The sequence below is a fragment of the Coenobita brevimanus genome, chromosome 24 (assembly GCF_032717465.1).
Source record: "Coenobita brevimanus isolate Jiangsu-jjx chromosome 24, ASM3271746v2, whole genome shotgun sequence".
Lineage (NCBI taxonomy): Eukaryota > Metazoa > Arthropoda > Malacostraca > Decapoda > Coenobitidae > Coenobita > Coenobita brevimanus.
In genome coordinates this window covers 19,193,261-19,265,349 of record NC_136977.1, presented here as the reverse complement: position 1 = coordinate 19,265,349, position 72,089 = coordinate 19,193,261, and the positions used below count along the sequence as shown (strand labels likewise).

At 42.5% G+C, this 72,089-nt stretch overlaps 1 protein-coding gene across 1 annotated transcript; it reads left to right on the top strand.

Moving 5' to 3' along the window:
- Positions 1-31,631: 31,631 nt before the first annotated feature.
- LOC145393436 (uncharacterized) lies at positions 31,632-36,442 on the top strand. Its single transcript, XM_080267533.1, has 4 exons — positions 31,632-31,708; positions 31,868-32,630; positions 33,075-33,155; positions 35,565-36,442. The coding sequence occupies exons 2-4, from the start codon at positions 31,943-31,945 to the stop codon at positions 36,440-36,442; spliced, it is 1,647 nt and encodes a 548-aa protein (XP_080123659.1). The 5' UTR covers positions 31,632-31,708; positions 31,868-31,942.
- Positions 36,443-72,089: the final 35,647 nt, after the last annotated feature.

The window sequence follows — 72,089 nt, the reverse complement described above, 5'->3', positions numbered from 1 at the left end:
CAGGTACTATTTTCCACATATACACACACAATTCCCAAGCATAAGTAAGCGCGCAAACACACTCTCCTCATAAACATGTTCACACAAACATTATCCTTCCTATACAACGCCGGCCGCCACTCCCATTCCGCAAACATTTCTCATTCTGAATGTCTTTACTTATGCACCCTAACACATGCCGAGCACAGTGTAAACACGATGCCTCGCACTGAATTAACCGATACTTCATAATTCTTATATCAGCCCATCCATACCAAGTCATTCGCCACCGCACTGGCTCTACAGGAAGACCACGCCCTTCTTCCTTTCCCCCTTCGCTTCCCTACTCTCATCCACTACTGCAGTAAAGAGCCACACGCACCTCTCCCCCAACCCTCCTCTCTCTGTCTCTTCACTTCCCCTTCAGTGTCATGACTACTATAGCAGCAATTTCCCCTCCTTTCGTCCCTCTCCCTTCTTTCCCTTTTTACCCTCACGTCAAATGCCGCATCGTCATTTTCCCATCACAGCCATCACATGATTTCCTTCCCATTGTTCTCTCGCTTCCTCTCTTTGCTTTCTCCTCTCCACTCTTGATCTTTTACATTTCAAACCTTCGTCGTCGTTAGTCTTTATACATGCCGTCTGGTACAGGTTAATGCCTAGACATCTCTTCCTTAGCCGCCTGCCGTCCTTCTTATATTTATTTTACCTCTGTTTCCGTTTTCACTATTCATTCAGCTGATGTCTGGTAGTTTCTTGGTACCTACTTCGCATTTTCATAATCGTCTTTTTATAGATATTAATGATGATAATTTTGTTCATTTACTTTTTCTGTAAACAACACCCTCCTCAACTTTTTTTTTTTTTTTTTTTTTTTGGGGGGGGGTTACTATACCGGTAGTCTTTTTACGACGAGTTTCCGGTTTGTATTCTCCGCGCTCTTCCATCTTCTCTCTCATGACTAACCCTACTCTGCTTCCAATACTCCCATCATCACCCTCATTTGCCTTTACTCTGGGTAAATATTATTAGTTTACTATCGTTTTTCCGAGTTATTTTCCTCTCGTTCTTCCACCTTCTCCCACACGACCATCCTTACTCTGCTTTCCAATACTCCCATCATCACTCATTCCTCAGCCCTGCCGCTCCCCTCACCCCACCGTGGTTGGTTCCCTCTCTGTCCTCCCTGACTGGCCTGCCTCTCTCCCCCTGTCCCTGGTCGCCCTACACGGTCCCCCGCAGCATTTCCCCAATCTCCCAGCATTACTATTGCAGTGCCCGATGCAGTGTTGGCCTTTCGGCTTACCCAGGAACGTACTCCGCTTCACACAACTTTATGGGAGACTCAAATGTTATACGGAATTTTCGATTTTGCCGCAAAGGTTAGGCGGGTAACGAGGTAGGAGAAAATGGGAAGCGAACGTCATCTTTTCATTGCTGCCCTTTTAAAAGTTGGCTCCCCGGAGTCCAAGTGACGGACACACGCGCTCCAAGATGGACGGCGCCGCTGGGGAGAGATTATTATTTTGGTGCCATCTTGGGCGCTGTCCGGGAGGCAGGCAGGGCGAGCGAGGCGAGCAGAATAATAGTGGGGCAAGAAAGAACGGCAAGAAAGACGATATCACGTCAGGGAAGGCTGGTGGGAAGGATATAAGTATAATCTGTTTGAGGTTACTTAACGGAACTGGCCCACTCCCACAACTTGAATATTAAGACGTGATTACATGAAATTCGATATTATGAGGCACGAATGAATTTCCTTGGATATTTGTCAAACTGACCCTCCACTCTGAATACAGTAGACCATGAACTGTGCCAAAAAAAAAAAAAAAAAAAAGCCATCTCAGCGCAAACACGCTACAGGAGTCCGAAGGGGACGCCGTGCGGACGGTAGGAGAGATCGATTAACTATTAAACCGCCTTATGAAGCTGGAAAAGGTGACGATTATAATCCGTCAACACCATCAGTGTAATCGTAGAGCAGTTTACTTATAATTTAATGCCTGTCTTTAAACAGATTCATTTCACAATTCGCATGTAGGTAAAAATATCACGCGCTCAATCTTTTCAGAGTGATTTCATCCGACAATTGCATAGGAAAGTTTCACCCATTTTTATGAACGTATCCTTCGATCAAATTGAATTATCTATCTTCCATAAGTCTCAGAGAAAGGAAAACGAGCTGCCTGGAAAATTCATGTTGTTTTCTTACGGAGGTTTCGTAAACTTGGAAATACGTTTAGTACATATGCATTATACAAGTGACTAAAAAAAGCTGAACCTGAGAAGACAACTGCAGCGGTATCTACATAATAGGAGAGCTACATTTGTCCACAGACAGCAGTCAGGAGAGTATAAATGCTGGGACATGTATGATGGCGGTGAGGGGTTGCCACGGTAGATAATGGAAGTTAGTGAAAGGCTGTGAGGGTAGCTAGATGGTGTTGGTAGATGGAGGATGCTGGTAGACAGAGGATGTTGGTGAGAGGTTGAGAGGGCAGACAGAGGGTACCAGTGATAAGCTCTGTTGGTAAATAAAGGGCGTCTTGAGTAAAGTGTGCTGGTAGACAGAGTGTGATGGTATATAGATGATGTTAGTTGCGGATGCTGGTAAGAGGTTGTAATGGTAGATAGAGGGTGTTGATAAACAGAGGGTGTTGGTAGAAAGGTATTGGTTGCGGGTGTTGGTGATAGGATGTGCTGATAGACAGGTGTTGGTTGCGAGTGTTGATGATAGGTAGTACTGGTAGAGAGAGACGGAGAGTGTTGGTTGCGGGTGTAGCAGTAGTGTACACATTCAATATTCAGCCATGATTTGCCCTTTCCCAGCCAGGCGAACCTGCACAGTGCACGCCACACAGATTGGTCCTCCCTCGTTAGTCTTTCATGCGTTGCCCACAAAACTGTTTGGCGGTCTCCGTCTCCAGAATTACAAGATATTTTGTCGTTTATTTTTTTTCTTTTACTTTACTTTTTCCCACGGTGATTCCAGACAAATCTTTGCCTTCATTATTATGGAACATATCTCTGAGGACCGTACACTGGGTGGCAAAGGATGCTTCGAGACGCATCCTTCACAGCGATTTATTTTATATAATACACCTAAGCATTCCCCTGTATGCTGTTCATATCGTTTTAATATCGATATTGGTTCCATCAATAACATACAAGATACTGAGGCGCAATGTGCAGAATATATCGTTAAGGAAGAAGTGTTACGATAAGCTACTTGGACTACCGCAGTACAGTAAATGATGGTTGGTCAGGGATGAACTGTTATGGCGGCTTCGTAAAATACAAAGAAACAACGATTATCTCAAGAATATCAGTCATTAAGTTATAAGTGAATAGAAATGACCAGAATTATAAAAAAAAAGAAAAATAGCAGGCAGGATAAACCAAAAATAAACAAATAAATACATGAGTGACCCAGGGACTTGAAGAATAATGACAAACTCACTTCACCCTTCGAATCCGGTGATGTTTATTTTCTTTTAGTATATTCATGTCATACCCACACTACTCAGCTCGCAAATGATCCCTCGTAGTGAATGAAGTCTATATGTAACCCCCCAATTCGTAAAAGTCTCCCCAAAGCCAAATCAAAACGTTTAGAAAGGAAATATAAGAAACGCCATTATACTGGAGAGGCTAATGACTAACGGACGAGTGAATGGGATGAAGTTCTGCAGAGAGGATGAACACCTTAGTGGGTAGGTCAGAACTAAACACATCGTTAGGAGGCAGTTAATTGTGTGTGTGTGTGTGTGTGTGTGTGTGTGTGTGTGTGTGTGAGAGAGAGAGAGAGACGGAAGCGAAGAGAAAAACAGTGACCAATAAAGCAGACATTGGGAGGCCCATGAAAAGCGGGAACTTTGACCATTGGACTGCTCCTGAGGGCCTACGCTGGCGGCTGGGTGGTGAAGCAACTAGATGAATAACTCTGAGCGGTGGGTGGGAAAAAGAACTAGACATGAATGGTGGGATGAAGTGCTAGATGAATAACTCTGAGTGGTGGAGAAAGAGAACTAGATGACTAATGTGAAGGGTGGGAAGAAGAGCAAATGAACAACTCCGAGGGGTGGATAAAAAAGTTGATAAACAACCCTCAGTGGTAAATTTAAAATAATAGCACACGATGACCAACTGGATGATTCACAAGCAAGGGAATACAAGGGCAATGACTAACACGAAAAGTATCTAGAAGAGTAATATTGCGAGGGGTTAAAATAAACGAGTATGGGCAGGATGAACATTTGGATGACTCGATAGCAAGAAATCAAGTGAAGGATAAATAACAGACTAACCAATAGGGACAAACATACAGACTACTGCTCTGGTCAGGAAGAGTTATTCCGGCTTGTGAAGTACTGAGAATCTCAGATGAATGGAAATATGGATTTATGTACAGGATGATTGCTTGGATGACTCAGGAAGAAGACAACAACTGGACAATAAACATCTGACTGACGGGTAAGGACGAACATACAGCTTTGGAGGGAAGGCCCCGAAAGCGCACAGTGTTCCTTCAATATCAGTGACGCCGTTTTATTCTATTCTTACTGCCTCTGGACGATTTTATGATTATTACTATGGACCTAGCATAGATGAGAGATTAACAAGAAATGCTCTAACCACTTCACTATAACACGGTTCTCCCTAACTGATTAAAACCATCTAGTGCTAGCTAGAACAAAATAAAGAAGGAGGCATTGCTCTGTAGGAGTTTAAATATGAGTGACAAATAACCGGCTATTAATCTGACTGCGGAACACACTCGGGAAACGAACACAGTGAAAATAACGACTGAACTGAGGTTTGAAGGAAAGAGTGTGAAGGAAAAAAATAAGAAAATTTCAGAAAACGAAGCTCTCTCGGAGAACACGAAATCTAAGAAAGGGCCTAGTGACATGGATGGGAGCCAAATTACAAGTGCATAAAAATAGGGAGTAGGGAGCATTACAGAATACCTTCCAGCAGTGAAGCATGTGAAATAGTCTTAATCATCATAACAAAAAGGGAAAACTCGTCAGAACTATAATAAAGTTGGATAATAGGGAGAGAGGGCGATAAAAACCGAGATACGCGGAGATGAGATGGTGAGGGGGAGGGGTGACGAGAGGAATGAAAGCGAGAAAATGGAACGCAATAGACGAGGAAATGAGAGCGAAAAGGAGGAATTAAAGAAAGAAGAGTGTGAGATAATCGAAGCTGAAAGAGCAGGTCCGAGACGGGATGGGAGGATGACCGAGTTAAGTATTGGACTGAAGGGAGAATGGAAGTGAGAACACAAACTTGAAAAGCCAGAAAGATAAAATAAGAATGGGAGACTGTGATGTGTAACGACGAGAGAGAGAGAGAGAGAGAGAGAGAGAGAGAGACCCAGCTAGCGTAAAGAAGTCGGTGGTGAAAGAGACAGAGCAGGGAAGGTGGATCGAGGTAGCGTAGGGAGAGAGGTTACTGGCGAGAGCAAGAGAGAGACAGAGAGGAGGGAGGGCGGGCCTAGGGAGAGAGAGAAAGAGAGAAGAGAGAGGGAGGGAGGGGAGGAAGGGGCAACTTTTAGCGACGCAGGACCATCCCAAGTCGACATTAGGGGAGATATGAATGACGAAACTTTACCTATTGGACAGCACTTGTGGGAGAAGGGGGGAAGGAGAGAGGGGGCATCGTTTCCGCAAGGCCGCTAACACTAGTAGGTAGTGTGTGTGTGTGGATGTGTGTGTGTGTGTGTGTGTGTGTGTGTGTGTGTGAGAGAGAGAGAGAGAGAGAGAGAGAGAGAGAGAGAGAGAGAGAGAGAATGTTGGACACATTACAAGACATGAGTATTGGTAACCCAGAGTGGGAGAAAATCACACGTAAAATACAGTCTGGTAATGGAAAGGCGTGTGAGCGACTCCCGTGAAAGTGTCGCCAATCACACACATCACTTACCTGTTCACTTCACACTGACAGGAATTCGAAGTCTCACGTATGTGTTTTGAAAAAAAAAAAAAATCCTTAATCTTTGTAAATATGATTATTGTTATTACGTTCAAGATTAAAAGACAACGGGAGCCAACTGACCTGACCGACATAAACGCCATAAAGAAAACGTATTAAGGGGCGACACGCAATGTCGTCATGACTGAGAGACAAAAACTTGATGTATATATTAAGACAAGTAAGACCAAAATATGATGTCCAGTACCTTCATATATCAATCTGCCTATTAGTACTATATTGTTTATTCAATTATCTATTCATTTACTTATTTATTTATTTAAAATATAATGTGTACTGTATACTCTCGATAGCCAACGATATTCACACTCGATCTCTAGTGACATTTGTAATTAAGCCGCTACTAAGTTCTCTAATTTTCTATGCACGTGCACTCAAGCTTTACATTCAAGTGAGGTACCGACCAAATGTCATTCCAAATAGAGAATGAAGATCAATACACCAATCAGGTCATGTTAGAGCACCTCATTATTGGTTCCACTCGACCAGCAGCGCACGTCACCAAAAGAATCGACAGACTTCCGTTTTCAGCGGAGGAAAGCAGAGTTAATTAGAGTACCTGACCATCAAGGAAAGATTTGGAAGAAGTAATCTGAATGTATAGGGCTAAGGATAATAAGTAGGAATTAACTGGTGGTGCTGACGACAGGCCTTCATCGATTATGGATGAATCTAGTAAGATGGGAGGAAGACGCCCGCACGTAGGGGAGGTGGGGAGGGGGGTATGGGGAGAGGGAGCTAGGGGAGGTGTGAGCGGGAATGTTGATGATGGTAAGGGGAAGGGGTAGGGTCACCACTAGCATCAGGATCTTCATAGTGCACGAATAACAATGGTAAGGGGAAGGGATACAAGTACACCACTAGCTTCAAGACCATCACTAATAATGATGGTAAGGGGATGGGACAGAGTTCACTAGCATCAAGTAAAAGTCTATAACATGGATAGCTTAACTCTTTCGCTGCGGTTGGTGCACTTGTGTGGTGTCTTTAGAAGATTTTGTTAAGCTGAAGGTAGTCACAGCAGTCAAAGGCAACAATAATTATCACGAATAACCCATTTCTCCTGTCACTACAAATGGGAATTTCAGTTAAGTTTACACCAGAGGATTTGTTCAGTCAAGAATAAGACAAGCAGTCCTTGGGTTTAGGATGTTAAATTAAAGTCGTTATTCAAATATTTCATTATACCGTAAGTGTTGTTTTGTCGTTTTGTTTTATGTGCGAGGTTTACTCTGGGAAGAAAAAAAAAAAAAACTTTGGTACCATACTTACAAAAATTATTGAGTTTTAGTTGTGAATAATACAGCTTGTTTATGCTTCTGTATTCACTCACACAACTGCCATACTCTTGACAACCAAATTTAACAGCAAAAAAATACGAAAAACAAAACTATTTCTAATACAGTAAACAGCTGTGGTCACTCGTTTACCCTCAAAATTATTTAAATTTTCTGATAAGTACGGACCCAGAGTTTCTTAAAAGACGAGTATATGAGAACACGTCAGCAGTAGTACAGAACAAGACAAGAAGCCAAGAAGCGACAAAGAGAACTAGGGTGAGAGGGATCAGTGAGGGCTTAAGAAAACGGGGAGGAGGTCGCCTAAGGAAGGCACGAAGAGGGTCAGTACCAGAGAAAGGAGAATCAAATAAAGGTGGACCAATATTAGCTTACCATAACACTCAAGCTCCTATGACTCATTCTCGGCTAAATAAAATCGTCTGGCGGTAGCTGGATTAAAATTACCGGGACTGTCCGGAGCAAGAGATGACTAATGATAGCAGTATTGATCCTCAATCGAACAAAATCGTGTAGCGTTACCTGAAATAGAAAACTAGAGTCGTCCCGATCACTGGGGAATTGTGACGCTATCAAAACCCAGGCTCCTACGACTCATTGAACAGGATAAAAATCATTTGGCGTTACCTAGAATATAATAACTACAGTTGTTCCGACAACGTAAGTGTTAACTACATGTAGACCATAATAAAAAGAAAACAGAAAATACAGTATCCAAGACGGGAGAGACATGTAAAAAAAAAAAAAAAAAAAAAAGTACCACGTCTAACGAGTGGAATGGGAGGTGAGGGTGCGGCAGGGAGAGGGGAGAAAGGCAGGATAGGGAGATGGAAGAGGAGGGTGCCGTCTTGCCATCCACCATTGATTTTTTCCAATAATGACTTTGTGGAGGAACTTGCTGAGGCCCAGGGTAATGATCTGACCTAACGCTCTCCCTCTCACACCCAGAAAGTAGAGTAGGCTGAGGATCAACGCCTATCAACTACACGAGGATAATTAAGACAGATATTCTATAATTTGGAGTTTCAATAAAGAAGGGTCATTAGAGTAGACAGTCCAATACTTATAAGTCTCAATATTCCCCTAGAATAGGACCCACAACTGTCAGTGTTATATCTAAGTCCTCAAATGTACTTCAGGGTGAACAGGGATAAAGGAAAAACAAGCTTTATTCAAGAGTCTGACCAGGTCATGAATAGAACATGGTTTCTTCCCTTTGCGAGGTGGCTGTGCTAACCCCTGGCCCACCGGCACCCCAGCCAACACTGAGGCGTCGCACTAATGAACACCATTTTTCTTGGCATCAGAGGCCGTATTCATAAAGGACCTTAGCTGATTCCTACCATACACAAGCTTCCGTAACAGATGATTGCTCTTAGGAATGTTTCTGTTTTACTTTCAGATTCATATTTACTGAAGTTTCGTTGTGAACTGCTCGGTAGCTGTAAGATTAAGATAAAAGGATAAGTAATTCAAACACAGCTTAAAATTCAAATTCACTGTAATATCAAGAAAGTTACGAATACGGCCCAGCTTTACCCAACTGAACCACTCATGAGAGCAGGGGGTATATTCACAAACGATCTTAGCCTCTTCTCACGATAAACAAGCCTCTAGAGTAGAGAAATATTGTCAATATTCACTTTCCTTTGTCGTATTATTCATACTATTCATTCTAGTTTGGTCTTGAATTACTTGGTACCTTAGCAGTATGAATTAAGATAAAGGTATAACGAAACTCAAATTACACTCAAGCAAGATTATAAATACGGCCTTAGGCTCCTAGTTGCATTTATGATCGTGTAACATGTATGTAGGCAAATATTTTACTAATATACAAGTAAGTAGCGTACAAGCCATGCAGGAATATATAAAGTGCACTAAAACGATAGGACCATGGCACAATATGGTCTAACACGACAGCCAAGTGTTCGTGTCGCATTTCATATACAACAGTTTACCGTCTGCCATTTTTCTTTTTAGATGTTAATGATTCAACCAGGCAAATTCACTTCACAAACTTTTATGTAATCTGTCTGGCATGGGTAAATACGAGTAACCTCATATGAGTGAAAATGGAATCATTCACAATAGTTACTGTATTCTCAGAAAAAATAGCAGTGTTACACATGCTGAAAAGATAAATGTATGATTTTGAGAACAGTCTTGGACTGAAGGCTGGTAACACCATAAAGACACTTAACTGTTACTGTACTTGCTTTGTGTGTGTGTGTGTGTGTGTGTGTGTGTGTGTGTGTGTGTGTGTGTGTGTGTGTGTGTGTGTGTGTGTGTGTGTGTGTGTGTGTGTGTGTGTGTGTGTGTGTGTGTCTTTAAGTGAATGTGCAGTCTCCTCACATTCCCCTCCACTGCTGCTGCTCCCCTCCCCTGTGAGAGCTGCACGCACCCCCTGCACCTAATTAGCAGGAGGAGTTAACTAAATTGGGTTTAATTTCTTCATCCTACTTGTGGCCCCTTCTAAGCCATAGTAAACGTAGGTAAACAGCGCACTGCATCATCTTTACGACGCATTAATGGAATGAAATGCCACGAAACATTACGACTCGACTTAAGTGCTGCAGACAAGGAAATTAAAGTCACCAGTTGAATCTTTTACGTTTTTGCCTTTTTACTTTTCCCGTGACTATGAGGAGGGGAGAGTATTGCGCTAACAAATATGCAAGGATATTCAGAGCACAATGGAATGGTTAAGCTTCTATCTTAGCACAAGTAAAATCATTGCTTCAAAGTGCTATTATAGTCATTATTCTTGTTCACTTTAACTTAGCGGAGATTTTCATCGTTAAAGCTTAATTCCCACAGCAAAGTGGCAGCGTTAGAAATTATTACGACTCCAAATTCTCCCTCTAACACTTTTTCCTGTTTAGCACCGTCTTCTAGAGTTAATTACTTGTTAAAGGTTAGCCTCCAAGGACAGATGGTTGTTTTAAGCCACTAAAGCGGACAGAGTATAATCACACAGTGAGAGGAGTGAGGACGGGGATGGAAGTAAGACAAAAGAAAGTGAAGTGATACAGAGTAGGAATAAGAAAATACAGACTGAAGTTCACGAATGAGAAGAGGAAAAAGACCGAAGTTACCTAGAAACTAGAAAACAAGGATAGAAGGAATGTTTTTAACAGGGTTGAGTGTGAGTTAGTGAATGGAGGGAAATGAGTGAAAATGTTGAGAGACAAGGGAATGAGGCGGGGAAGACTGATTATAAGTACAGTAATTCAAGTGGCATGACCGTACCTGAGGACTATGTGTTAGAGATGTTGCACTGCGCCTCCCTCACATCACATAACCCCCTGGCTGAAGGCAATGGCCCACAGATTGCCGTGGTGTGTCGCATTTTGTTTTATTCAGTCTGATACAGTATTTTCTATTCTTATCACCTCCAGACGGTTTTATAAACCTTAAGAGTAAACTGTTGAATCCGGAAGTGTTACATATGGCTCTGTAAAAGATAATTAAATTCTCTGGTGGTAGAGAAAAATACAATGAAAATGACGTACTCGGGCTGAATGAACTGAGTGTGAGTTAGTGAAGTGGGACGACCACACCTGAGCCCTTTTGTGTGTGTGTGTTTGTGTGTGTGATGCAATGCGTCCCCGTGACATCACATGACCCCCCCTGCTGAAGGCAATAACGGCAAGATTGTCGTGTGTGACGGGGATGGGAGGCAGTCAGGGGTTGAGGGGTGGGGGAGGGGGCTTTCGGGGAGAAGGGGGACACATGACAACAGTATCAGGCATTGACACCTTGTATACCATCATGCTCCTTTTTTTTTACCCTCTCACGGTCCCCACTTCTCTTGCATTTTATTCCCTCTGACGCACGACGATTTTCCAGCTACTTGAGTCACAGAAGCCTCACTGTTACCACTATCACCATTAACCCTCTCATACTCGGCACAACTCTGGCACTGTGTTTCCCAGCTAACGCCAGACGATGGTATTCAGCCGAGAGTACGTATGAGAGCCAGAATGTCAACCTCCTGAACCCCACTCGATGACTTTTTTTCTTTTTTTTTCAACTATTTTGTTCAGTTTAGGAAACACTTCACGTAGTGATGGGGGAGAGGAAAGTTGTATTTAACCTTTTTTTTTTTTTAAGTGTCTCCAAAACAAAATAACATCGTTTGATGGTAAAAGAACAACATACGTACTCGTAGCGAAAAGTGTGCACAAAATTAAAGAGGAGCGTAACTGTCCTACCTAACTTATTAGTCATTATGAGGCTGCATTTGTATATTAATGTTATTATGTAGAACCATTAAAACATGCATACTGAGACTTAACTCACTCATGATCGGGATAACTCTGGTATTATACTTCAGCTAACACTAAACGATTACATTATGCTGAGAGTGAGTCACAGCAGAAGACTTATGTTACATCTCAGCAGACAAGGGTAGGTGCACCTGTACTGCGGCCCCCTCATTAACGGCAGCCACACCCAGGCGTAATGCTTTAATGGAGTTAGAAGGTACTGGGGAGCAAGACCATGGATCACCTGTAAGTAATTAAACGAGAATTCATTTCTGAGTGCAGTTAATGCTCATAACAGTAACATTACGCAACAATTACGAGAATATAATCCATCGAGTTTGATAATTAAGCGAACGAATGCATTAAGACGTTGTTCTAATTACAAGTACCGTACAATATGATCATGGACTTTAAAGTAAGCTAGTATATATATACTGTGTATGCATGTGACCAATTAAAATTAATTCGCCTTTAAAACTCCCAGGTAATCAAACAATTAGGAATATATTGTAGCGGTTCAACAATGGTCTGAATAAATGAATATGCAGGGAGGGGACGACCTTGGTGACACTAAGGGTTAGGTAATTACACGTCAGCTGGTGAGGACGGCGGCTGCGGTGACTGTCAGGTGCGGCTGTCGTGGTAGGGCCGCACCCGTCACCGCACCCTCCCCCTCTACCACACCACACTACACCACTCTACACCATATGCATACTATACACACTATACCACATGCATCCCGCTCTACTATACATTACACCACACCACACCACATGCATCCCGCTCTACTACACACCACGCTACACCACACCACACCACATGCATCCCACTTTACTACAAACCACATCACATGCATCTCACTCTACTACATATCACACCACACAACATCACACCACATCACACCTCACCATACCACATGCATCCCACACTACTAAACACCACACCACACCACATCCATCCCACTCTACTTCACATCACACCACATGCATCCCACTCTGCTACACACCACACCACATGCATCCCACTCTGCTACACACCACACCACATGCATCCCACTATGCTACACACCACACCACATGCATCCCACTCTGCTACACACCACACCACATGCATCCCACTATGCTACACACCACACCACATGCATCCCACTCTGCTACACACCACATGCGTCCCACTCTGCTACACACCACACCACATGCATCCCAGTCTACTACACACCACACCACACCACAGGCACCTCACTCTGCTACACACCACACCACACCACAGGCACCTCACTCTGCTACACACCACACCACATGCATCCCACTATGCTACACACCACACCACATGTATCCCACTCTGCTACACACCACATGCGTCCCACTCTACTATACACCACACCACACCACATGCACCTCACTCTGCTACACACCACACCACATGCACCTCACTCTGCTACACACCACACCACATGCACCTCACTCTGCTACACACCACACCACACCACACCACATGCATCCCACTTTACTACAAACCACACCACATGCATCTCACTCTACTACACATCACACCACACCACATCACACCACATCACACCACATCACACCTCACCATACCACATGCATCCCACACTACTACACACCACACCACTTCACATGCATCCCACTCTGCTACACACTACACCACACCATGCCACATGCATCCCACTCTACTGCACACCACATCACATGCATCCCACCCTGCTACACACCACAACACATGCATCCCACCCTGCTACACACCACAACACATGCATCCCACCCTGCTACACACCACAACACATGCATCCCACCCTGCTACACACCACACCACACCACACCACATGCATCCCACCCTGCTACACACCACACCACACCACACCACATGCATCCCACTCTGCTACACACCACATGACACCACATGCATCCCACTCTGCTACACACCACATGACACCACATGCATCCCACCCTGCTACACACCACACCACACCACACCACATGCATCCCACCCTGCTACACACCACATGACACCACATGCATCCCACTCTGCTACACACCACACCACACCACACCACATGCATCCCACTCTGCTACACGCCACACCACACCACACCACGCCACACCACACACATCCCACTCTACTACACACCACACCACACCACACCACATGCATCCCACCCTGCTACACACCACACCACACCACACCACATGCATCCCACTCTGCTACACACCACATGACACCACATGCATCCCACTCTGCTACACACCACATGACACCACATGCATCCCACCCTGCTACACACCACACCACACCACACCACATGCATCCCACCCTGCTACACACCACATGACACCACATGCATCCCACTCTGCTACACACCACACCACACCACACCACATGCATCCCACTCTGCTACACGCCACACCACACCACACCACGCCACACCACACACATCCCACTCTACTACACACCACACCACACCACGTGCTTCCTACTCTACTACACCACACAACATGCACCTCACTCTGCTACACACCACACCACACCACATTCATCCTACTCTACTTCACCACATCACATGCACCTCACTCTGCCACACACCTCACCACATGCATCTCATTCATTACAGTTGTCTCGCACCTACAGCTGTGTCGCCCCTCAATGCCCATACCAACCTGAAGCCTTATCAACACTCGGGTACTTATTACTCACTCTTAGATGAAGTGAAATCGTTGTGTCTAACATAGAAGAATCTTTAAGAGTTTTCCTGATCATGAAGGTTAATGACGACAGTATTAACACTCTCAGGCTTTTTTACCGCACTCTCAACTGCATCAAATCGTCAGCGTTTGATGGAATTAAATACTAGAGTTGTTCCGACCATGACAGGGTTAAATCATCGTCATCATCATCATCATCATCATCACAGTCATTATCATTATCATCATCATCATCATCATCATCAAGGAGATCCACATTCGTATCAAACGTAAATAAATCTGCATATCTTACATCACCATTATCACCATCAACATAACCACATTTCCCAAAGTCAAATGGGAGGGAGGGGGATGCGTCTTCAATCACCGTTTTATCCCGCCCTCCGACTCCCCAGGGCGCCTTACCACACCCTGCTGCAGCCTGCACTCATAACTGATTCATGTACCACAACAGCCTACACTCAGAATTCGGTGTAATGTACTGTACGTGCTACACATGCAGCTGTAGTGGAAGCATTCTCCTACACTGACACTCATTTCGCTACTCAATCAGTCACTATACCATACCTTAAAACTGATGCCATTATACCACATCCCCATACCCGTCCACATTAAACAAGCTAACATACTATACCGTCATCATACCACATCCTGTCATGCCATCACTACTGTATTCCACAATCTACCTCATGCACTATACCACACCCTACCACAATGGCATTATGCCACATTGTTACACTATCCCTAAGGACAGGACCACATCCTACCAAAGTCACTATATCCTACCATACCACACTGTACCACTCAGCCAGTCACCATACTAAACCCTACCACTCACTATACCACACTCTACAACACTGTCGTTGTGCCACACCCTACCACACTATCATTTTACCACACTGCCACGGTCACTATATCACACACTACCACTCACTATACTACACCCTTCCACACTGTCATTATACCACACCCTGCCACTATCACTACGCCACACCCTACCACACTGTCACTACACTAGACCCTGCCACACTGTCACTACACCACACCCAACCACAATGTCACTACACCACACTCTGCCAAACTGTTACTGCACCACACCCTGCCACCCTGTCACTGCACCACACTCTGCCACCCTGACATTGCACCACACCATGCCACCCTGTCATTGCTCCACACCCTGCCACACTGTCATTGCACCACACCCTGCCATCCTGTCATTGTACCACACCCTGCCAAACTGTCACTGCACCACACCCTGCCAAACTATCACTGCACAACACCCTGTCACTGCACCACACCTTGCCCACCCTGCCATTGCACCACACCCTGCCATCCTGTCATTGCACCACACCCTGCCACACCGTCACTGCACCACACCATGCCACACTGTCATTGCACCACACCCTGTCACTGCACAACACCCTGACACCGTGTAACTGCACCACACCCTGCCACCCTGTCACTGCACCACACCCTGCCACCCTGTCATTGCACCACACCCTGCTACCCTGTCATTGCACCACACCCTGCCACTCTGTCATTGTACCACACCCTACCACCCTGTCATTGTACCACACCCTACCACCCTGTCACTGCACCATACCCTGCCACCCTGTTATTGTACCACACCCTCCCACCCCGTCACTGCACCACACCCTGCCACCCTGTCATTGCACCACACCCTGCCACCCTGTCATTGCACCACACCCTGCCACCCTGTCATTGCACCACACCCTGCCACCCTGTCATTGCACCACACCCTGCCACCCTGTCATTCCACCACACCCTGCCACCCTGCCATTGCACCATACCCTGCCAGCCTGTCATTGCACCACACCTTGCCACCCTGTCATTGCACCACACCCTGCCACCCTGTCATTGCACCACACCCTGCCACACTGTCATTGCACCACACCCTGCCACCCTGTCATTGCACCACACCTTGCCACACTGTCATTGCACCACACCCTGCCACCCTGTCATTGCACCACACCCTGCCACCCTGTCATTGCACCACACCCTGCCACCCTGTCATTGCACCTCACCCTGCCACCCTGTCATTGCACTACATCCTGCCACACTGTCACTGCACCACGCTCTGCCATGCTGTCACTACACCATACTCGGCTATACTGTCACCTACCACACTGTCACAACACCACACCCTGCCACACTGTAACTATACCATTATCATTACACCACATCCTGTCACAGTCACTATAGTCACTATACCACACCCTCCCAGTCACAATACCACACTAGCACGATGCCACACCCTACCAGTCACTCTACCACACCCTGCCATTCACTATACCACATCCTGTCACACTCACTATACCACATCCCACCAGTCACTACCATAACTTGTCACTCACTATACCCCACTCTACCACGGTCACCATACCACACCCTACCATAGTTTTTATTCCATACCTTGACACACCCACTATACCACACCTTACCATAGTCATTATTCCACATCTTGACACACCCACTATACCATACCCTGTCATACTCATTATACCACATTCACTGTACCACACCCTGTCAAACCCACATTACCACACCCTGTCACACCCACATTACCACACCCTGTCACACCCACATTACCACACCCTGTCACACCCACATTACCACACCCTGTCACACCCACATACCACACCCTGTCACACCCACATTACAACACCCTGTCACACCCACATTACCACACCCTGTCACACTCACTATACCACACCCTACCAAACCATACCCTTTTCAACGATAGTAAGGCACACTATACTACACTAGGCCTACACCTTATGAATCAATTGATCAAAACCTACACTAGTCACTCTAACACACTACTACAGCCATACACTGCATCACACCCCACTACACCCACTCACTATCCCACTCCACCCATGCACTATACCATTACACCCATTCACTAAACCCGCCACTCCACCACACTCCACAACACCAACTTGCTATAACACTACAGCTTCTCACTGCACCATTCTCCCACTACACCCATCCAGCTGCCACACCTTCCTGCGTCTCATTAATTCACACCGTACCTACAAAATACATATATCATACCTTAAGCTTCACCCAGCCATAATGCCAAACCAACATTCACAAAGAGCTTTACTAAACCCATGTTTACAACACCTGTCCAACAAAAAAGTGTACTGTTACACTGTCTTTAGTATAACTGGTATATTTACTACCAATACTAATCAAAAGTTATGCTTTTCTGACACCAAAGAGAAACTCAGCTGTTTCACTAACACAGAGTCATCACTCGCTCTCAACAACCCTGCAACTAGAACTTTCTCAATTATAACGTACCGTATGAAACTGACACATATCCAAGATGGCCTATATTGTTCTCGTATATCCACCCTACAACTGAGGGAGGTGGTGGCTGAATCGGTAGAGAGGCGACCTGCAGCCCTAATGGACCCGGGTTCGAATCCCGGCTGGGGCAGAGAACAGTTTAAGGATTTGAATTTCATAATATGCAGACTTTCCTCATCTACCAGAAGACCCGTTGTCATTTACTCTAGTAAAAGTACCCCCGCTAATACCAGTACACCAGTCCTGTATGAGACAGCGCTAGCATATATTCAATATGTACGGTAGGTGTTAGAGCCGAAGTGATGACAAATGGAGGTGTAGGAGGACTATTGCGTCGTTGCATAAGACCAATGCCCCCTAGGAATAGGCCTTCAAACCTTTGCCTAGAGTCAAACACATTAAAAAAAAATAAAAAAAGAAAGTGGTTTGAAGAGTGATCTGCGTCTGCTGGGACAAAAATATTAACCCAGACTGGAGAATGGAACAGTTTGAATAGTTATTCGACCTTCGTTAAAACGGAATCTACTGATCATTCGTGCTACCCACAGTCATGTTCGTGAAAACACAACTCCTGAATGAGGCAGTCTTGACATTTATTCAATAAGGACGGGGAGTATTAAAACCGCAGGTGAAATGTAGGTGTGTGGGACGTAAGAGGCCTGGTGCTCCTTAGGGAACGGACTACCAAGCCTGTGACTGGAATAGGCCACACTGAAAAACAGGAAGGCTCACCCAGAGAGTGCAGCACCCGTGACCTAGCGTTGGTTTACGGGCAGAATGACTGACTTTGCCCTATAACTTTAACCACCGAACAATTGTGCTCAAAGTGGAATAACGTCATCCTTACCTGACGCTCATCCCTTCTGTCAAGTTCTGTCCGGATTGGATCAAACTTCCTTAAGCTGGCCTTTCCCTGTGAGCTAGACCTTTGATCTATTGTTCTCAAAAGTGAATTTCTATCCTGGCTTGACCTTCAACCCCTCCACCAAATTCTGCCCAGATCGAATCAATACTATGCACCTTATGAGGTCGAACACTTGCCCTTGCCATATGACCCTGACTTTCAACAGATGGTTCTCAAAGTGGAATCAATTCATCCTTGCCATATTCTCAAAACTTCCACCAAATGTGGCTTGAACTGGACCGAAACAAAGTTGACCTTGTCATGTAAACTTGACCTTTGACTTCTTCCTTTCAAAAACAATGGGTAATCCCCTGGGACGACCCTTAACCCATCCACTATAAAAGTCTGCTTCAAATCGGATCAAAACTGCTTGAGTTATTTTGCTCACACACACACACAGACACACACACACACACACACACACACACACACACACACACACACACACACTGAACAAAGCAATGTCCTACTCTGGCTTCAGGAGTGCGGGTGTAACAATGAAATCTGTAAAGGTGCTAACCTCAATCTCACCAAGCTAACAAGAGCACCAGCAGCACATTACTAGGTGCCCTCAGCAGCGTCGAGCGCGGCGGGGCAGGAGGCGGTCTCAGTGGTATAAATTATATCTGGTTCATGAGTGGGAGTGCGGCCTGGTCACGTTCCGCACGCGGTCACTTGCGCACTGCGTTTTTTCCGCCATAATTAGTGGGGTTATTATGGCGCACAACCGACTTACTGCTACATGTCACACCTGCCACGCGACAAAATGCAGTCGTATTAATTTATAAGAATACCTGCTAACCACAGCACTCTAAATAGCTGATGGTGTTTATGTTACTGAGACAAGGCAGAGCAGTGGACGCACCCAGGCAATGTTTCATCTGATAAGGCCACCAACTGGTTTGTAACAGAAGACTGCGTGCAAGATAGTTCAGATTATGCCATTCCGTCCACACTACATTTAGAACAAGGCTCCGTGTTGTTAGTCTGGTACAAAAGGCTTGGTGTTTTCCCTGGGAGTACTGCGGCATCTAAGTAACATAGCTTATAGAGGATTACCCTCGACACTCTTTTAATCAACATGACCGGCCTATGCACACACACACACACACACACACACACACACACACACACACACACACACACACAATATATATATATAATGAAATAAAAAATCCCCTACATAATTTTCATGTAAATATAAAGCGCACTGAATCTCAAAATGTACACACACAGGTGAATACCGTACAATTTTGTTCCATGAGAGAACATATTTACAGCAACAAAAAAGATCATAAAAATGAACAGAGGTTTGAAACTCCACATCTCTCTTTCTCCCACCAACCTTGCCAACCAACCACCCATATAAAAGATGTACGGACCAAAAGCCGTCCGGAGAATTATTCATTCTGGTTCTCCCTCGTCACTGTCGACTAAGACGGACAAATAATCCATTATTGATCGCGTCGTGATTGAGATTGTCATGGGTAATTGCGCCGGCCAGGATGGTGGTCATGCAACAGACTCCCGGGGCCTCCAGGCTTCGTCTTGAGACTGTAGCGTGCCGGCCACAGCCACGTCCGCTCACACGCCCCCGCACACACACACACACACACACACACACACACACACACACACAATACATATGGTATATTACATGCATACGTACGTACATATATACTCGCATACCGGTATATAAAAAAACACGCAAACATATATACACACAAATATACAAACTACACATATACATACATACATTCATACAGATTTACATAAACAAGTAACACACACACACACACACACACACACACACACACACACACACACACACACACACACACACACACACACGCAAGATGAAATGATAATTTTAAGACAGGTTTATCTCTCACCTAAAGAATTATCAGCATCATTTTCAGATCCCAAATAAACGCACACACATTTTGTCTCGATGAAGATCTTTAACTTAATGACCACACTAAATGTTGCTGTTGTGGCCCAGACTCATCTAGACGTGAATCCAATGGACTACTGACTGAAACTGCCCTTTTCCTGCAGTCCATCATTTCTCTTCTGGGGGACAGAGAGGGAGGTGAGGGACGTTTATATAATTGAGAGGAAGCCTTGACTAGTTACATCGGCGCCATGGCAAGAAGGGGTCCCTCTCCAGCACCAGTACATTAAACAAACCCTACACACAACATACTATCCTTTAATATATAGTCTTAAGGTGGTATAGATCCTTCTCGTTCAAAAAATTATGTCTGTCTTAAATCTGCCCGCGTTATCCATTTTTTAATAGCTAGTAAAAAAAAACACGTATGAACACAATATATTCACATTAGGTCTAGTGGTAGGTGAAGGCGACTGTCATCCACTCACTTTATGTAGTGTTGCCTACGGCTTCCTTCACATTTATCATTCTATTTAGGTGTCTCCCTTTCCTTCCTGTCACATTGTATTACTTTTCTTTCCACTTCAGTGGCACTTCACTAAGTGACAAACCTTATTAGTTCCTGTAACCTAAGAAAGCATTTACAACGCTGGGTGGTAACCATACAATCAGACCACGGGGAGAAGTGGAGCCTACTATGGTGCCCCTCTTAACTTGATGGAGACGAAAATGCGGCATCCACCCAGGAAACAATCCTCCACACTTTTTCCCTGCGCATCGCCGTGGCAAGATACTGTCCACCGCAAGGGAACATCGGTTTACTGCACAGGACGGTCCTGCAGGGGCGGTTGCTTGCATGAGATTGACGGGACCGCTTGTCTTGACTGATTAGGATTGATCAACAACAACAACATAAGGTCTAAATCAAAGTAATTGTGCAAACAGCATATGTCTTTCATTCCTTTCCATAGGAGATGCGCAAGAATTACAATAGTTAGGTATAAGTGGAGTGCATGTATGTATATAAACCAGTGTAAGCACCAACATTTTCCTAACTTCACCTGTGTTCTGGCTGGAGTCAGGTATCATCAGACATTTACTGTCGCGTGACCTGCACGGTGTAGTGCCTGGGTAAAACACTCAGCCTTCTTTACAGAATATACACAGACTCCACAGACTCCTGCAAGATAAACCTTGATGTACTCACGCGATATCCTACTCCGTGTGATTTTTAAAGCGATATACTACAAAGTATGCTCTACTGCTGACATTTCTGTGTTTCAGGAACCCCTTACCCCAGATACTGAGAGCTTCCTCTGGAATAATACTGAATGTTCGCTGAACCTTACGCATAAAACGCTATGCATAAAATTAACAGCAAGTACAGTACTTTGTTTCGTCTGTACTGATTACGAATTAACTGAGATTACTAAACTCACAGTAAATGCAGTTAGACTTCAAAGCATAAAGTGCTTCACCCGTCATCCGTAAAGAATGAGGCAAAAGATACTAGTCCTGGTGTCAAAAATACAGACGATTCTAATTTTGGCTAGCATCAGATCTTTATGATTCAAAGTTAAATGAACCCTTAACTGAACCCATCAAATCGATAGCAAGATACAAGTAAGTGCTCCCGGAAGTAAACTGCCAGACAATACCCAGAGTAGGTGGTTCCATTAATTCCAGCCAACATTAACCCACCGGTGCCCTGTCTGTAAGGCACCACAGATCATGCCACCGGTGAAGGACGAGCAGTATGGCTGGCCTGTTGTAGACGCTATTAGTTAGAGGTCAGTGGCGGAGGACCGGGTTACTGATAATCCTCAAGGGCCGAGAATAGACCCAATCAGCGGTCATTATCCTCGACTGTGTTGGCCATAGTCGTGATTAACCACGACCCCCTCACGCACCCGCTTTCCGCCATCCGCCGAGATGTTACAAGTCGCTAAAGCGCCGACCCGTTTTCCTGCAGATATCGTAGTACTTCATCCTAAGCGATTTATTTTGCCTCTCACACCTTATTAATCCTCATGTATATTGGTGATGCAAACTATGTTACTGTTGAATAAATATGAATAACATAATGTAATAATGTAGAATACAAAATAATTCACAATGGAAGGTGCTATGAAATTTCTTAAGCCAACGAGAATGCATCCCCATTGTCTGATGTTCTGGGAACCAGAACACACTAACCTATGTACAAAGAACAACACACAAACACTGCTAAATACATTGCAGGTGAAGTGACCTGTAAGATATTCTAAAAGCTGAATTAATGAATGAACGGATGCATGACCTATTTCACTGAGTACTCTGATCATAACAGTTCCTCCAGCTTTTGTTTATTCCTGTTTCTGTACTGTACCTAGGCCCCTGTCAATCTCATTTATAACTGTGGGAATGAGGTTAAAATGGTATACGGTAATGATGACGATTATTATCTTTTTTCTACAGTTTAACTAATGGCTCTTATGTTATTTTGTAAATGCTGTCTACGTGTTGCACTGCGCGTATATACAGAGTATCCCATAAGTCCAGCATCATAGGAAATTTTATAGAAGCTGTTCCTAATGACCCCCGTATTCATGTACCTGGAAAGAGAAGTTTGGATTAATCCCTATGATGCCGGACTTATGGGACACCCTGTATTTTGACTCTTAATTTGCTACTTGTCAACAGTTTTCGACGTCTCATCAGATTCCAGTCTCTCTTTTGTATTATGAGCTGCGGAAGAAGAATGTAGTGCACTGTCTGGCTCTCATCTTTATCCGAAACATGGTAGTACCCTGGAGGAAGCCAGCGTTTGTGAACACTGTTTTCTTCGCTTGTAACTTAAACACCTAGTGACCAGATATAACACTCAAGGGAACACGGTCACTTTGTGTCCAACAATGATATTGATGAAGAGGCAGGGGCCAGATACGGAGGGAATGTGAGAGGGACTGTCTTACAAGTTCCTCCCCGCGGTAGGATACAAGCATACATCAGCCCGGCCTTCACCTGTCACTGGAATCGCTACTCTGGCCAAAACAACAGACGGTCAACCATCTATGCTGAACCACAGTTGTGGACTGACAGAGGTGTTGGCATGGACGGTGGGGATGGACAGGACTGGGAAACAAGGACCAGTGGCAAGGTATCGATCCTGGGTGCTTGGATTGCCCTGTTGGTATTCCCGACGAGCCAAGTGAGCCATAACGTGGGTAAATAGCGGGGCGTCACGGCACACGCCTGCATCACACGCCACAAAACCCGACCTTCTAGGATAAAAAAGACTATTAAAAACGTTGTTGTTGTTGTTGTTGTTTGTCTGCCAACGCAATTTTCTCTTCGGCTATTGTAAAGGTAATTGTTACTCGTGGCTTTTTCCGTCACACGCAACGTTATCGGTACAGTTATCTTTCCTATCCATTATTATTAGTATTGTATAATATCAATGGTGCAACAAAAATGCAGCAAGCATATGAAAGCACTTCAGCTACAATATCGTTGCACATGAATAGTAGCATCCCTTTAATGAAAAAAATCTGTAATATAAAATGTACATAGCAAGCAAGATGGGATATTTCCTTGCATTTTTCAGTCTGTTGTGGTGTTAGCTTTCGTTATTAAGCTCTAACGACAGACATATCAGGCACACCAAAGCAATTTCAAAACGCTGTTAATTTACTGTGATCATCCCTTTCGATAATGATTAACCTTAATGACAAAAGGATAAAATGTTTTACGACAAAGGCGAAACAGCGGCATCACATCATGCAAGGTTAGCCTGTTGGGATACAGCGACTTACTTTGTCGATCCTGCAGATTGGACACAAATTTTGTCAGAAAATCGTGTCTCGTAAGATGCGTAACTTATTGCACATTTTCCGCATGAAAACCGTCAGTTCACCTATTTGTGCCATCAGGCTTTGCAATGAACTCTGTAACAGTTATTGTAACCTGACCAGCTTTGTTGCATCAAATATTGCTTCTTTCTGATGACATTTATTCTTAATTGCTGACGGTAACCCAATATCCCTTAACGGACGCAAAGCCTGGATAGCCAAGAGTCGATTTTATCATTTTATCGTCTTTAACCGAACCCGTCGTTGGGTTAATGTGCCTTTATACTTAGAACGATAGTTATGAATCGCATACTGTGTCAGTGTGTCTGTGTGATGACTTGTAGCATCTAGCAGTGTGCACCCTGAAGACAGGAATGGTGTCAAACGATCGGTAGACTAGAACAGAAACTAAATTATTTGTGTTGTGGTGGTGCTAATGATAGTGGTGGGTCGTCTGGATGTGAACGTGATGGGCTGTAGGCTGAAATTAGCTATCCATCTCCTGCAATCCACTATCCTCCTTTCGGGGGACTGGGAGGGAGCTGAGGGATATATGTATAACCAGGGAGCAGGGCTCCCGGTGTAATCGGTGCCACCATATGACTGCGTTCCTCCCCGACAGAATATGAATCTGCGACCTGTTGTAGGTAACATCGGCATTAGTCAAGACTGGATATTGATTAAAAATTTTAGACAGATTTCAAGATAGAATGCACAAAAGGAAAATGGGACGAGGAAAAGAATGAGAAGAGAGGAAATAACGCAAATAGTAAGAATGAAGTCCATCATAAGGCATGAAGTGCAGGTACAAGGAAAAAGGGAAAATGAGATGGTGAAAAGGAGACGCAAAGAGAATAAAGTGACGATAAACAGGAGCGTAGTCTGATAAGCATTCAAGGATATGATCCCTAGAACACTGGAAGAGAACAGGAAGATAATGAGTAGTGGCCAAGGTACAAAATAGAAAACTGGATGGGAAAAAGAAGGAAGGACACCTGGTAAGAGAGATCTACAAAAGTTCATATCGAAAACAGGAGAAATCGAGGGAATAATGCAGCGATAATAAAAGATAATAACTGTAAGTGACCATGTGAGAGACAAACCATGTGAGAGAGAGACAAACCATGTGGGAGGCAGAAGGACCATGTGAGAGGGAGACAGATCGACCATGCGACAGGAAGACAAACAGACCATGTGAGAGGAGAGACCATGTGAGAAGGTGCCATACCATGTAAGAGGGAGACAGACCATGTGCGAGGGAGCGAGAGGAACGAGACCAACTGCGGGGGAGACAGACCAACCAAGCGAGAGGGAGACAGAGCACCAGAGGCAGGCCTCCGTCAGCCACTAATTGCTGGTGTCGTAGGTTGTGATGGAGGGTAATCATTGGTGCCACCCTTTATTGTTACTGTTACCGGCACTGTCAATCGCAAGGTTCGACATGAGCGGCCATGTCGGAGGTGTTACGACTTAATAAACTGTTTGTTGCTCTTCACGCGCCAAAGCTCGCCAGAGTGTGTGTGTGTGTGTGTGTGTGTGTGTGTGTGTGTGTGTGTGTGTGTGTGTGTGTGTGTGTGTGTGTGTGTGTGTGTGTGTGTGTGTGTGTGTGTGTGTGTGTGTGTGTGTGTGTGTGTGTGTGTGTGTGTGTGTGTGTGTGTGTGTGTGTGTGTGTGTGCGTCAGAGGTAAGAGAACCCCGTTATTTAAATGTAAATAGTCACAGTATCTGACAACATTTGGCAGGAACGGTTTGCCACGGTTAATAACATGTACCCCATCCATCAAACGCATTATTACGTTTCACATAACATCCTCCTACATTTGAGTAAAGAACAACAGGTAAGTGTCCCCCAGGCCAACGACTAGCAGTTACACATAAATGGTGCTGGTGTGGAGTGGTGGTGGTGATGATGTAGGATAACAAAAAACACATTCGGTCCGTCCCCCAAAAGGTCCCGAGTTCGATTTCCGGCCCGACCGAGAGACCCATGGGCGAGGTCTTCTTTACCTCAACCTGTTCGTACCTAGAGTTGAAATGGGGACCTGGATTCTAAATTCGACGGTTGCGTGTCGCAGACGCAGTGGACCAAAACTACTTGGCAAAACTGAATGCCTGTTTTAGCTCTCAGGCTCCTATGACTCATTTTCAACCGAATAAAATCGTCTGGCGTTAGATGGAGTAGAATAGGAGTATCAGACTTGCCCTAATTATCGGTACGAGAGGGTTAATGGTGATAATTTTAACACCAAGCCTCGAATGCTAGAGTTGTCTCGACTGTGACAGTGTTAATTACTCATGTACCAGTAGTTGACAGGCATTTATCCAAGCTTTTTTTATTTTATTTTATTTTATTTATTTTTTTTTTTAAGAGCAAAGTGAGGGTGTCGTATTTTGTTTCGGTATGGCTGATGATCCGGTGGTGGAGTGGTAGCATATCCTAAGTCTTCTTCTTCTTCAGCATGGTGGGTGACGGGCGGCCGGGGTCGTAAGGAGAGCGAGGAGCCAGCGGGCCGTGCAGCAGAGGCAGCAGCAGGCCAGGCACGTCAGGATGGGGAGCAGCAACAGTGAACAGCAACATCAGCAGCAGCAAGATGACAAGAAACAGACCTACAACCTATGCTGGAATGAGTTCCCTTCAAACCTATTATCATTCTTCAAGTAAGCTGCTGCGCCTCTTCAGTGCCTACTCAATCTTTCAAATCTATTCTAACATAATCTGTACCTATCTCAAGAAAAGACCTCCAACCTATATGTTATCATTTTTCAAGTAGGCTAAGCTGTTTGGTTTCTTGAATTTCCCATATTTATATCAAATTCATTCCAAAGTATTCGCACCGCTCTTAAGAAACAGTTTCCTTCTTGTCAGAAAACTTTACAATGATGTATCGTAAAAACTCTCATCTCTTTTCTGTCCAAAATTTCAATGAAAGAGTTAACCGCTACTCCCAGTCCTTCATGTATGAAACAGGTCAACTCTGGAGCTGTCTCCCTCTGTCTGTTTTTCCTACTGCCTATGATATCCAGTCTTTCAAACGCAGTGTGTCCAGGCATCTCGAAAATAATGGATCTTGAATTTGGCTTTCTTTTATCTTGTTTTTGTTTTTTGTTGGAAGGAACAATTTGCATGCCTCTGGCCTTTGGTTCCTTCTTCCTTGCATTTAAAAAAAAAAAACACAATTACCTTCTTCCTTGGTCTTACAGATCTCTTCAAACACCTCCATTCTCAATATAGTCCCTCTGTCTTTGACCTGGACTCCCTTCTTGCTGCCACTCCAGTCGATATTTTTCATTCATTGTTTTTCTTCTTCTAAGCTGCTCCTGTCTTACCAGCCAACACCCTCGTACCACAACACTTTCAGCATCCCTAACTAACCCCTCTGTTAGTGTACTCCATAAAATATCTGAATTAATATATTTTCAGCTTATTTACACTGACTCTTCTTCTACCGATACTTTTTTATTTAAATTCACCTGACAACGCTTTTTCTCAGCTCCAGTTTTATTCTTTCGCTCTGGGCATTCTTTCCACAAATTTCAGTCCATGATCCTCTTTACTTTATCTTGCAATAGGGTGGTCATACATCCGGCTTTAGGCTGGACAGTTCAGCTTTTGAGATCCTGTCCTTCCTTCCAGCGTGACTACTGACCGGACGCTCATATGGCCTTTGGAGCTGGGGGAGGGGGGTTCCTGAGTAGAAAATATCCACTTATCACCCTAGAGGAACTTTTGTTTTTTGTTTTTTGTACTTAAATGCATGCAAAAAGAAAAAACGCGTCCTATTACAGTCACACATGATAACAGCATGGGCAGTAGTATCCCTAATACGCAGGCGTCCCCAGATGGTAAATATATATTTTAGTTTTCATTTTGTGTACCAGGTTTTGGATCAACTTCAGAGTAATCAGTTTGGGAAATAAAGTGAAGTTCCATTTCGGTGTATGAACATCGGTACTTTTTATGTTACTTCTCTGATAAAGGAGGAGGAAAAAATTGAATAGACAGTTTCTATTACAGGATACTGAGTAAAACTCACATCCTGAAACCAGCTGAATCCAAATAATTCCATAGGTGTGAGAGACTAACCTGAAGAGCGCATGAGGGAGGTGGTTGGGAGGAGACGTAAAGGGAAACCTAGAGCAAGATGAAGAGTTAAAGGCGCGAAAGTTTGTAAGAGAGGGCGGTAGTGTGTCGTGGGAAAAAGGATTCGTTGCTGAGTAAGAACAGACACGCCTTGAGGTCCTTTAGTGGAGGCCATCCCTCACAGGAAGTGGTGCCAGGCACTAGAATTGTACAAGTTTTGCACTCCATATTGGGTTCAGTGAATCACTGCCACAGAAAGTTTCCTCCTTTTTGAAGTTATGGAAGTGGCCATCCTATCATAAAAAAAAAAAAAATCAAAACATACTGATCCGACAATCTTCCGCACCGTCTTATCATAAAACTAGTTACTATCAGTCTCTAACAAGTTTTCTCCACAAGTATAGCATTTCTTCTTCCAGTCTTTACTCGTATCTGCATAACTATGTATATTCATGTACGTCATTATGTTTGAAATAAGATTTACTTACGCACAGGCTTCTTTACTGAGACTTGTCCTTCAGTCGACATTCATTTTCGTTTTCTCCATGCACACCAAAACGACCCATTACAGTATTTACGGAATCTGTTCCGATTCTTCTACTCTTACATCCTCATCAGCCATCACAAATATTCTATTAACTTCTTTGGCCTGTATTCTGTCACTATACTCAGATGAATCTAAAATATGACTCTCCTTCTCCTCACATGGTATCATACTGTATGTAGTTATCAGCCCCACATTCATAATTTCACACATAAAGCTGACAAGCATGCACCCTGATTTAATACATGCAGTCATTCCCTATTCATCAACATACAGTATCTATTCCCTGTTTACTCCTCCATGCACTGTCACTACCGGTTCTGACCGTACACATGTTACACCTCCCCGAGTCATCCACGTCACTCCCTCTCATCATCGTTTTCTGCACTGCCATCACATCCTACCCGCTTTTCGTGAAAATCTTCGCTACCATTCTGCTTTACACCTTTCATTCACACCTCTATCTTCCACACAATCATAAGAGCTTCATTAGCTTCATCGAGCCCTGGACAGCGCGGATATCAGATTCGAGGCCTCTGTCATTTTTTTTTTTTTTTTTTTTTTTTTTTTGGGGGGGGGGGGTAGATGATTCAAGGGTTGGGGGCATCCCGGCCCACCCTCCGTTTAGAGTCGCCTTCACAATGCGCATGGATTATGTCGGCATTATTTTCTCCATCTTGTCCCAGGAATACCTGTTCTACGAAGAGGGATGACTTACGAAATGTGTAAGTATACTTGGAAATGAGTTACACTGCATCGACTTCATTCTGTGCACTTATGGCCGAGTGCCAGCGTGAATGACTGTATGGGTAGTTATCAAGAGTGGAGCCACACATCATTCTCATGAGAGTACCTGCCATGGTAGGTGGTAGCCGGCCACCTACCAACAGGTATTACTCTGTTACTCTATTCTGACTAACCAGACGATTTTCTTCGACTTCAAGTAATCCCCGGGGATCAAAGGATTAATGGACGCACGTAAACTGATGGCGTTAACAGTCTGCAGGCTATAGCAAGAAAACGTCTGTTGTTTTTCCTTCGACGTAAAGCGAATGATGATATCATAATAATGTGTATGTTAAGTACAGTAGAATATCATTAGGCTATGCACCCCATTCGGCTGAAGCGGCTGTAAGGGAAAAACACCAGTTTTCGCAGCCAATAAATTTTTAAGCTCAGAATCATATTATTCAGCTAGTAGTCTTTTTTTTTTTTTTTTTCAATTATTTGTTGGTACGAGAGGTGCGGTGGTAGTCTGAATATGATTGATCATAAATATATATGAATAAATATTTATGAATACGTCTTCAGCTAACGAGTTCTATGCACAATTTAATGCCCATAATCAATCGGTACTATAGTTTGTTCCTGGTTCAACATTTATATTAATTTCAGTTATGCATAGAATATGAAGTAATATCATGCTTTCATACTGGAGATGTAATGATCAATAATGTCATGTGGAGCTGAGCCACGGTATTCAGTAACTTAAATGTCAGCAACATGTAGCTATTTACGGACCCTGTCCTGTAGTAAGGCCTACACCGTTTTGCATAAAACCATAAAGCAGATGACGAGATTTATTTATTTCTTAATTCTTGCGATCCCCACACGACCTTATATTATTTAAATATATATCTGGTGCTACTCTTACTGTCGTGACACTTCTGTTTACGAGAGAAATTTCGATTTCGAAGGGTTGGATACAGTCTTCATTAAACTTTCATAGCGTAGGGGTCTCTTCTGTTATATATATATATATATATATATATGAAGCCTCTGTGGTACAGTGGTAAAGTTTGCGTTTCCGTATATTGAAGAACGAGGGTTCGCGCCCCGCCAGGGTAAAAAACTTTGGGCGCGTTCTTCTGCCCACGTACTACTTTGGCGGACACAAGGGGTGCTGTGGTTGAACCAGTGTCGCATACCATAAAGTATGTTTGCACCCAGTCGGCTTGCGCGGGCCGATTACACTTGGTTCACAGACTACACACACATTCAAAGCCACTCCAACACAACAATTACACTTACAAGCACATCTCACCCAACATGCAATCTTTACCAGACAGCCTAAGCCACTTGGTAGAGATACATTGGCTGTATCGTCCCCACTTCGGTAGGGATAGGCCGGTCCTGCAGTGGATACTCAAACGGCTGATGATGATGATGATGATATATATATATATATATATATATATATATATATATATATATGCTACATATGTGTGTGTGTGTATCTATCTATCTATCTATATATATATCTATCTATCTATCTATCTATCTATCTATCTATATATATATATATATATATATATATATATATATACTGTTCTAGCGGAAGCAAAAATGAAATAGAAAATTGAGTCATTGAACTGAAGGAGTTAAAACATTGCTTGTGAAGGCGTCAGCAAGACCCAAATTCCTAACTGATAATTTGTGTAACCTACGATGGGTCGTACTGGCCGTAGTTTAAGTGACACAAGGAATTTCGTAATGAGTCTTCCTCAGCAATTTCCTATCTTGAACTTTCCTTTTTCATGCATGTTATATATAAACACACAGATGATTATTAAGGTGTGATGAGCAAAGTGTATTGCAGAAGGGGAGTTTCGAAAACTTTGTACCCAACTTTAAAAAAAAGTGTAACGATTTGTTTGGTATGTAGATTGTGTAAATGTGTGAATATATAGTAACCATGTAAATGGGTAACTGTGTGGTGTTGGCACAGGGAGCTACGAGAACAGGAGGAGTTCGTGGACGTGACGCTGGCATGTGAGGGGCAGCAAGTATCAGCACACAAGGTTGTACTGTCCGCCTCCAGCCCTTTTTTCCGGTCATTACTGAAAGTAAGTATACAACTATTCTATACCTCAATATTTTTTTCATCTGAAATGCTCTAGTTAGGCCAGTGCTTTGTGTGGTAAGTTATTGTCATATCTGTATGATGTAATAGCTTAGTTTTAGCAACGATGAAGGTAATTTGTGGCGGTGTTGTCCTTTTGCAGAACAACCCTTGTGACCATCCAATCATCATCCTAAACGAAGTTGGGTACAGCGAGCTGGTAACACTGCTACAGTACATGTACCACGGGGAAGTACAGATTGCCCACGATCAGATCACAGACTTCCTACGGACAGCTAAATTGCTACAGGTGCGTGGACTGGCTGAGGCAGCTGCAGCCGAGTCACGCTCACGGGCCTCGCCAGAATGCAGACGAGAGAACGGCTCCACACCCACACCCAAGGTTGAAGCGCCGGACCCTGATGAGGAAGGGCGACCCCCGGACAGTCCACAGGTGAAGCGTATCAAACTTTGCAGTTCCGTGGGTCCTCAGCCGCCTTCCTCGCCCTCTCCTCGCCTGTCCACAGGACCAAGCCCTCCCGCCCCCACGCCGCCCATACCCAGTCTGCCACTAAGTATGGCCAACATGGCCAGCATGGCAGGTTTGCCCTCCTTGCCGCCCATAGGATTACCTGGCGCCTCGTTACCGCTCTCCCTGCCTTCCACCATCACCGCCCTGCCGCCCGTCTCCACTGCCCACCCCGCCATGCATCACGCCCGCCCACCCCTCCATACCTCAACCCACGCCAACCAACAGCCACCCTTCCCTGGGTTGTACCCGAGCATGGGCTCCGATGACACACAGGACACCATGGGTAGCGACCGTTCTGAGGATCGAGAAAAGTCTCGCCATGACGAAGAGGATTACGAGCACGAAAACACTCTGGAAAAGATGTCCGGCCTGGCCAATATGGCCGCTCTCAAAGGTAAGCGTATAAACAGGTTAACAACTACAGCCTCATTGTTACCTGCAGTTGCTCCAGTGCACAATTCAGTACAATGATATCCACTCATGCCTGTTTCACTGCATCCCAGTCGTAAATATTCTTAATTACTTATATATTTTTATAACATGAAACTTTCGAAAATGCACCGCTCATAACACAGAGCCAATACAGCACTTGTTGCGTAACAAAATGATAACTAAATTAAAGGTAAAACTATAAATCTTCAGGTCAGTGATAAATACCACTTTTCGCTCACAAGGACCAAGTTGCATCTGCGTAAGCCTGCAGACATCTCTGCATCAGCAGATAGACAGGTACTGTTTAACAGCAGCGTGGCATGCACTGCACCACATTATCCCCTGTACGAGTGAACCATGCCTGACTTGCTAGTAGCTAAAACAAACTATGCCTTTTCGTTCCCAGGGTTTGGTGGGTTTGCTGGTCCCTCGGGTCTGGCTGGTCTGGCCTCAGCAGCACTGGGCTCCAACTCTGACAGTAACCCCGGTAAGTACACGCTTCAATCGGTCAAGCTTTTACCGTGTTCTTACTGAATGTTATCCATTTTTCTACATTGCCTCTGTCTGTTTTACAATATTTTTTCACATTTACTAGTCTTGAGGCATTTTTCAAGCCCTAATCTTTGGACTGACTTGAAGGAGAGTGAGCATGGTATGACCATCACTTGGCTGCATGTTGTTCTGCTCATGTACACAAGTTTTTATATTTGGTATTAAGATATTTTTTGTAAGAAGGTGCTAACTGCTGCTGAAAGTGAACACGTGAATATATCCCTTTTCATATCATATGCATTTGCTACCGATTTACTTGTTCATGGTCATATTGCTACTGAGAATTTATCAGTTTCAAATAGCTCTGAAATTTAAACCCACAATCACAGGAATTCTGACTTGCAGAATACATAATTCTGTTTCGTAAAGAGGAAACACGAACACATTCGTATGTTGTTAACGTTAATATCACTCAAGCCGTCAGGAATACAGTGAAGATTGTAATTTTATTGCCTTGAAGTTGTTCGAGGAGACTGGGAGGATCAAGATTTAGAGTCAAGGAACAAAGCTATCTTATGAGATGAGCAACAGTTCCACTACCAAAAGCATTTATATGAAAATAAAAAATAAACAATAAACTTTCTTTCAATTCTTCACTGATAAGCTTGATTCAATGAAATATAAGTATACAGTATACTGCCTTCTATTGTTTCCACAAAGAAAGTAAAGACACTCATGCCAAAATCCAGTTTATCAAAATTTATTTTCCATTCACAAATATCACAGCAAAAATAACTGCCATCAACATATTTCTACCAGCTTTCAGCTACGTAATACCGTCGCGAAAGACTTGTTCTCCATGAAAAACGCTCTTAGGATTTTCTTAATGCAGGGCGGGTGCTGTAGTCAGCAGGACGCGCTGTTCAATAGCGACGGTATCACCAAGCTGCTTAAACGTTGGAAGAAATGAGAGAATAATTCCGGTAACTGTATTAAAAATATAAATGACCTTTGGGAAAATAAGGACTGATGCTGCAATAATAACCAAAAACAGAAGGCAACTTTTCTATAGAATCTTCCTTGCTCTATGCGAAGTCAGAAACATCACGCTGTAAAAATTCGAAATTATATTCAAATAAGGATTTTGTCCACAGAATAGGGATCAAAATCGATGAAACTGATATTTCAGCAAATGAATACTAAGGTTGTTGGATGCAATTAGTGATTCAGGTATCTTGGTTAAAGGATCAGATAGTACTGTAGGCAATAACTGATGATGCATTACAACTATGTACTGAAGCGAACTGTAGAGAGTTTTACAACATAAGAATACAGTCCGACTACACAAATACCCTTTTCATGATTTAACAATCTGTCCTGAAACTTGAACTTCTTAAAATAGGAGTGAACGTCGTACGGTGTATTACAAAGATGTTGTCAGTTTTACCCCTCCTCGTAAAAACAGTAGTGAATAATACTGTACAAAGTCCATTCACATTAACTGAAGTAGGCAAACCTAGATGTATGAGTATTAGTGTGGAAAGAGTGCCCCCATCACTGTATTGTAGATGAAGCCAGTGGGACTGGTGGGAAATGCATAAGAAGGCATTCATGAATACTGATGTTTCAATGAGTGGCTGGTGGAGGCTGGAATGCTGCGTGACGGATAGCCACCATTTATCCACTAACATCATTACGCAAATTTTTTATTCATATAGTTAATAAACATTCGGTTTCTTCTGCATGGTAGCTATATATAGTATGAAACCATGATATGAGCTATTTGTAAATCTTTATAACGTAAAATCTAAGTAAATCCTCAATAGTAACTTTGTAACATACTCATTAAAAATAACAGTAAAACGGCATAGGAGTAGAGCTCCATGACTCTGCGGTGATCAAGGTGATCAGTACTGGCACTTGCCATAACTGACCATCTCGATATCTCTCGCTAATATAAACAAGGATCTCTACATTTTTGCACATTTCTGCTACTGAGAAGCTGCACTAAGAGTAAGGTATGAGGCGGTGGGCATGTGTGTTTCGTGACCCATAAGGGTGTCGGAGACTGTGGTTGGCATCTCTTTTGAATTTTTTCTTAGTAATTTTTTATACTTTATTCTTGATATTACTGCTACATTGGTGTGAATTTTTCACTGTTCAGTCGCTTCACGTTTGTTTCTTCTGAGTGTCACATTCATCACTTGCATGGTTTTTATACCTCTTTTTTCTATTCCATTTGTCAAATACTTAAAATACTGTGTAATGCTTCACTTGGAAGCCTTTTTTGCAATACAAATATTACCAACCTAAATAAAAGCTATAAAGCTTTGTGCTTCACACTAAATATTGACGGCAAAGTCCATGAGAGATCAGCTGACCACAGTGCTGACGTCACTTGCAGGGTGCACGGGGTCACGTGACCTCGACCTGTCTGTGCTGATGTCGCAACTGGGGGGCGGTGAAGCTCCCGCCCCCCTTCAGCAGGGGCTTCAGATCTCACCAGGACCCACTACCGCCTCTTCTACGGGTGGGGCGGTGGGTGCGCTGCAACTGTGGCAGCACCCGCAGCAGATGCAGCCACAACAGCAGGAGCAGCAGCAACAGCAAGCACGCCCCTGGTGTGAGGCGTGTGGCCGTAGCTACAGCACAGTAGGCAACCTGAAGCAACATGTGGCCAACGTGCACGGGCGAGGGGAGTGGGTGTTGTGTGGGGTATGTGGTAAGACTTTCAAAACGCGCCAGTACCTCCAGTCACACCTACTGCAGCAACATGGCATCAGACAGCGTCCTGCACCCGTCTTACCTGGGCCAGCACAAGCACCAAGTGGACAAGCCTCTGGCCCAGCCCAATATCATCAGGACCCCGCCCTCCAATGTATACTTTCTCACGAGGCACCGTCCAGCTCGGCTCACACTCCACCCTTCACTCCTGCCCACCGCTCTTTCCACACCCAACAGCCCACCACCCTTGCCCAGCCTCAGTCTTCTGCACCCGTCGTCTATAACAACTCTGGTCAAGTAACAACAGAATTCGCAAATTCCTCCCTAAATGGCCACGCACAACTGCCTCACTACGGCCAGACCCCCGCCACCTCCTCGTACCCTCAGGCCCCACCCCGCAACACCACCTCAGCCATGGGCCCCGCCCCGCCCCAGCCCGACAGCAGCGGGCAGGCGGCCAGTCCCCCGCCGCAACAGGTCAAACAGGAACGTTTCACCGGCTTCCACGGCACCCACATCAAACAAGAAATATCCTCTGACCATTACTATACCATTTAACAGGAACTGTCAATACTAAATACAAACTGTGTAAAAATGCAGTGTATATTAGAACAATGATATATATATATATATATATATATATATATATATATATATGTGAGCATTTAGCTAAGTATTGTTGATAAATAGCATAATAGAATTCTGACCGTCTGTGGTGTACATATAAGGGATTGTTTTATCATGGATGAAGAACATTCTAAATTCTCTGTTAAGTGTGAAAGGTAACTAGAAAGTGCAATATGCGTGTAGTCGTGAATGTTTGTGAATATGGATGGGTGTGTACAGTGCTTCCAAATTCTAACGTCACACTATTATTATGATACAATATTAGTATGATCCCCGTGTAAATGCCAACAGCCTATCAGAATTTCTTATTACCTAGATCTGCGTGTCTGTAACAAGTATGACAGCTACTGATATAAACATACATTCCATCAGATATAATTTACTGATGCTGAGGATACGACAGAATAACAGTTTATTTCAGTAAAGGTTTGATATAATTCGAACAATCATAACATTAACTCACGATACTTAACACATGTTTCGCGATACCTCTCACTTTTATTCGTCTCTAAAAGAAATTGTGACCTATCCATACAAACCTGCCTGTGTGTGACGTATGTGTGGAATGTGATCAGTCGGAAACGAGGAAGTATTGTCCAGTTTTCGAACAAGGCAAAGCTGGCGGTAAACGCAAGAATTGTAAAGACGAATAACATACAAATACAAACAAACAAACAAAACGTCCTTATTCTGTCTTTTGAATCAGAAGCCTGAAACATAGCAAAATTAATAGAACTTACACTTGTAATGTTAGGTATTGTAAAGAGACAAAAAAATGAGCTACATGGATAAGAGAAAGAAAGGAAGAAATACTATCAATTAAATCTCAGAAAATGACTTGGACAGTTCATTGGACTCAGAACAGGAAATATGGACTGTTAAGATAAAAGAATATTAGTCTGGCAATGGCCCTGCAGGAAGAGAGATATGCAGAGATCGAGATTTTTTGAAATACGAAATGTTGCGGAATCGAATGGAACAGACTGACAGTCAATATGGCTGAGTGGGTAGAGATGAGAGGCCTTTCTTCTGCAGTGGATTGGTGGAGGCTGATGATGACGAAAACTAACTTCTAGAATATTTTATGTGACGTTTCTATAAAGTAACCAAAGCTGTGCTACTGCTGGTGCTATAGAAAAAGATAAGTGACATCCTTCACCTGTGCATCCTCTTCCTCATGCTTGTTTCAACCTCACTCTTCCGTTTACTCACATTTGTCACACTGACCAAAGCCCTCCCTCTCCCTTGTCGCGCAATGAGTGAAGGTGTTCATCGAAAGAAGTATGTGCTGTGTGAACCATGCATGTTAATAAATGAATGATGAATAAAGTGGTAAAAGCATCACGCTCTTGTCGCATGTGGAAAAAAAAAATTGGTTATCGTGCAGAAAATGTCAATATAACACTTGGTTGAAACTGAACTGTGACACATAAGTGAAGTGATGAAAACACTGTATGAATTTCTTGCCATCGTTACGATATTCATTCTTTGTCCAGAATATTCAGGACTAAGCAATAACATCCGATGAGTGATTTAGGTTTAAGTCAGCTGGTAATCAGATAGTTTGAGCTCCAAGTGTGTGTTGAGCTACGTATGTGCAACCCCGTGTGTGGCCAACAAAAACTAGGGTGTGATAATAGTAAACCATGTCCTTGTTGTGCCCTAATAGTGTAGTTAACACCCTTCTCGTACGGTGTGATTATGCATACGTTATGTGAACTTAAATCCTCCACTTACTGTACATTCAGCATGTTATCCCCTTCTGCCAACGGACTTTTTTTATTTTTTTTTAATCCATGCTGCTGTTGACAATATTATTCAGATTAGGGAAGACTTCTTGCAGTGAAGGGGTTAATGAAGACTATTCTGTACTTACCCCTATCAGACCATAAAGTTTGATATAATGTGAATGAAACAGTCTGCAGATAAAAAGAACAGAATTTAAAATACCTCATCAAACTGAAGTGCTTAGCCTCATCAATCTGACGACGTATTTTTTATCTTATTATTGCTATCTCTTGACGATTTCATTCAGAATAGAAGAGTATCGTAGCAGTGAAATAGTTAATGAATAGTAACAGAACACAATCACCTGAAGGTAGCAAGAATAAAATAAAAAAAAAAAATACGTCACGCGACTGATAGGACCATGGAAGAGGCTGTAAGGTATGTGTGAGATACGGTGTGCAGTGAGTGAATGGCTGGCTACACACGGGGCAGCTGCCTGTGTAACTATTAGCAAGACAGGTACGTGGTCACAACACGCTAACTGTCGACTATATTAGCCTTGTCTACCTCATATGCACGGCGGTACCAGGCCCAACCCACACCTGGCCATCCCTTAACTGGCCCACCATCACCACACCCCACACCTGGCCATCCCTTAACTGGTTCACCATCATATCAACCCCACACCTGGCCATCCCTTAACTGGTCCACCATCACCCCATCCCCACACCTGGCCATCCCTTACGTGGTCCACCATCACCCCATCCCCACACCTGGCCATTCCTTAACTGGTCCACCATCACCCCATCCCCACACCTGGCCATCCCTTAACTGGTCCACCATCACCCCATCCCCACACTTGGCCATCCCTTAACTGGCCCACCATCGCCTCATCCAGATTAACCCAATATATACAACCCTCTCACCTGCCACACCCACACCTGACTAGTTTCCCGAACCTACCTGCCACCCTAACTTACGCCACGCTAAGCATCAACAGAACACCATCCCTACACAGTTATGGGTATACCTTCACACTGGAGGAATTGAATTGTAATTGTTTTCAACCCCTTCACAACAACATGTTTCTCCAAAGTTAAATAAGATCGTCAGGGCATGGCATTAAAAACATAAACGTAGTGAAGGAATTAATGAGAAGTATCTCTCAAACTTTACCCCATACCTTTGTTCCATATCACTCATGATAAAAGCTATACTACAGGTGAGTCCAACCTTTAAATTCATCTTCCTACTTCTCAACCCTCCCTCATCTACCCCTATAATTGTCACCAAACGCTGTACCATATCTTCTATTATTGCTGAATCATATCTACCAACCCTTTCATCACGTATTCACTTGCCAGTTCTGCTAGCCATTTTTTTTTTTTTTTTCATCAACTCAGCTTCCCCCGACCAAACCTCTTGTTAACATCTCGTTTACATCCACTCGTTAGTCATCCACCTCCCCTACACAGAATCACGCCACTCACTTGCCTTCCACTCCTCACTCTTCACATTCCTCCCCATCTACCCAACCCCACTAAAGTTCATTTATCTAACTCCATCTCAGTTCATCTATTCAACTTCACTTTGCCACATCTGTCCAACCTCCCTCTAGTTCATCCATCCAGCTTCACTTGAGCTCATTTATCAACATTCCATCCCTCCAACATATTTTCCACGCCACTTAACCACATCTTACACCTACTTCCTCTCTACCTACTTGTCATCCATCCTACGTACGATCTTTGGCTGCCCACCTTCATTTCACCTATCCATCTTCTAAACTATTCATTTATTTTCTACTCCACGTAAACACCCTCCAAGAGCCTACAAATTCTTTTTTTTTATTTACACACACACACACACACACACACACACACACACACACACACACACACACACATTCAACCCTGTTTACCCAAATTCTATTCCATTTATCCAGTCCATCCCACTCTTATCCAAACCATTCCAGTCCCCTCACTAACCTCCAAGCCTACAAACACATCTTTTTCTATACTTTTATTTTTACCCCGCCTGTCTGCCTTTCACCAATCCTACCGACGTTCTAGCCCAGCAACACATCTAGCCTAAGCACCAATCACCCATGTTAACACTGACTCACCACCCACTCCACTCCACCTCACTTAGGATACCCATCTACCACCTCACTCACCCGCCCTCGACTCTTCATCTCTCACCCACTTTTCACTCTACTCACCTTTCTCTCACTCACCCATATTCCACCCACTCCACCTTCCATCCGCTCACCCACCTTTCACCCTAATCAACTTCCACCCACCTACCAGCCTTCCACCCCGCTCATCCACCTCCCACCCACACACCCACCTTCCTACCCACTCATCCAACTTCCTCTCCCACCTCACCTACCTTCCATTCCACTCAGCTTCCACCCATTCACCTACCTTCCACCCCCACCTCACCCACCTTCCACCACACTTCTGTTTATCCACCCCCGCCTCACCCCCTTATTCAGTCACCCTCTGACCCAGCCACCCACCTTCCACCAAGCTTCTACTTATCCACAACCACATCATCCACCCACACTTTCCAATCCACCCACGCACCTTTCACCAGGCTTCTGTTTATCCACTCCCACGTCATCCACACCACATCCGTCTCCCCAATTACCTCACTTTCCTCTAGAACTTCCTCTTCATTTCCTCAGGTTAATTCCACCCGACCGAGAACATTAGAAGGATTGAAGACTGAGTGCATGGAGGTACAGCGCATTTTCAAAGGGCATTGTGATGATCATTCTCTTAATAATGTTTTTCCTCATCCTGCTTCTGTTTCCTGCCCACACCACTCATACGGTACTGTTGGGAACTGGGTTAGGATGTTCACGATGATAACTTTTCCTTACCCTCCCCAGTATCCACCATGTCCACCCTTCATCCCACCCTCTACCCACTGTTCAGCCCACTAACACCCCTGCTTAATGATTAGGATGACGATAATGGTGGCGGTGATGAACTCCACCTGTCTACTCCCATATTCACCTTGGCGACCCCACTTATCCTCCCTTACTCACTGTTCACCCCTCCCACTTACACTCCTTCCCCACCCATTATGATGATGATGATAAGCCTCACTTCCCCACCCTCTAAATCCACCAACTCCACTCCAGCTCATTTACCCATCCTTAATGTTCACAAACCCACTAATCAACCCACCCTTCACTCCAGTTACCCACCCTCCAACCCACCCATCACCCCACCTACCCACCCTCCAACCCACTTACCCACCCTCAAACCCATCCATCACCACACTTACCCATCCTCCAACCCACCCTTCACCCCAGTTACCGACCCTCCGTGGAACCCACCCATCACCCCACTTACCCACCCTCCAATCCACCCATCACCCCACTCCTTCCTCCTCGTGTTCACACCTACACACCCATCCCTCAGCATCCCCTTTCCCCTGCCGCTCCCCAGCTCACCTGCATCCCAGTACCACGGCCAGCCCTCTGCCTGGCCACCGCCGTCATGTAACGCGTATTTAGTTGTCCTGTATGTTGCTAGGCTTCCTGTGGTAGGCTGGTTATAGGTGTTTTATGGCTTTATTTTAGCGAACAAGCTGCCTAAAATGTGATAAATAACTGTATATAATTACTAGCTTAAGTTCTGCTTGTATTCCTGGAGCGATTCTTAGTTCCTATGTGTTACTGGAGGTGAAATGCACCTTCGTTTTTATCTCTACAATTACATAACTGTGGTATAGGAAGGGATATCCAGTGTTGGCAACGTTAAACTAAAGCCTGAACACTGGAAAGTCACCCAAGTTCAAATAGTTGGAAAATGAATAGCAAAGCTTTAACTGTGGTATATTGTGTTAATCAATGTACATATATTATATAGGTGTGTGTGTGTGTGTGTGTGTGTGTGTGTGTGTGTGTGTGTGTGTGTGTGTGTGTGTGTGTGTGTGTGTGTGTGTGTGTGTGTGTGCGTGCGTGCGCGCGCGCTAGTTATGTTGTAATAAAATGAAAGGTTGTACTATATACTGCTTAATAGACAAGTGCCAAGACACCTCTATATCATCATCCTAACTCTTTATATATGTAATGTTCGTGTTGATATACTGAGAAAGAATTGAAGACAACAGAAGTTATAACCTGGCTGTTCCTTCAGTTATTTTTATGCAAGTTACACCATTTTCTCATTCTTCATATAATTATTCACTATCAACAGCTGCAGACACTCATGGTGCATCTGTCATCCTGCTCTTCCTTACAAGGAGTGAAAATCTCCGTAAATACATTACCAGTCACGTAAGGGCGACTTTAATTTTGACAGAGCAGTAAAGTCTAGTCTCTCTGTTCTTTTTTGTATTAATTGGCATCAGAATAACACTGATTTGAAAAGCCTTTCCATAGTCCTGACAAAAAAATTTATGACTGACGAAAAATATTGGGTGGGTAGCTGATGGTTAGTAATGCCATCGAATTTGGGTGGCACTGCCATAAGAAAGGTATGTGGATACAAGCTTGGTAAGTAGTCACACAATCATCACTCTTAGACATACATTCTAATTCAATCATAATTACACAAAGTCCAAACTCAGACTTTCACATTGTATCAAATATAATTACATATCTCCGATACCTTTTACCTGCGGTATAGCAGGATGGTGCCATTATTTAGATAAAAGGCCGTAAAACCTGCCTAACTGCTGCCTAATAGTGGCTCAGCTGCCTGCTGGTGGAGGGGCCTAAAATCACCAGACAGGCAAGGCTGACACGTCACTGCATGGAATGCTGTCTTTTGAAATGAAGGAAGAGTAATGAGTCCACTAACAATGTTCTGGTTTCCCTGATCCCTTAAGTCAGCTACAGAATCCCATATACATTAGGCTAGCCTCGCCACTGCTCACATGAAGATGATATAAAAGACACGTTAATGCAAGTGTAAACTAGCAAGGCTGAGGAATCTGCATATATCTATTAATACAACTATATAAACGAAGGCAAATTGATGTTTAACTACGGCACGGCATAATATATATAAAATGGGCCTATGTTGCTTAAACATCCATACTCCTGAAGCAGTCAGCAGGGATCATGTATGGGGAAAAATATATGTTCTCCCAGCCTGCACCGTATTTCAACTGGAAAGCACTCAGACAACACATACTTCCGCCAATGCCACTGCCATTAAAAGGATCCGGATCCGGATCAGTGGAGATACTGTGTGGAATACATAGGATCCGGATCCACCCCAAAATTTAATAAATTGTTCCTTAACCCATGGCCCACTTTTCCACAAAATTTTATTGAAATTCATTGAAAACTTTTGGCGATAATGTGCGAGATACGCACATCCGGATCCACCCCAAAATTTAAAAAAATTTTCTTGGCCCGTGGCCCACCCTTCTACACATTTCACTGAATCTCACTGAGAAATTTGGAAATATTGTGCGAGATACATAGGATCCAGATCCCCCCCAAATTTAATCAATTCTTTCTTGGCCCATGACCCACCCTTCCACAAAATTTCTTTGAAAATCATTGAGAACTTTTGGAGATAACGTGTGTAGACTAACACACAAACAAACAGACAAAACAGATGAATACATAACCTCCTCAAACTTCGTTGGTGGAGGTAATTAGGAGCACCACAACACTTTCGTCAGATCTTAGGGTTATACCCTTATTCATCACTTTACTCTTTATCTATCTATTGAATTTTAACATCTAGAATTCAAGTTTTCCACATTTAACAGTGGATCAAGGTGTGTTGTTCCAGAGAACAAGTACTGGACAGAATAATGCTGGAGGGAATGTAATCATGTACGGCTGCCAGGATGATAAATGACCAAGAAAACTTATAAGAAGATTAGAGAGAGGACTACTCATTGTGCATAATTATATGATACCAGCTTTGTAAAGAGAGAGGATTCGGACATTTGGCTGATAATTACCGTATACTAGGAGAAAAGCCAAAACTAATATTTACCTCTGAAGAGTAAAACAACATACTGCAGTCAAATACCCGTAATGAACAGCTGCGGACGAATATCGATTCACTTCATTATGACAGAGCGAGATTGTGATTACGGGCTTTCCTAACCCAGAGGTGCTACCTTTTGGAGCCCAATAAACTTTTCAGTGTATTATATAAGTTTCATAACTGTTCAAGTTTGTTTTAACAATTAGAGCGATATTATTCTCCGCAAGTAAGCACTGTTTCCAATCCTGCCATACACGTTTGTGCCATCATAAAACAAGACTGCTGGTTATCATTATCCTATCTAAATTTTCCAAGTTCTTATACTGTCGGGAGGGGGGGGGGAAATTGTATTTCCTTTAATATAAAAGAGGGTAGAGGATGGCACAAGCACAACTGCAGACACAAATATTCACTTCCTATGATAAATAACAAAAACAGGAAGCAACGATTTTCGAAACCCTGTGATACCATACTCGGAGCCATTTAGTTGCACAATATCATCCCATAGTTTAACATTACTGGACCAAACAGTGAACCGATACTAGTGTTTGCAGTTGTACAAACTCGAGCAATCCTGTGCTGTTAAGAGGAAGAAGATGCTTGCGACACTGTTAGGCGTTGAGGTTGCCATGTCACCATGCCACTATCAAGAGAAAGGAAAAGAGGGAGAGCTTCTGGCCTCCACTCCTCCCCTTTCAATACCTCATACATCGCGCTCGGAATATGTGACTAGTACTTGTTCACCTCCTTCCCCTACACTAATGTATACGATAAATAAAACACGAGCGATTCTGCTAATGCCCTATACATACGCCTAAGCGAGAAAGCAGAATGCATTCAAGTTCGATACGAAAATAATACTTCTACTAAAATGCTATCGGTGTAATGATAAAGTCCCCTGACGTGGCTTTCACGCATATAATAACTGAATATAATACTATAACCATCCTGAATTAGCTGAAATCCAAAGAAAAAAAAAATAGCACACAGTGAGAACAAAGTCATAGGATATACCTGTCAACTTTAAATGTCACTAAAGATCAGACACATTTACAGAGTATATATGTCATTTTCTTTTTTTATCCCATGGATCCACCTAATCATGATACAATGAATACGGTATCAGAATAAGTCAAGTCCAGCACTTTAGTTTCTCACAGCCTCAAGTCGAAGATACAAAATGAAGCAAACAATAAGCAACACTCTCACTTTATTCTCTCCCTATGTATAATCCACACACACACACACACACACACACACACACACACACACACCGGACCCAGGTTCAAATCCCCGCTGGGGCAGGGAACAGTTTAAAGTTTTGAATTTAGCAAAAGCAGACTTTACTTATCTACTAGAAGACCCGCCGACATTCCGTAAAAACACCCCCGCTAATACCAATACACCAGTCCCGTATGAGACAGCCCTAGCATGCATTCAGTATGGACGGAGGGTATTTGCGCCGAAGTGGTGACAGGTAGAGGTGTATGGTATGTAGGAGGACTACTGGCCCTTGAAGCAGGGTGTGAAGCCTTTGCCCAGAGTCGGACACATTATATATATATATATATATATATATATATATATAGATAGATATATATATATAGATAGATAGATAGATAGATAGATAGATAGATAGATATAAATATATAGTCTATAAAAGATCACAGCATTCTGAGAGCTTTCCAGTCTGAAGCACAATTTATATATGACATGATTAATTGTACAGTGAGTAGACGATTCTTGTTCTGGTATTCTGTAGCTCCCGTAGAAACTCTGGTCTTAGACATCTAAAGCAATTATTACATATGTATATTTAGCTACCTATTACAGTGCTATGCATACTTTGCATACAAAATAACACACACACACACACACACACACACACAAATAATTACAACCTGTACTCCCTTCTACTTCGCTGTCCATCACTTTATTTTTTATTTTTTTATTTATTTATTTTTTTTTTGTCGTAGTGATAATCTAGCAATATAAATTCAGCACTCGCGTCCTGATGAAAGGTTAGACTGGTCCCGCGCTCTCAGTGGTGTAAACTTGACAGTCGGTCAGAAATGTCACTAGTAGTCATGAAGTGAGGCATAATCGTGTGATTAGAGCCTCGCTGGGAAATATCGTCAGTGGAATGTACAGTCTGGGACGTAAGTTTTCCTAATAGTCCACTGCTTCTTCTTAAGACCTAAATATGTCCCTCATTTTCCTACTCCCCGACGCATCGAATCAGAGCCATTCGTGGACAGATTATTGAAGTCTTTTGAACGCTGGCCAGCAGAAGACAATGACAAGCGGCAGTGGGTGAAGATTTGGCGAACTAATGTCTCTGACTATATTCGTTTATTACAATGCAAAAATGGAACCACCTTTTATCCACTATTTTCAGCGTAATATAAATAAAAAATATGAAAACTTTTAAATCAAATCATTTTGTCTAAAAATGTATTGGAAAAAGAATTATCTTTGGTCCGTAAAGCTCGAGGTATATTTCAGACCAATCAGTTGTTACAATGAGTCAAAGATTCTCCAGCCTTTCCAACAGTCAGTCCAAGGTGCATGCTTAATCATCTACACGATACAGTATTATGCTGAACATCCTCTATCCTCATGCTAGTATAAAACATAATTCATTTTTACTACTTTCCAGGACGGCCTCGATTTGACTTCTACCGTGTACGAGCAACGGATCCACGACCGTGCCACATATGTGGAAAGATCTACAAGAATGCCCACACGCTGCGCACCCACATGGAAGACAAGCATTCCAACTGCAATGGTTTCCGCTGTGTGTTGTGCGGCACTGTAGCCAAATCCCGAAACTCCCTCCATTCTCACATGAGCCGTCAGCACCGCGGAGTCAGTACCAAGGACCTCCCTCTACTGCCTATGCCAGCTCCATGGGATCCAGAGATGGCTGCCAAGTATATACAGATCGTTGGTGGAGTAGGAGAGGTGGTGAGGCAGAACTACCGCCGCTCTGACAGAGAGACAAATTCCAGCAGTGACAATGGCTCCAACACCTCAGCCTCGCGAGACAGAGAGAGAGAAATCGACAACATTCCAACCTCTCAAGAAAATGGTGGCCTGTACATGAAGTCTGACCCTGGAAACCGGGAAATAGAGGACGGTATGAAGGAACGTCGACCGTATGACGCCATAAGCCGACACCTGGACATGTACACAGGTGCCAAACCGGCAGGTGCCTCGCTGCTGGATACATACCTGCAGATGATGCGAGCCACAGGCATGGAACTGGCGTCACCCGCCACCGATCCGCTACACGATGAACGGAAATACCTGCACTCCCGGCCACTCGGAGGAGGCGTGCTGGACCTCACACGGCCAGAGTTGATCCGCAGCAGCGCGTCTCCACGTGACGAAGATACTGGTGGTGGCCATGCTTCCGATGGCTTCAGCGAGGATGAGCTGGGCTGTGCGGGAGGTGACGGACGAGCCACACGTAAGCTGAGCGGCGGTGCCACAGTTGTAACCGTCACCCCACGCTCCCCGGAGCCTTCAGACACCGAGGACGACGCCAAGTGGGCAGTGCAATAGTGTCCCACCACACGCAGCCGTGCAGCGTCACACAGCAATCACAGCAGTGGTACAAATAACACAGTGAATGCAACAGATTAGTTTATGAGCGTGCTGTCCTGTGTGAATTGGTACCTAGTTGGTGGGACTGCCCCTTCCGCCCGTGAGCCACTCTCACTCACGCCCACAAATAGCTTATGTCAATATCTCTTTTGGTACTCATTTCGCAGAGTACCACCACCTGCAGCTAAATGCATACAGATCTCTTGTTCTAGGTAAGCATAGTAAATAATCTCCCTTTCCACAATCCCAGTTCTGCTCTCCTTTCCTCCCAGACAGGAGGGAAATGGGAAGCGGGACGGGGCATAACGGTCGAGGACATGGTGTGAGTGTGGGTGAGAGAGGCACACGTCTCTAGCAGTTGTCAGTTCTCAGGGACTCGTCGGGCTTCAATCCCTCCTGTACATATAACTCTCTCACTCAGGCCGGCGGTGATATGCAGTTGCCCACCCACCAGGAACCTGGCACGCACACGCACACGCCCACACATTCTTGTGCACACACGCACCAGGAAACTTGTGCACGTAACTGAACTGTTGTGTAGCAGCCGCCTCAATGTTATGGTCAACCCGATGGTGCCCTCTCTTGGTGCTTAGGATTTTGCATTATGATTATTACGTTCATCGCGCTCTCTCAAAAGCAGGAAAATACCTGTAGAAGATAACATTACGCCGACTCAAGCTCTCTAGAACCCAGTGCACTATATATTATTAAACAAACACTCTCAAGTCACCTCTCCGAGGCACCAACGGGCATCCAGTGTTGAGACATCACCGACACTGTATCCACAAACCAGCATCATCTTGTCAGCAGTTCAGTGAGACAAGACACTCAGGCGGACGCTCTGGTGCACTTTTATAGCTCCAGTCGCCATCATTTTAGCATTCCTTTTTGTAGCAGCAAGGTGATTAAGTTATTTTGTTAGGCTTGAACACAAATATGAACCCCAGGACTTTCTCAGAACCCGAAAGATGTGATGCAATCATGGATTTTAAGCTTTTTGCAGTAGTCTAGGGACCCGAGTTGCTCCTATCCTAAGCAAGTCATCAAAATATTTTTTTTCCTCAGATTTCACTGCACAATGCTCAAAATCTATCCTCATATCTCAAACAATATGTCTTTTTAACTCAAGCCTCCACTAGTAGTACAACTATTAATAATTCCTTCATACAGTGAATCGTGGTTTTCCATTACGTAAAATATTCTCTAAGACATTCACACTATCAGCTGTCCCATTTATTTTACTGCTATAACTTACAACTTATCTATGTACCGACAGCTGTTATCCATATTATTTATTGTCAAATGAACTCTCACTGGTAATTAGTCATGTTCATAATCTCAACAATTGCAATTCTCTGTCCTCTGATGTTAAAACATTATCACTTCTACACTGAAAAGGTTTTGTTTGTGTCTGTGAACTCTCCGTCCAGCCAGGGTAACTCCCCCACCCGCACAGTCAGCTCAAGTCGGGTCTCTGCGCAGTACAAATTTGTCAGCGGCCGAGGCTTGGGCTGCCCCCGTCTTGATCTCACTGTATATAATCCGCCGTCACTGCAAGAACACATAGCCTACATCCCATTTTCGCTCCTCGCTCTTCATGACCCACTTTATACTCACATTTTTTCAGTGAGCTATATGATGTTAGTGAGCACTGAAGCTTCAAGATAATGACAGTTCCACAGTCAGAACTCTACGAGCTTTTTTTTTATTGTCACACGACAGTGCCTCAATGTTCAACAGAACAGTTTTCTGCCGTACTAAATTCTCAGGGTATCTGTTCTTGTGCTGCTGTTTTTCTCTTGACATCGCAGATGCCATTAACTCGATAAATTATGATATTACAGATAGTCAGGTAGTATTTCAGGTACCAGATCCCATATTATTTTTGTAATGTGTTAACACAAGGTTCTCAACCATTCCAACTGTATGGTAAACTGCTCTGTCCAAGTCATATTGTCTCAGCATTTTACGTGCAACTAGTCAAGGATTCCGTGAACAGAAAACACAATTGGTGTGCTTTTTAGGATGCACTTCCACTATTGCTTAGCAGGTACATTGAATAAGCGATAAAAACTGTATATTACTCTCTAGAGATATATAACACGTGGCCTGCGCGGCAGTAGGAACTGTAGTGTCTACCTCATAGTTGTACAGTAGCTGGTGTGACAAACATCACCACGACCCTTGCCATCATCACCTCTGGTTCCTGCAGTCATGTTGCCAGAGTCAGGAGCATGATCCCTGTGTGTCGCATTCATGCAACTTAAATGTTATAATCACGGACCCTGAGCGTTAATATGTTACTCAAATATCATGGCCATATTACATGAGCACCACAGTCAAGCTCCTATATGCTATAATAACTCACCTTGGTTCTATAATGAGGCAGAATTTGAGTCGTGGTGGTGCTATGCCACATCGTCACCCCGCACAGTGTCGGGTAGAAATAGTGTAGACCATAGTTAGCCATATTGTTAACGTAAGTAAGGCACCGGTAGTTGTTGTTGTCTGTTGCAGCAGCGGTGGTGATGACGCGGTCCGAATTACTGACACAGCCGTGATGTGAGGGTGATAAGGTACGCGTGCCGTGTGCACCGTGGTTAAACAGCTGGTGGGAAGCCGTCTACATGCTCGCACGCCCACCCCTGCACCAGCTCCACTCTCAAAATGTGGGAGTCATTCTATACTCAGAAGCCTTGGATGCGTACTCGCTTGGTCGTCCTGCGAAGCTAACGAGGCTCAGCTCGACCATCTCACGTGACTCAGAAACAGACCTCAGTAACAGATTTGCGTCATGAGGGCTCATCACGTTCTACTCTTAAGTGTCACACAGCATCTATGCAAGAGGCAAAGGCGAGAGTGGAGATGCGATGCGTGTCGAGGGCGGTGGCCCAGCAGCAAATTAGGTCGGGCCAGGTCAAGATGTAATCATGACCTACTGTACTTGCCATGTTCTCAGCAATACCAGTGACCCAACCCGCGCCCAGCTTCAAACCCCTGATGCTATAACCGACTATGTCCCCCCAACCACAGGTCCAATATAATGCCTACTATCCTTTACCTGCTCCCCCCAAAGCGCTAGACACCCCTGTCGTCTGGCAGGTAGTGGCTGGTGCAGCAACCTAACAGTATTCGCCTTCAGAGTATTCACCTACCTGATAACCCATAGTGAGCCAAGTAACCATGTCTTTCCATAGAAGTATTACTAGCCGAGTAGACCCCCGAGAGGCTGGGGGCGCGCTGGGTCCGTCACAAGGTGCTGGGGTAGGTTAGTGTGCCCTTAGAACTCCCAGTGGGGGGTATGATCGAGGTGGTGACCATACAAGACAAGATTTGTGTGTCTCTAACCCATAGAAAATGACATAGAGAGTAAGTTACATTAATGGTTCTATATAAGGTAACTCCTAGGCCTACTTAATCTTCTAGGTTGGTAATGGCATGCTTAGAGCCCAGGTTTGGTACGGTAGAGAAGCTGACGGCGTTGTCGGCGCTGCACATTTGTATGGCGAATGAATGTTAGCTTGTTTTACCAGGAGACTGTAGTCGTTGATCATCTTTCACAAACGAATTACTATATTTAGGTTATGTTTTAAGTTTTGTATCTTCTAAGTTATGGACATTTTTAATTTTAGTGTAACAGATCTTACTTTTATATTTGTTGGTATTATACTTGTTACTTTACCGAATTAGCAACTTTGCTTATTTTTTTAGCTTAAGTTTACAAGTTCCTAGATATTAGACATGTCAAGCAAGAGGGCATCAGCATGGGATCTAGGTTTCTTATGCCATGTGTATGTTTTCTCTGCTGCTTACTTCCTTATCACCAAACACACGGTATACTAAAGGCGAATAGCATGGACTCAACTCACACGCCATCAAGTCATACATTTACGGAATGTTCTATGTCCAACAGTAAAAAAAAAAAAAAAAAATCTGTCTTTTATCACCGATCTTATATGAGTTCGGATGTAACCCAAATGCCTAACGCTCTCAGAGAATATGAGTGACATGGGTATCAGAAACCCGGACTCCCTTGCTGGCTGACCCAAGTGATCTTCATCCGAATTGTGCCGCTTCCAGTGATCTTTTTTTGCTACATAACAAGGCCCTCTCGTGGCCGCCAAGATAACCCACGTGCCAAGCATCCACTGTTAATAGTTTTTCAAATAGTTTCATATAGATCTCTTTCTTTTCCCCCATAGGCTGTTCTGGTTGTTTGTTTGTCATTACTCATCTAATAAGAACGTGCAGAATCAAGTATTTTATCAAGGTTTTTTGTTACATCGGGTCGGCTTCCTGGTGATAGTCGTAAGAAAACAGAAACCGACGTTCATGTTACCAAGTGCTAGATGCTAGACCGTATTGTTACTGATTGTACTGTGTAATATGTAGTGAAGTGACCAGAACCGTACAGGAAGCCCTCCTATCAACTGTTGAACACTCTGCACAGATCACAGTGGCGCCCTAGCTTCCATACCCTCCACTTCCCCTCCCCGTCATTGACAGGTTCTTGCACCCTCCCCAATCCAACCCCCCTTGACATGACTCCAATGCTCAACTCACAACCAGACTTAAGGGGACAGTACGAGGGTGTGATGCTGGGCCGCTAAATAAAATTGTACACGCACCACAATTTATTTTAAGTCACAATTGTAAAGTAAATATTCAATTATCAATAGCCTGCCGATCGTAGATACCATTTAACAATTTCTGAAAAATTTTTAAAGATTAACTGTGCAGTGCGTTAAACAGTCTGTGTGGTACTGTGCAGTGAAAACTGCACACAGACTGGCAAGGTGGATAGAATGACTTGCACAAATATTTAAGAATTCTCCTGTAGGGAGGTAGAGTGGAAATAGAATGGTTCTGCGCACCGTTAGTTGTTATCTCGGCCGGATGATCATCTGTGACAAGGTTTTGAAATGGAGACATATAGCCTGTATTTTGTGTGCTATTGACATCATGAGGGACCCGAGTCTACACAGCACTGGGTTTTTGTGCCATGGTAAGCTGTCTAGAGTCACGGAAGTGTGGTGCCTCTGTCTTCGGACTCTAAACCATTCATTACGTCAACAACAACAAAGAAAAGGCTAAAGGAATTATACGTCCATTACCTAAAAAAAAAAAAAAGTCAAAAGCAATATTTGCTTAAGATCTGCCACTCCTTTCCTTAATAATAATGTATAATCTATTTACAATCACTTTTTGTTTCATTAAGACGAACGAATATGCTAATTTTATAAACAGCTAATATGAACAATATACTGTAACTGGTAATGTCAAGATTAACACTAGAAGCCCGTAGCGATATGCAACCTGCACAGCAGTATGAACTGGTACACAAGAATCGATGCAGTTTTACTTTTCACGAAAAGGAAACCTACCGGTGCTGCACACAAGTAAAATTATGAACAATGTTCCCATAATGAGTTATATTCTTTTCAACATCTCCCAGCCCTCAAACAAGCTAGTCAAAATCCTTTATTACTGCTCATTATATGATTCTTGACCTGAACCTCTGAAATGCAGTACAATTAATCTGATAATATTCTTAAATCTATACATTAAAATTTTATCCCCGTTTAAGATATACGGTCAGAAGCATCCACGGCAGAAGACAGTAACGCTACAGCTGCACCAAGACGTCTGTACCACGATTTTTCAAATAATGAAAACCAATGTCACTGTCACATGACGCTATTATCTTCGAATACTTCATTCCTAGAACTTCGTAATTACTCTTCGTCTCCCGATGACTGACAAATGTAAAGTTTTCATTGCTGTATTTGTTATGGTGATAAGGTTAAATGGAACATGGAGGCTTGACTACTGAACTTCATTAATGCACCATTAGTCAAAAGATTTAATATGAACCAAAAAATGGCTTCAAAAATGAAGTCTTGCACTGCATCTTCTACCCTATTTGGCAGTATGAACAAACCAGTAATTCCAGACTTCAAACGTACACTGATATGACAGAATTACAACATAAGTTGTTGTTGGTGCACAGCACTTAATATACTGAAATATGAAAGATACGATGTGATGTCACCATTTGATGATTACGATGCCCTTTTATCAAACTGACTGAATAGTAAAGATAAATGTGTCAACGCACTCTCGATTCTCGCACATTTTTTTTTTCCATTCCATTTCAGAATCTTGCAGGATTATGAGTGTAAGGTGAGACTAGGTCAGTACAGTGCTTGTGCTGGTGTCCCGGTCACTTAACAGAGACCTGGTGTGCGCTTCCATTGAGGAATAGATAAGCGTGCCCTCCCTTAGCTTGCAATTTTTACAGTGTTTATTTCAGACAGGCAAGAGTAATCCTAAGCAGTGGACGCTGCTTGCATTAATCAGCTCACTTATTCTTGTACTGAGACACGAGGTACAATAACATGCTTGAGAATGTGAAGTCGAAAAAAAAAAAAACTACTACAGATCATTAATTAGTGAACAGCGATCAGTAAAAGACTTAGCAAGTCCAAAACTCTATTTCTTTGTCATGAACATACGATAAACATGTAGCCATATTACTGCAATTCAGTGAAAACTTACTACAGAAGATCCTTTCCATGTTACAACCGTAAAATAGTTTACGCGTTTTAGCATATACATTAACACACTTTCCATGGCAGACATTATCTAACCATATGTAAAGTATGGATTTTTTTTTAAGTGCAACGCCCTCTGCAAAGTAAAAATGTTCTCTACGCAAGCAGCACCTTTGAACAAGAGCGTGAATAAATGAGATTCACAGACACCTATTTATTTGTCAACTGAGGTAGGGTACATAATAGCAAGCAGCGTCTTCTGTCCAATAGTCCAATTATCTACCTCGTCCAGATGCAACCCCAGTAGCCATCTGTAGTATGGCTACCACTATATTTCACATGATAGATTTCGAATAACTCCAATACCTTGCTAAGACACAGTCTTCTGTTACCGGTTCCAGTTCCAAGTAACCTTCAGTAGCTTAGTCCATAACCTGAATGTTTCCAGTACCTTACCTAGTTGCCCAACCAGTTTCCTACATTTGCGCCAAGCCCATGTCCTAAACCATATCGTAACCAGAGCAGCCAGCTTTGTTTCAAGTGCCATATACAATAGTGCCCTTCTGTCTCCATAATATGCGGAACGGCGAAAAATCCATTACGTTTGGCAGTGCTTACAATAAGGTTTCGCTACATTCGGTGAACTTTAATCAACTACTCCAATAAAGAGACATATCTTCCAAAAAACATTACGTATTCCACTTGAGTTTTATTTAACACTGCTATATTCACTATATAAATGAACACTGTGATTCCAGTACCCAACTACGAATCTTGCTGAAAGCATTGCCATACCAAACCATATTTTCTAAAAAAATATATAGCCTATATATCCTATCCACTTCATTCATATCCCGCAACATACGGGGTATTTTATCCTGTCATTGTGGTTCTTTACGCCAGTCAACTCCATATAATAGTTTTACATAGTTATCCAGACCATTATTTATCCTGCCCACATTACAATAATGACGTAGCCTAAACATTCCAGTCAGTCTATCCAGCAACCAACGGTTAATACCCAAAGGCTTCTGTTATATTTCCGACATGAAGCATGCAGTTCTTGATTTTTTTTTTTTTTTACATTCAAACACTGCATTGTTATATCATAACCAACTACTAACATTGCTATAACAAGAGAGTAAAAGGTTCTGATGTTTCAGACCGTATGCCCGGCTGATTATTGATTGTTATAGTTGTTAAATGTTGTATGTGTTCGATTTAGAGATGATAAAATGTCTCCCTTGAGACTGTTAACCAGCAGCAAAACAACCGGGACACCAGCCTGTCAGTATGTTTGATGGAATTCTTTGGCTGAAGCTGAAACATCTGAGTGTAGATACTAGCACTCGAATGAGATTACTATGAACAAGGCTAATCTTGAAAACTTGAGTGTGAATTTGTTGTTGCAGATCTTGAACATATAACTCAGAATAACATAAAGGTTTGATACTGAGTGATGGAAGGTACGTTTTCTCGCTCCCCTTGACGATCATTATGTGATGCACATCATTATCTTTACGTGTAAGCTTGACCTCAAATGACCCATCAAAGGCAGCAACAAGCTCGCTCTTCCCATTCCTGCTACTCCCAATCCATCCTCCTTCCCATTCCCATTCCTCACCCCAATCATTTTCCTGGGTAACTGACATGTTTTCTGACCTTACCCAAACAAAGTTTTCCTTTAGTAAATTGTGAAAGTCAAAAGTTCTGAGTCTAGTTACTTCCATTATAGGCTACATTATTAAATATAAGCACTGCTCATAATACGACATGCTTCCCAGTCAACTAAGAGACCATTTTTTACATAAGTTTTATTTCTAAAATGGCAACCGAATTAAGGATACCAAATTTTAACAGCTAAATATATATTGCTGGGCAAATGAGTATACAGATACCACAAGCAGTAGGTATGGCCACCATCCGGGTGGTGGGGTGAACATTGTAGTTGGTAAGAACGTGTAGTCACAGATCTCCACAAAGAGGTTCACTTTGCTGCTGAGTGTAAACATACTTTGACGTCTGTCGAAATCACTGATTATTCACACAGGACTTAAAACGCTGGCCAGCAGGCCTAATTTGGAGCCACATCCAACGTCCTTACGCACAGAATTTGCTCTCCCACTCAACACAGTAAAGTATGTTTTTACATTTTGATTTTTAAAAATTAATTAATTACTCACTGATCACAACAGTCCTAAGATGGGCCTATACATCTGCATATTATGGCTGGCAGATAATGATATAAAGTTCCACAAAACCACCACCAATGTTATATACTCTATATATATATATATATATATATATATATATATATATATATATATATATATATATATATATATATATATATATATATATATATATATATATATATATATATATATATATATATATATATATATATATATATATATATATATATATATATATATATATATATATATATATATATATATATATATATATATATATATATGTGTGTGTGTGTGTGTGTGTGTGTGTGTGTGTGTGTGTGTGTGTGTGTGTGTGTGTGTGTGTGTGAACATGTATTCACTCACTAGGATATTTCACTTCATATTTAACTGCGCCAAACCAGTAACTGCCATAATGACCCAAAGATAATTATCTAGAGTTCACCGTCAGTAAGTACTTATAAAGTATGTAATTCCATGAACTAACTAGTATAAAATGAATGCAGTGTCATTCTTTCCATTTTATTATAAGAACTGCATTTTACAAGCGACCTTCTTGGGAAATCATTCTTTTTCATCAACATTGACTGAAAGCATGCTGAGAATACTTCGTGATAAACGTACTAAAAATACAATATTACTTTAGTTAAAACTCACAGGGAGAGCAAATGGTGCCTCTCTGAGCAGGCAAACCCTGCGACGACAGGCGCTGGCATGGCTCTCATGCATATTGTTCATTGGTTAGAGCTATAGAGTACGGTAAAAAATTTCCGCCTGCTTCACGGAGAAGTTTTACTGACAGTATCCCAGAAGCGTCTGGCTGACAGATTTCTGTTGTATTCTGAACATTTTTAAAATGTATTTGTTGGAGAGAGGAGACAAATTTGAATCTGCAGGGTCTGGTAGCCCTCCGCTCCTCACCTTTGATAGACTGATAACTGAAGACAGTAGTAAATATCATTCATACATGTTGTCTACTATATATCCATTTTAGCAAGTAATTATTTTAAACGAAATTATATTCGCTGTTTTTTTTTTTTTTCCAATATTTCATCAGTAATTTATTTGTTTCGATGACTGGGGACGCAATAAATTCACTCATTTAAATATTCGTTTCACATACTGTAGTTAATATATATATATATATATATATATATATATATATATATATATATATATATATATATATATATATATACATATATATATATATATATATATATATATATATATATATATATATATATATACATATACATATATATATATATATATATATATATATATATATATATATATATATATATATATATATATATATATTGTGTATGTATGTACAGTAAGTCAGCGGAGAAGGATATTGATCTCTCGCATAAATCCGTCTGAAGCTTTATTTTCAAGTGTTTATGCTATATGGGGGCTCAGGGGAAATCCAAACCGTGGTAGACATTTCTAAGTGGTGCTAGCTATAATATGTCCTTTCATGCGGTAGCAAACAGTATGTCGGAACTTTTCCGGTACTGTACAGACGGCCATGTGCACAGACAAAATAATGGCCCCACTTTCATATGCACTTCATTCATATTTGACCAACATGGGAAAGGGTTAATTCTATCACTCTCCTTCCAAGGTCTTGTCCTAAAGCGGATCCCACATGACACACAGGTACCGGTACCACCAATGACAAAAAAAGTTTCCCTCTACTACTAGTTATTGTGTTTAGGTTCCATTTAACACTTTCAAATGCCATAGTTCTATAAACAGTCGTGAATATTATTCGGAAACAGAACCTAATTAAAGGGGGAAGGTGATGGTCAAGCGACAGTAAAGTTAGCAAGATTGATTTCCAACTAGGACAGGGAACATTTTGGGAAAAGTAGTTCGTTAAAAAAAAAAAAAAAAAAAAAAAAAAAATCTATCTGACCCTCCAGAAGACCGATCTACCGACAAGATCTTTCACAAGGCCAATCCACCGACATGCCTAAAAAAACACCGAGGGTAATGTCAAAACACATCTTGTATGAGACAGACCTACCACAATATTTAATATGGACGGTGGGTATTAGCACTCAAGTGGTGGTGAGAACATCTCCGTTGCCTGACTATGAATAGGTGGAACTGTTTTCCATGACGTAACTGTTATCCATCTGAATCTGTCTCACTGCATATTCGGTCCACGGCTAGACCAAACCTTCTCGTGAGAGACAGCCTGAGTTAATCTCTGCCCAAGCTGCCGAAGTACGAATGGGGAAGGGGCGTCTGTATGAAAGTTGATGCACATGAAAAACGAAGTGTTGTCCTGTGTGTGTGTGTGTGTGTGTGTGTGTGTGTGTGTGTGTGTGTGTGTGTGTGAGCGCCCGCGCCAGTAAAACAGACAGGATGCCAAAGTACCGAAGCTTATGAAAGGGCATAGTACCGGTACCCACTTTAATGTCCACCACGGTCTGTGTTCGAGCCTTCTAAGTTACTTGATGCACTCGCATCGCTGGACGAGTATGTTACCGATCAAGCCACCGCAACCCCAACTGTTATCCATGACTGCTTATAGTTCTTGTCCATGACTACAGGTAGACGTAACTGTTCGGCTACAACTGTGCTATGCATTCCACCTCACCGCCGCGATGGTCGAGACTCATTTGCCCAACACTGCACTTAGCGTACACAAGACATTTAATTTAGTGCTTCACTTCCATAAAATTAACAATTTAATAAAAAAAAATACTCCACCAGTTTCATACGGTAGCTGAAAACATGAAACTGCCATTAGATACTTTTGAAAATATAAATGACAACAATCGTCCTGACAATTTTTCTTGTATGGCAATAATAAATAATACATTTCGTTTTCTATTTGAGAACAGTCTAACTGTGGCGTCACTTCTATGCCAGTCAACCAGAAATCTTTTATCAACACTGTATATATCATTTGTAAGGCTCATTTTATTCTGGTTGTCTATTTCTCATTAACGTCCTTCTTTAACCTCACAATCATTCCCCGTCCTTTCCTCGCCCATCCTCCTAGCTTGCCGTGTAATGAATCATGCACCTGTGCACTAGTTTTATAGCGCATGTCGACTCCAGTTGGTCGTCGGCGCATCATGTTGTGCCTCAGCTGGCTTTACATCGTTAAGGGCTAGTGAAGTTCTTTGCCACTATTAACTGGAGGTATTCATCGAGCCACTCATTAGACATCATTTCTATTAAACACACCGTGAAGAACAGTTTACTTCCAGTCATAAGGGTCTACAGACCTGTTGTTCGTCAAAAGATCAGTACATGTTTTGCAGATTTTATTCTTTCTCTTTAAGTTAATCCTATAATTCCGATTAATAATTAACTGATTACTTAGTATCAGTGACTCAAAATACTAGTGTGATTCAAAATGCTGTAGAGAATATTTGCCCTCAAAGACCTCCAGTAATATTGGCCGTTCGTCTACGGATCGCAGTTTCGAGCCTTTCATTCGAGACTGTGTCAACGTCCCTTATATGTCGCGAGGCACGAGAAGTAGAGTCCAGGTCAACCCTTTGACAAAATAAAGATTAGTAAAAATCGCTGATAAGGTTTCTCTCTCTCTCTCTCTCTCTCGTTTTGCTCCCAAAACCTCGACTCTACACTCAGTCTTGTATTACTCGAGCAACTATACAACTTCCAGCAGTGCTCGGCGGCCCCGAAAAAGGCTTCCAGCTGCAAGCCATGCACAAGCTTTCGTCAGACTATTATCATATGTATCATTTCACTATGCACTACAGTATATACTTAGCAGCAAGTTGAATGAAATGTAATGATCATATATTGTGTTAAAAGAAAACGATATGTATGTGTTATTGGAAAATATACCACATGCGGCAAATACTGACGTATCTATAAAACCATTTTTGTGTCTTCAGCAAGTTTCGCATTAGACAGTACTGGTAAAATGTGATACACGCACCACGTTTCATTACGTAGACTACTGGTTGTCCTGTTACCTTGCAACATCAACACAAATGTATCTATTATTGGGTAAGGCTATACCATGTTGAAATAATAAATATAACCATGAATGTGGCATCAGGTAGAGCAGTGGCATATGCTGTGTAGTTTTGTATGATCAGTGCTTCCACAAAATACAAAAGGTAATGTGGATGTTGTTTTCCTTAAGAATCCTTCATCAGTCAGATTCCCGAACTAGTGATTTACTTTCTCCCTGGACATGACATTTATAAAATTAATATTTTGGTTAAATATAAACATCAGAAAATACGATACCTGATTTTTTTTCCCTATCAGGAACATATAACGGGTCTCGGGGCTATGTTACCCGGTCTTGATATTTTAGGGTGACCAGCCTCGCTCTTCCCCGGATGGCATTATGACCAACAAGAGGCGGTGCCAAGGCACAACAAACCCGTCCCCGGTAGGTATTTTAGTGTTGACGTATAAACACAACAGGATATCTAATCAAAGATGTCACATTTAGAGTAAATCGGGTTACACCTGACGATTTCATGTCCATTTGAAACTTTAGGCCCGACCCACCTGACACTGACCCCTCTACTGCTAAATGGGGGGTGACCCCCCTGATGTAATGAGGTATGTTATAGGATGCAGATTTGAAAGATGCACCTTTAGGTTTTGGTTTCATGTCGATATGACTAATCTGGATGGAGTTATGGCGAAAAACGATTTTTTTTTTTTTTTTTTTAACATTGACCCTACAGCCTGGACCTTAGCCCAATTTGGCCCAAAATTTAATCAGGTGATCTGAAGGTCATAGCCCATCATCCCTGTAATCTTAGTCAAAATCGCACCATTAGTTCAAGCATAAAGTTGTTAACAGACAGACAGACAAACAAACCGAGTGAAAACAATACCCGTCCCCGTGCCCCTCCGGGGCGGGGACGGGCAATAAACCCCAACCACTCCTCGGACGTAAACACTTACAAGCCCTTAAGCCATCCGGCTGGAGCGCCTTAACCTACTAGACCATTGCGTGTAATTTAGTTATATGAATAGCACCCAACGTAGTAAATAGTTTCCTTGTCACTCAGTCTAGGAACACTTCAAGGTAATATTACACCGAGTGAGTGGATGGTAAATGCCACCATCTAAACACACACACACACACACACACACACACACACACACACACACACACACAAACGCAGAGCTAATACGAATCTGCACACAGACAGCTTTCTCTTCACTATCTTTTATAACTAATAAACCCAGTAACCCCATCTATATTCTTGGGTAAAACCTCGAGCACCTTGCACTGCAAAGAAGCTAAATATCAATAATAAAAAATGGCTGAATTTGCAAAAAGACGTATATACATCGCACAGACGTTTAGGAGTATGATTACTGTTATTAATGGAGAGCAAACCAGTAGGATGGAGCCAAGAGTTTCTAAGGCTTGAGCAGAAAATAAACTTCTGACCTATTTCATTGAGCACACGTGAGACCGCTTCCTGTATCTGGTAATTTTCTTTTTCTACTTTGGAAAATGTTCACCTCATGTACTGTACAGTATGGTGGTGGTGGTGGTTGTAACTGTATGAGGGTTAAAGAAGTATCAAGGATTTTCAATAAGGGGCCTGGATTTTCAATGCGGTATAAACACGCCTTAGGAAGACCAGTAACTGATCCATCGACACATGAATAAATGTATTATTTCACATGTAATAACCTAAACTGTCTGTACGATAAAAAAAAAAATGAACATCATAAAGGAGACGAAAATGAGTAACGGTTAGCTATTTATGAAGGAGCTAATCAATTCAGACAACTCCTCCCTCCACGACTCCCTGGGTATGTTACGCTACTGGCAAAAGTAAATGAAGTTTTAAACTCTGACAGTTTCTTTATGAATTGGAAAACTCACAGTTAAATCCGATCAAAGATTCAGCCTGTAGCTCAATGATTCTCATATTTATTCAGTTTAATACAAACTATACCCTGTACCAACAAATCTGGTAGTAGAATCAGTCCATTTACCCACCATTCGAAATTCAGTCAGTCTGGAACCCATGAATAAATATGAAATCAACATATGACACAGAACACCTTACCCTTCGAGTCGGTGTCCAGCTCCTCCGAAGGATGTTATCAAGTTCGCACAGTACCACGTTCGTACTGCGCATGCCCGCGGTATGTGCCTACTCACTGCATGTGAATAGTACGTGCAGAACATTTTCATGCAGGATGCATCCATTACACTTAAAGGCGTCATGCTGTAATATTATCATTACAAGGAAATGGAACAGGATGAAATGGCAAAATTTTGTTAGTTGCAAGTAGAGGCTTTCGAAAGCCAACTGCCAGCCATTTTCATGCTGCTGACGCATGACCACTAAGTGCAGACATGAACCGAGGATGAACATGACAGCTCTGAATGAAAACATGGACACTGAAATCGGATGAATTTACACATTTCCACCTACCTGTTTCGACTTTGTAGTTTCTTAATGGAAGAGCAGACATCCAACTACCGGTATCTACCTGTCACATATTTATATGATATAATGTGCTGGATGGCATAATTTTGATGATGACAACCACAGATCTTGAGCATGGAAGCCATGTGCAGGCCATTTTCATGCTACTGACGCACGCGTTTCATCCAGTGCATATGATACCAGGATGTATCCTGAGGGCACACTAAAACAGGGTGGCAAGATGTCCGGCTTTGGGCCAGGAAGTCCGGCATCTGGGCTTCCTGTCCTCCGTCTGGCGCAGTTACTAGCCGGATGTTAGTTTGTCCTCCTTTTTTGAGAGGCCTTGAGTAGATATTATCCATTTATCACCCAGGATTATTATTATTATTTTTTTTTCAGCATTAACTCAAGCACATGTCAAGAGAAACATACACTCATTCGTTTGATATTTGCAAACAGAACTATGCATAATAAAAGAAACAACATAATTATTGGACATATAAACATCAATCCACTGTGCGTATATACTTTTTAATTCTCGTTAATATTAAGTGCGACATCATCAGTTTGGAAATAAACATAATCTATGATTCAGTTTAGAAGCAAACATAGTCTATGATTCAGTAGAAGAAAGTCAATAGCATGTTTAATGAAAAATAATGTTTTATGTAACAAAACAAAGGATACGTTTAAATGCCGCACCCACCTATGCAATATTACAAAGGGAAATCAAATAAATCCTTTATGGAGGCAGAGGGGCGAACCCCGGGAATCTCATCCTCCATAAACTCAAGTCCGGGTGAAGGGCTGCTACTGTGAAAACTTTTTTGTGCCTATGTGAAAACTGTGTCACTATACCCTCCTGAGAACAGTCCCTCACATGCAAAGTGGCCATCAAGGTTCCCACCATGCCCAAAACGTGGTCGGAGTGAACATCTGCCATCATGCAAAATTTCACATTCCTACGTTTAAAACCACGACCGTGCATAAAGGCTTTACACCAGGATCCCCTCCGAAGTGTGGCTTTTGAGGATCTCCCCCTGTCTAAAATGCAGCCCGAGTAAAGATCTACTACTATGCAAAATGTCATGACCTTCAGGCAAAACAATGGCATTGTCCCCCCTGGAGGATGACCCCCTCACCCGTGCGAAATGTTCTTCGGAGGTCCCACCCTGTCCAAAACATGACTGGGGTAAACGCCTACCAATATGCAATATTTAGTGGTCCAAAATTAAAATCTATGGCCACGCATAATGCCTGCAGAAACCCCTTGGGACCGCTCTCACCCACGTGAGGGATGACCCTCGGTGGTTCCACCCTTCGCAACACATGGCCAAAGTGTATATCAGTCAGTTTGAAAAATTTCATGTTATTCAGTATAAAAAAAATAAAAAATAAAAAGATTGGCAGTGCATTACAACTTGGTCCAAGACCCCCAAGGGCTGCATTCCCTGTGAAGAGCCCCCTTTGGAAGTCCCATCATTCTTATAATCTGGTGCGAGTGAAGCCTTACCACTGTAGAGTAATTCATGTTCCCGAGTAAAAAAAACAAACAAAGTGTGCACTTAAAGGTTTTGGGTGGTACATTCGAGGACCGCCGCTCCACATGATGGGGTCCTACTCTGCTTCAAACGTGGCCCATAAGGAGAACTGCCATTGATTAAAAGTTTGATTTTCTTACACTTCTCCCATATGACCTGGATCCCATTCTTCAAGAAAATTCAGTAACTCAGTGAATGAGTGACACAGTTAGGGACATGCGCTATATTTGGCCGCCACTGTTCATGCTGCAAAACCACATCCTGAATTCAGTGAATAATAAACACTATTATCCCAGTGCATATATAAAAATAAGACTGACTAGGTGGGTATGAGAGTGAGGTGTCTGGGAGGAGAGTAGGGAGACAAAACGAAATGGAGAGGTAAACGTGCTAATGCATGGAAGGGAGGGTGATGGTGTGTAACAGAGACAGAGTCGTTCCCGAACAGGGTTAACACGCCATGAGGCTCTTCTGTTGAGGCCACTCCTCACGGAAGACGGCAACAGACGAAAGACTTGTTTGTGTTATGGTTTACATGCTGGGTCTGGTGAGTGGCTGCCTCGGAGTGTCCTTTTTTGTTTTATGCAAGGAGGAAGGAACCAAAGGCCATGAGCCCGCAAACCGTTCCTTCCAAGAAAAAAAAAAATACAAAAGAGAGCCAAATTCAAGATACGTTCATTTCGAGATGCCTGGACACCCTGCATTTGAAAGACTGGAGATCATAGGAAGCAGGAAATACAGACAGAGGAAGACAGTTCCAGAGTTGACCTGTTGCATAAATGAAGGACTGGGAGTAACGGTTAACTCTTGCATTAGAGAGCTGGACAAAAAAGGGATGAAAGTTTGTTGCTAGACGGGTGCTACGCACCCATCGTAGAGGTGGAAGGATGCAAACAGAAAGTTCAGAGGAACAGTGACCATTGAAGTAACGACAGAAAAGAGATAAAGATGCAACAGTGCAGTGAACAGACAGAGGCTGAAGGGAACCAGTAAGAGAAGGAGAGTTAATGAGACGAAAAGCCTTTGACTCCACCCTATTGAGAAGAGTTGTACATGTGGGGAGCCTCCCCACACATGAGAAATGTACTTTACACATGGGCGAATAAAACCCGTCTATAAAGTCAACAACTGTGGAGGGGTAAAGAAGGTACGGAGTCGGCTTAGCACACCTAATCTCTTGAAAGCAGATTTAATGTTTAAGGATGATGCACGATTGAGCTGGATATCATTAAACATTAGTGGGTATTCCTGTGGAAGATTTTGTCGGGTTGATAGGTGTAAGAACTGAGTCTTTGATGCATTAAAAACAACAAGAGTATTTTTACCCCAGTCAGAAATACAAGCTATGTCAGAGATTAGGTGTGCCACAGCCTCATCCCTTGTTGGTGAAGTAAATGCTGAGATGGACGTTGCAGGAACCGAATGGAAAGGTGAAAGGTGGAATCAACAGCGTACGAGTGGATAGGGTTAGCTGTACAACTCAGAAGGTCATTGATGAATAAAAGGAAGAGAGTTGGTGATAGGACAGAGCCCTGAGGAACACAACTGTTGATAGATCTAGAAGAACGATGGCCGTCTATAACAGCAGCTACAGAACGACCGGAAAGGAAGCTATAGATAAAGGCACAGATAGAAGGATAGAAACCGTAAGAGGGCAGTCTGGAAATTAAAGATTTATGCTAGACTCGATCGAAAGCCTTTGAGATGTCAAGTGCAATGGCAGAGCTTTCGCCAAACTCCCGAAAGGAGGATGACCAGGAGTCTGAAAAGTAGGTGAGATCAACAGTGGAGCGTCCCTGACGGAACCCATACTGACGATCAAAAAGAAGGTTGTGACAGAAAAGGACTGAGATTTTTAAGGACTGAGACCTGTTTATACGTTACCGGTATCGTTTACGAGTACATACTGTGAGTGGCTGCCTCAGGGTGTCCTCCTTTTTTAGGACTGAGACCTGACCTTGACCTGGCTCTCTCTGTACTGGGAAGAGGCCCTAGCTTTACTGCACACAACTTGTACATCTTGCTAACCCAGGTTATTGCTGATGTCAAACACGTTTCTCACTGCAATGACCCTACAAGACATCGTGGAAGGGAACTCTACCTATAAATAAATATCTCGACAACCATGTGCATCAGGTTCCTTTTCAAGTGGCAGGTAAGTGATCAGCACTCCAACCAGGTCTACTGAATCTCAAACTTTCTGAACACAAATGATCACAAGTCAACACGTACTTACTCATCTTTGATTCCTGCCCCTAACCTTCTGTTTGTTGCTCCCGAACTGCCAAGGTATTTGTGTCGGTTAAATATGAATGATCTGAGTAAGCATGCTCGACAAATCGGTGTGGATGCTATGCTGCTGCTCATTCTCCACGCTGCGTTTTTTGTTCACGCCACAGAAATGTCACAACAAGAACAACTCAACCGCATTTGTACTTATGCGCATGATGACATGGATGACGTGAATGCAGAAAATGATACATTATACATACGTGTGTGTATATATATATATATATATATATATATCTATATATATATATATATATATATATATATATATATATATATATATATATATATATATTCACAAAGTAAAAATGAACATTAATTTGGGAAATATGTCAGTTCAGTGACATTATACCATTTTTTACGGTACCTCGCATTCCATTATTGTGGTACTGCTGTGCTTATTTCAACAAAACATTCAGCTACAATATCACAAAGATAAGGCCTGAGCTATACAGTACTCTCTCTCTCTCTCTCTCTCTCTCTCTCTCTCTCTCTCTCTCTCTCTCTCACACACACACACACACACACACACACACAAAATAACATTCATTAAAGACTTAGTGAAAGATTGCACACTGAGTATTTCAGCTTTGGCAAAATCTTAATAATAATAATATGTATGTTATAAAATGTTTTAACCTACAGTATCAGACGTCTGATGGTAAACATATAAAACTACCGGTATCTATATAAAATATCTGACATATATAATGACTGGGCAAAAAGGAATGGATGCTGAATGAATGGATGGATATAACAAGTTCCACATGAGTAACAGGGAGAGAGAGAGAGAGAGAGAGAGAGAGAGAGAGAGAGAGAGAGAGATACAATGATACAGTATATAGCACTGTATAACAGATATAGTCACAGTACATAATTATCCTATGCAGTATTATTATTCATGTAAAGTGGATATTGTATTTGCATGTTTCTTAACCTATGGTATGAAAATATCAGTCATTTACAAACGTGCAGGACTGGTTAGGTAAATACAGATGGTAATATTCGGTAATTTCATCATTGTACAAATCATCCGTCAAACATGTTGATAAAAAAAATAATAGGGGAGAGGTTGGGAATATGAAACAGGGTGGTAATATGAAACAGGCCTTATCTCAGATGAAAAGTGCAGCTTAGTGCCATAATTTTAAGTATTAGTGTAAGTTAATATAAGCTAGTATTGTAAGTGTAACCTTAAGCTGAAGTGTTATAGCTCATAATTTAACCGTTAAATTCTACATTTAAGTTTAGTCTTAGTTGATATTCATAATGTGAACATGATTCTGATATTGACAGTATCACGTCAAGTATTAATGTGAATATTTAATGAACCAGCTGCTTGCCAACAAAGACGTGTAACCGGGAATTTTAGCAGAGGTCAAAAATCGCGAATATCTTCCTTTTATATTCTAATCCAGAGATTTACCTGCCGAAGTTAATAGATTTCCCCTTTTGTACTATGCAGTGGTGAATTAAGAATGTCTGATGTAAGAGAGTGTTGAAGGTTGTCATTTGTGGAGCGCGAAATTTATGTCATTGAATCCTGTTTGCAGTCACGTAGGCATGTAACCGACAAAGGGTAATAAAACTGTCCGAATTCTTAATTAATTTTACTTCATTATGATTAAAGCACCTGTAAGCTTATTACAAAAATTTCAACATCGTAAGTCACTTTTCTACGTATGTTGGGTGCAAACGTATCTTTTGTATTCTTTGAAGATCTTAGAGAATCCATAATAGTAGAAAGTCATCAGTTAAAATTTTAGCCTATTCCCGAATACTATCTTGATGCTTATAAAAGGCGAGAAGCTGCGTCCAACAATTCGGATCATCGCTCCTTTTCATCGTTGCAGACGAGAGTTGTGGAGGGCCGTGGCTCGCATCCCAAGGATTCGGGCGTTCTAGCCGCGCCCTAGCCGCTGGCACACTAATTCCCCCCCCCCCCTTTTAAGTTCATAGAATCAAAGTGAATATCGGCTGGTCCATTTGTCCATTTGCTTACGGTCCATGTAATTATTGGTCCCTTTGATTATTGTGTCTAGTTTATATAAGATTCTTCAATTACCGTGCATTTAATCCTAGAGAATATTCATTGGTGGTAATCTTTAAGTTTCCCGACGAGTCCGTCAGAGACCACGGGACTATATCCATGCGTATTAGTATTCTTGGGATATTAATCTAGTGTATAAAGATACATATTTCTAGAGGTATAATGTAAATCCTCATCATTGAATATTAATTTAGTTCGTGAAGATTCATACTTCAGAAAAGTATAACAGTATTCTTTGAATATTCAGTTTGAGAAGATTCATATTTCTGTTGATATAGATCCTCATTATATTTTGTTTGGCATCATTCCCAATTTGAAGAGTAATCTGTATCGCAGTTCTTAATACATAGTAAATCTTAGGTTGTCATTTTGAGTTTGAATTTTGGTATCCTCCAAGGAGTGGTACAGACGAGGTTAAGTGGCCCGCAAGGTGTGCTAATATCTAACTACTCACGCCCTCTCTAATAAGATCACGCTACCTCATTTCTCAAAAAGCCATATATTCTCAAGATCACGCTACCCATTTTTCCATAATCTCTATAATTCTCCGCGTTACACTGGTGGTATCTAAACTCTGATCATTACACTGGTGACTAATCCTTAGCATCATATTAGTGTTGATCAAAATTTTCGTTACACTACCATCCATTGGTAACGGAATTAAACATAACTATTAGTTCCCCCACAGGCTACCAGAATGTTCTGGAATCGCTCACTCGAGGTGAGGAGCTCTGAGAGGATATTGTTTACTTTTCACTCTGAAACTTATTTTTAGGCAAGATTAAAAACTTGTTATCCTACATAAACTGATATATATGGACTATTATATAGAGTGTGTTGATCAGTCATAAGATCACCGGATAAAATGGCATAGTTTTCTGGAAAAAATTTTCTAGCCTAGAATTTCTGCTAATTCATTTTAAAAATGGTGTTGGGTGGCATTATGGAACAGCGTGTTCCATATTACCACCATTCCTTTTACCTTGTTCCATTTTACCACCATTCCTTTTTTTTTTTTTTCTGAAAGTATCTGTCAAACAGACCTTCACAGAAAAGAAAGAAGGAGGTGGAGGAAACAGTGCGAAAAGTAAAATAGAAACTTGTTTTCAAAAAGACAGAGATGAGGATGAAAGTTCTATCGAAGAAGAAGAGAGAATTAGTCTGTCTTGTGGAAGTTCAAACTCGCTAGAAGAAATTGTGGGAGAAGCAAATCCTGGAAGAGATGATACATACTATCTTTTTTGTTCAGAATAATTCACGAAGTCCAAATCAGGGGAACTACGGGTTCACTGTGTAGTGTTCCTGGGATGGGCCCATGTCTTGTGTAGTGGGTGTGAAAATATTTTCATTTGTGACTTCTGTTCTTAAACATACATTTTCACTGTAAAATTATTTTTTATGTATTCACAAAAAGAAATATATATATATATTTTTTTTTTTCAAAATTGTTTCATATTACCGCCCCACTAGTTTCAAATTACCACCCCATTATCCAAGACCCACTCTTTTGGATGTGCTTGAACAAAAAGTTGTGGCATTTGAATAGTGTAATTTTTCTCATTATAACTCTGAATGTGTTATTAAGGATAAAATGTGTCGATACTTTTGACGGTTATTGATGCAGTTTTTGCCTTTAAAATTGGTGTTTTCGCCTGAAACAAAAAAATGGTCTATATTACCACCTTCTCCCCCCAGTAATACAGCATCATTACTTATGTTTCATAACCTACAGTCTAAAGAGTATGGGACCACATCATTGTCGGTCTCCTTCAGTATGTAGGATTTATGTACAAAATAGATTTTTTTTTTTTTATTAATTTGCAGTACCTAATTTGAAGTACGATATGTATCACAGATGGTTACAAATGTCATGTTTGGTGCTGTACTGTACAGTTTAATGGTTTTAAGCGCATCAGGCATTTTCTGTATATAATATTCTTTAACCCCTTAACCGCGGGTATTGTTTTGGTCTGACTGTCCTCTCCCGCGGGGGTTTCAGCCAAATGTAAACAAACCTTTAAACCTTAATAACTCTGCACAGAATAAAGCTAGAGAAAAAAAATAAGGTACCATTAGAAAGTACAAACCTTCAGCTTTCCATTGATGTAGGTTTCATGACTTCGTTCACTTTCACAGGACGGGGAGAGCCGTTAGAAGTGAGGGGTGTGAAATAACTATTTTACGCCACACACACCAGTACCAAATGCCAACCACTCTCTCATAATAGTAATATAAACATATATGAACACTGTACATACGATAAACACCCACTCTGTGTTCACTGAGGTAGGTAAAAGGCACTTCCCTGCGGCTTCGCCCGCTCTTCACTGCGGCTGCGCCTCACTTCACTGCGGCGGCACCCGCTCACTGACGTTTCCTGCGATCTTTTCATTCTTTCTAACTTCTAATATTATTTTACATATAATATGGTCAATGTACATTATATTTACAATGCACTTATTACTATATTGCGTCACTGGCGCATCACAGAATTACATAAGTGCCGCAGAATTCCACAAGTGCCGCAGATTCTCTTATTACAATATCACTTATTATACTGGCCAATATTTCCTTTATTTTCTAGGCAAAATATCCCTTATTACTACATTATCCATTATACAATTATTGGTAAAGCACGTCACTGTCGCATCACTATATATCACTGTCACTTTCAGTATTTACTCAGAGAGTGGTACTCGGCAAAGCACGGAGTTACACATAGAGCGACTTGGCATTCAAGGCACTGGTGTGTGCTCATTTTTCTCGTCGTAGGCCTTCGTGTGGTGGTTGAACATACTCTGCAGCGGCCCTGTGACAACCTGCCGCCTGCTTTAGGAGGCAATTTCACAAGCTGGTGCCGGCTCATGTAATTGCGGCACTCAAGACGGTCAGGTTGTGTGTCAGAGTGTCGCCTCGGGATCAATGCCGTCACCTGACCAAATCGTTCAAGTAGCTGCTGAACGACAGTCTTGGAAAACTGTCTCAGTGATGGTTGCCTTATGCCCCCGACTTGTGTCTTGTAAAGAATGAAGGCATTGAGCATGCACATATCGAGCATGTGCAGGCAAGCCTTCCTGTACCATCGGGTGTTTCTCCTGAGACAGTCTATTTCGCCAATCATCATATCAGACTTATCAACGAGTCTCATATTTACATTATAATCAATGACGGCATCAGGCTTCATGATTGGCTCTCCTGTCCTGTAGCTGACCTTCCCAGTT

What these genes read in the sequence shown, in the direction of transcription:
- LOC145393436 (XM_080267533.1), top strand. Translation starts at nt 31,943, where the DNA reads ATGTACCACGGGGAAGTACAGATTGCCCACGATCAGATCACAGACTTC. An exon ending in CAATATGGCCGCTCTCAAAG is followed by an intron (nt 32,631 to 33,074) that starts GTAAGCGTATAA and finishes TTTCGTTCCCAG; the next exon opens with GGTTTGGTGGGTTTGCTGGT. An exon ending in CAACTCTGACAGTAACCCCG is followed by an intron (nt 33,156 to 35,564) that starts GTAAGTACACGC and finishes CGTCACTTGCAG; the next exon opens with GGTGCACGGGGTCACGTGAC.